This window comes from Aotus nancymaae, unplaced genomic scaffold (assembly GCF_030222135.1).
Source record: "Aotus nancymaae isolate 86718 unplaced genomic scaffold, 86718_ANA_hifiasm-v0.15.2.pri h1tg000062l, whole genome shotgun sequence".
Taxonomy (NCBI): Eukaryota; Metazoa; Chordata; class Mammalia; order Primates; family Aotidae; genus Aotus; species Aotus nancymaae.
This window is the reverse complement of record NW_026988476.1, coordinates 24,392,856-24,464,944: the sequence shown is the minus strand read 5'-3', so window position 1 is coordinate 24,464,944 and position 72,089 is coordinate 24,392,856. Positions and strand designations below refer to the sequence as shown.

At 40.1% G+C, this 72,089-nt stretch overlaps 2 protein-coding genes across 3 annotated transcripts; one reads left to right on the top strand and one right to left on the bottom strand.

Moving 5' to 3' along the window:
• Positions 1-14,976: 14,976 nt before the first annotated feature.
• Positions 14,977-29,741, top strand: CNIH1 (cornichon family member 1). Its single transcript, XM_012451020.2, has 5 exons — positions 14,977-15,151; positions 19,656-19,724; positions 23,834-23,946; positions 26,231-26,374; positions 28,825-29,741. The coding sequence occupies exons 1-5, from the start codon at positions 15,071-15,073 to the stop codon at positions 28,850-28,852; spliced, it is 435 nt and encodes a 144-aa protein (XP_012306443.1). The 5' UTR covers positions 14,977-15,070; the 3' UTR covers positions 28,853-29,741.
• A 6,448-nt stretch (positions 29,742-36,189) lies between these two features.
• CDKN3 (cyclin dependent kinase inhibitor 3) lies at positions 36,190-58,856 on the bottom strand. 2 transcript variants are annotated; one of them, XM_012451022.2, is made up of 8 exons: positions 58,780-58,856; positions 55,877-55,959; positions 53,917-53,972; positions 46,596-46,640; positions 43,359-43,581; positions 40,451-40,482; positions 38,442-38,545; positions 36,190-36,423 (listed from the first exon to the last, which is right to left on the bottom strand). In XM_012451022.2, the coding sequence occupies exons 1-8, from the start codon at positions 58,786-58,788 to the stop codon at positions 36,337-36,339; spliced, it is 639 nt and encodes a 212-aa protein (XP_012306445.1). In that variant the 5' UTR covers positions 58,789-58,856; the 3' UTR covers positions 36,190-36,336. The 2 variants fall into 2 exon arrangements, with proteins under 2 accessions (XP_012306445.1, XP_021526434.1); XM_021670759.2 differs by lacking the exon at positions 36,190-36,423 and adding an exon at positions 38,040-38,200.
• Between the last annotated feature and the right edge of the window lie 13,233 nt (positions 58,857-72,089).

Sequence of the window (72,089 nt, the reverse complement as noted above, 5' to 3'; positions counted from 1 at the left end):
AGGGTACTCACTATGAATGGGACTTGAAGGACTGGAAGTTGCTTTGGATGAGTCAGTGAGTGAATGGTGAGTGAATATGAAGTCCTAGGACATATCTATACATTACTGTAGAGTTTATAAATATTATATGCTTTAGCTACACTAAATTTATTAAAACTTTTTTCTTCAATAATAAATTAACCTTAGCTTATTGTAACATTTTTACTTTATAGACTTTTAATTTTTTAAAAAAATTTTGACTCTTGTAATAACAGCTGAAAATACAAAAACACAAAACATTGTACAGCTATACAAAAATATTTCTTTTCTTTATATTCTTGGTCAATAAGCTTTCTTTCTTTCTTTTTCTTTTTTTTGAAACGGAGTTTCGCTCTTGTTACTCAGGCTGGAGTGCAATGGCGCGATCTCGGCTCACTGCAACCTCCGCCTCCTGGGTTCAGGCAATTCTCCTGCCTCAGCCTCCTGAGTAGCTGGGATTACAGGCATGCGCCACCATGCCCAGCTAATTTTTTGTATTTTTAGTAGAGATGGGGTTTCACCACGTTGACCAGGATGGTCTCGGTCTTTTGACCTCGTGATCCACCCGCCTTGGCCTCCCAAAGTGCTGGGATTACAGGCTTGAGCCACCGTGCCCGGCCTTTCTTTCTTTTTCTTTTGCTCATTCTTTCTTTCTCTCTCTCCCTCCCTCCTTCCTTCCTTCCTTTCTTTTCTTTTGAGACAGAGTCTCACTCTGTTGCCAAGGCTAGAGTGCAATGGTGCAATCATGGCTCACTGCAGCGTGATCCTCCTGCCTCAGCCTCCTGAGTATCTGGGACCAGAGGTGTGGCCACCATGCCCAGCTAATTCTTAATTTTTTGTAGAGATGAGGTCTTGCCCTGTTGCTCAGCCTGGTCTCAAACTCCTAGGCTCAAGTGATCCTCCTGTCTCCATCTCCCAAAGTCCTGGGATTACAGACATGAGCCCCTGAACTAGTTTTTTTCTTTTTTCTATTAAAAACATTTTTTTTAATCTTAAAAACTTTTTTGTTAAAAATGTTTTTTAAAAAATCACAAACACACACATTAGCCTAGGCCTACACAGAGTCAGGATCATCAATATCACTGTCTTCTAACTCCACATCTTGTCCAATAGAAGGTGTTCAGGAGCAATAACATGTACTGAACTGTCATCTCCTACGATAACACAATCTTCTTCTAGAATACACCCTGAAGGACCTGCCTGAGGCTTTTACAGCTAGTTATTTTTATAAGTATAAGGAGTACATTCTAAAATAATAGTAAAACATATAGTATAGTAAATCTATAAACCAGTAATACAGTCATTTGTTATCATTATCAAGTCTTTTGTACTGTACATCATTGTATGTGCTACACTTGTATACAACTGGCAGCACAGCAGGTTTGTTTTCATCAGCATCACCACAAACGTGAGTAACGGGTAGTGCTATGACACCTATGATGTCATGAGGTGAAAGGAATATATCAGTCCCATTATAATCTTATGAGACCACTACTGTGTATTTGTGTATATTTGGTCTGTTATTAACTGAAACGTCATTATGCAGTGCCTAACTGTATCTGCATACTTTCTTTCCTTACAAAAATTATTGAAAAATATTTTTTGGAGCTGGGTACAAGTGGCTCACACCTGTAATCCCAGTGCTTTGGGAGGCTGAGCTGGGAGGGTCACTTGAGCACAGGAGTTCAAGTTCAAGGATGCAGCGAGCTATGTTCACACCACTACACTCCAGCTTGGGTGACAGAGGGAGAGCAAAACCATGTCTGTTAAAAAAAAAAAAGGATTAAAAAATGTTTTTAAATTATGAAGCATATGGTAAATATAGAAACATAAAAATAGGGGAAAATTCTCATTGCACCCTTTAATCACTGTTATCAATTTAACATATATTAGTTCCCTTTCAATCTTTTTCCATGTATTTAAAAAAGGTATTATATATGGTATGTATCAAATTTCATATTATGAGTAATATAATATAAACATTCTGCATTAAAAAATATATGTGTAGTTAGTCTCAGTATTTTTGAGTGTTTGTATCATGATTTACTTAATAATTCCCTTATTATTTGATATTTTGATGGTTCAAACTATTGCTAGAGATATTTTGGTATGTTTTTTTTTAATATATAAAAAATGTGTCTTTTCTATGTTTCGGATTATTTTGAAGACGCTTATTATATTGAAGTAGACTCCCTGCTACTAGGGGCAAGGGAGGCTTGCCAACACTAAATATTTTCATTTATTTAAAGTATTGCCTAATTTGATTGAACCAAATAGCTGTCTTTATTTTTCAACTTGCTTTTCTTTGATTACTAGAGTGTTGACCGTTTCTTTCACGTTTTTAAATCAATTACGTAGTAAATAGTGTGATCCTGCCCTTTGTCCATTCATAAACTGGGGTTTAGTAGTACTGATTTTAGTGAGCTTTCAATGTACTTAACAATTTGTCTCTTTTTGCTGGTAATATTTCTGTTTCCTTTTTTATTTTGGTGTGTTTTGTTTATAATTTTTATGTATAGTTGAATCTGTTGGTTGGGTATTTGTTGTTTTATATTTTTTGGGGGTGTGTGTGTGTGTAATTTACCACCTTTTTAGTTCAGAAAGTATGCTAATGCTCAGAACTCTTCTGTGTTCTGTCATTTTCCGGCAGCCTTGGATTTACTTGAGTATATGCTATAACTAGGGAATTTAAATTAATAATGTACCTCAACAAAGGTCTAACACCATTAAAACTGTTTTTCTCAATAATTTGGGATGACTCCTTTAAAAAATACACAATTCTTACATGGAATGGGATCTTTTTCTGGAATAATTATCTTAATGTGTGGATAACTGTCGATTCTTGTGCCTCATCTGTACTTATAATTACCACAACTTTATAGAATGTGTTTCAAATATTGTAAGGCTAGTTTCTTTTTACCTTTCCTTATTTTCAAATATTTGTTTGGTATTTTCAGGTATTTATTCTCAAGGTGACCTTTAGAATAATTTCGTTCCAAATCTCTTAAGGATTTTGATTACAATCATGGTGATACAGATTAATTTGAGAGAAAAATGACATCTTTATAAACTTCGACTGTGGAAAATCTTTGATTTTGGGCTTTTATTTTTCTCAATGAGGTAGTAAAATGTTCTCCACATTGATGGCACACATTCCTGTTGAAGTTTCTGCTATTCATTTTACTCAAGCTCTTAAGATTGCCGGAAATAAAGATTCACTTGGGCAACATTTAGTCCTGGGATTAACTATGAGATTAGTTATCATAGTAAAGAGACTGAACCTAGGGGTGGCTATACAGCCAAGCCTCATAGAAATTCGAATGTGGCCTGGGAGTTTTCTCGTTTTCACTTCAGATGCAGAAGTTTGTTGATCACTTGTTATTAGGGTAATAAATCATTTCCCTGTCTAGTTCTACTATTCCTGCAGACAAATCACTTCACCCTCTACTTCGTTTAATATTTTCTTCATCTCATTGCTTTGGCTTACTCAAAACTGACCTGCTTTCCCTTCACTCAGGGTCCATTTGAGTCCTCCTGCCTCATCGTCTCTCTTGGAATATAAATCCTCTTTAGTACTTGTAGGCCTGGGGTGGTAATGGCTTCTGGTTATTGGGGCCACAGTGTACCGCACCTTATTAGTTTCCTCCCACCTTGCCCACACCTTTGCAAACAGTTTGGTGCATTGCAGTGCGGTCCATGTCTGGGCTGGTGCCTGCCTCCGGCCTAGCCTGCCTAGGATGCAGCCAGGCTTCCAGAGTTAAGACTCCTTATAATGCTAGAAGTGAGATGTGCAATCTCATAGCTGTTTTTCTGGCCTGTAGCCCTGAGAAACAGAAATGGAGTTAGTCTAATTGAATCAGAGGAAAATGGGTTCTTCTTTTAAAATCACAAAATTTTTACTTAAAAAAAAATTACAAATGTTCCTAATAATGAAAGTATATAAAATTTTAACTGCTACGCACATCAGCTTACACATGTAATCTCAGCACTTTGGGAGGCTGAGGCAGTAGGACTTCTTGGGCCCAGAAGTTTGAGAGCTGGGTAACATAGCAAGACTCCATCTTTACAGAACATTAAAAAATTAGCTGAGCATGGTGGTGTGTGCCTATAGTCCTAGCTACTCAGGAGGCTGAAGTGGGAGGATCACTTGAGCCTGAGAGATGGAGGTTGCAGTAAGCCATTATTGCACCATTGCACTCCAGCCTGGGTGACAGAGTGAGACTCTCTTTCGGAAAAAAAAAAATTAAAGTGTACAATTTAAAGGTTAATCACAAAAGAGTGTAAAATTTAAAGATTAATGGCCGGGCACGGTGGCTCATGCCTGTAATCCCAGCACTTTGGGAGGCCAACGCAGGTGGATCACGAGGTCAGGTGTTCGAGACCAGCCTGGCCAACATAGTGAAACCCTGGCTCTACTAAATATACAAAAAATCAGCCAGGCATGATGGTGGGTGCCAGTAATTCCAGCTACTCAGGAGGCTGAAGCTGGAGAACTCCTTGAACTTGGGATGTGGAGGCTGCAGTGGGCTGAGATCGTGCCACTGCACTCCAGCCATGGTGACAGTGTGAGACTCTGTCTCAAAAAAAAATTTAAAGATTGACAAAGATAAAACATATACCCATGCATCATTATCCAACCTAATTACTGCATATAGAAGCACTGAGAATGGTGCTCATCATCAGCTGAATGGCACCTCTATGCACCAGGACATGCTGTTTTACATATGCAGAAGTTTGCTCTTTTTTTTGTTTTCTGAGCCAGTTGAGGTACTAGACTCCCAAAGTCAAGTTCTGTGATGCTTCAGGGTCTAAAGAGGTTGGTCTAAATTGACATGAACAGGAGATGTAAGGGGCAACCAGACAGTGACGACAAACTTATTTGCAATGGTCTGAATGTTTGTGTCCCCTCCCAAATTCTTATGTTGAAATCCCCTTAAGTGACGGTATTAGGAGGTGGCACCTTTGGAAAGTGATTAGGTCATCAGGGTGGTGCCCTTGTGACTGGGGTTAGTGTTCTTATGAAATAGGTTCAAGGGAGTTCATTTGCCCCTTCTACCAGTGAGGACACAACTAGAAGGCTTTATTTATAAATCAGAAATTGGTCTCTCACCAGATGCTGAATCTGCCAGCTCCTTGATCTTGGACCTCCCAGCCTCCAGAACTATGAAATATATAGCAGCTCGAACAGACTAAGGCAAGATTGAACCTTTGACTATTATTGATTCTCAATGGCTTCCCACTTTTTTCTTTTTGAGACAGGTCTCACTGTTACCCAGGCTGGAGTGCAGGGGCACGATCTTGGCTCACTACAACTTCGACTTCTTGGGCTCAAGTGATCCTCCCACCTCAGCCTCCTGAATAGCTGGAACCACAGGCATGCATGCACCACTATGCCTGGGTAACTTTTGTATTTTTATTAGAGATGGGGTTTTCACCATGTTGCTCAGGCTGATCTTGAAGTCCTGGGCTCAAGCAATCCACCTGCCTTCACCTTCCAAAGTGCAGGGACTATAGGTGTGAGCCACCATGGCCCCAGTCTTTTTTAGGAAGGCAAGCACGTGCCTGTTGGGGAAGTGGCTGCTTCTGCTTAAATGTGGTTTTGATCTACTCACAACTTCCATTATTTACGCTTTCAACTTAGTCTGGAATTGCGAATACTCCTGGGCTCTGTTGACTGATTTCTCTTTGAGTATCTCTCCACCTGTGGCCTTGCTCTCAGTTACTGAGTGTCCTTGTATGTCTCACATTCAAACTCCCTGAGAACCAAAGGATCTGCATGTTCTGCTCAGGGGTGTTGTATGGCAGATGTATCTGCTGAGGCAGAGCATCACGGAGGTGACCCCCACCACTGCTGCTGTGTCCTTTCTCCGGGCAGCTGGTGTCTTGATTGGCAGGCCCTGATGCAGCCTGGGTCCAATCAGCTGTCACAGGATGGTTGCATGGTCAGTTTTCCTCAGAAGACGCTATGAGTTTTGCAAGCCTTCATAACTTAATGAACTTCTCTTCAAGTTAGTGAATGTCTGAACATGACTTTGGATTTCTTTCTGGGTGTGGATAAATGTCTTTTTCCTAAATATATAGTTTTTCACTTGGGCTCTGAATCTCACCTCTTCCCCCTCCCCTCCTTTTTTTTCCAAAATGGAGTTTCACTCTTGTTGCCCAGGTGGGAGTACAATGGCACAATCTTGGCTCACTGCAAACTGCACCTCCTGGGTTCAAGAGATTCTCCTGCTTCAGCCTCCCAGGTAGCTGGGATTACAGGCTCTCGCCACCATACCCAGCTAACTTTTTGCATTTTTAGTAGAGATGGGTTTCATCATGTTGGATAGGCTGGTCTCGAACTCCTGACCACAAGCGATCCACCCGCCTTGGCCTCCCAAAGTGCTGGGATTATAGGTGGGAGCCATCGTGCCCGGCCAACCTTCTCTCTTTTCATCTTTGCTTTTGCACTGAAATTTTCTTTCATCAAACATATTGAGTCTGTTGTCTTCTTGGCAGGGATTACTATCACTTTTATTTATCTGAGCTGAACACCTTTATACCTCACTGAATCCTTAAAACAACTTTATGAGGTTAGGTGTTTTTATCTTCCACATTTTTCAAATAATGAAACAGACTTTGAGAGGCAGAGTTACTTCTCCGAGGTCACTCTAGAGTGAGGAGGAGTGGAGCAGTGATTCTTGATTCCAGTGCTGCCCTTTTCACCCTTGGCAATACTTCCTCGCAGTTGGTTTCAATGTCGATGTTTAGTTCTTCCTCCATAAGGAACTGGTGGTGATAACCCGTGTGGCTTGGGGAACAGTTTAAGTGGTAACTTGATTCTCTATTTGCAGCTCCTGGGGATCTTCTAGAAGGTCCTACATGGTAGTCTCATTTCCCACTTACTAGGCTGGAATTTAGAAGCCTTTATTATTCAGAGTTTTTAGATTTTGATTACGTATGAGTTCAAAGTTAAAATTCAGAGTCTTTACGGATTGGTGTTTCCGGAAAGCTTGGCATCCATCTTAGGTGCTCTGCAAGCTGCTGGCTGCCAGCTTAATTTGAGCCCATGCCATGGTTTGAATGTGTCCCCTCCAAAGTTCGTGTTGAAACTTAATCCCATCGTGGTGGTATTAGGAGCTGGGGCCTTTTGGGAAGTGATTAACTTATGAGGGCTCTGCCTTTATGAATGGATTCACGTTTTATAAAAGAGTGGAGGGAACTAGCTTGGGCTCTTTTTGCCCTTCCTTTGTTTCCCTCAGGTGAGGACACAGTGTTCCTTCTCTTCAGAGGATGCAGCATAAGGCGCCATCTTGGAAGCAGACAGCAGCCCTCACCAGACACCAATCCTACTGGTGCCTGGATCTTGGACTTATCAGCTTCGAGAATTGTGAGAAATACCTTTCTGTTGTTTATAAATTATTCGGCATAGCAGCACAAATGGACTAAGACAGCCCAAAAATTGCTGCATGATGCTATAAACTTGCGTTTGCTAAGGTGGGTCTAGGTTCCTATGTGGGTTCAACACTCTCTGAGTTCTATGGCCCCTGAAAGCTGTCCCTGGGCCTGAGATAATGTTGTTACCATAAAATGTGCCTCTGGAATGAGGGACGACACATACTAGTCACTCAGAGGCTCTCAGGTTCTGGGTCACTGGCATACCACAGTCTTTTAAAAGGCTGTTTGCAAAGGCTGTAATCCCTTCCTATCTCCTCTACTTCTGTGTATGTCCTTACGGTAAACCTCTGTAGAATGATGAAACCTGGGCATGACTCTGTTCCTTGCTACCCCAGTGAGCCTAACTAACCCACTCACAGATCAGATGGTAAAATCTTCAGTAAAGGAAATTAGAGAGTAGTATGTCCCATAGAATCATTCTGTTTCTTTTAAGGATTTCAAAACTTCTTTCATTCCACATAGGACATTCAGTTTACAACTTCAGGAAATCAAATGTCCAAAACTACCAAAAATAAGATTGAGTACTCCCTGATACTTAAAAGGTGGCTAAATCATTTCTTGAACTAATTATTAGTGTTTTCCTCTTGTGTTCCTCTCTCCCTCCACACTTTGACAGTGATCAATCCCTTCAGACTTCCTTGCCTTGAGAATGTTTGCAGGAAGTACAGAAAGAAAAAGCCATCTGATCAACGGCTCTTCTTGCCTCTTGTGAAAGCCCTCGTTTCACTGAAGAGAATTTCCTAGGTGTCCCAGAGCGGGAGGGTGGTGAGCAAAGGTTTTTGGGGGTCCAGGAGAGAGGAGAGAGTAGCTAATTTCCTAAACTGGCAAGGGATCAGAGAGAGATCCGTGAGTCCTGCAGGCAGTAGGGACCTATGCCCTGTTCTGCAGGCTGTGGGGAGGCAGTGGCATCATAGGGAGGACAACCCTGGGGTGCCTGGAGGTACCAGAGTTCCCAACCTTGGCACAGACTCTTAATATTTGCCTGTTCTGCTACAGTGGTCACATACATTTCCAGGACTCTAGTATGACTTTTAGAAGGGAGGCCGCCAATAATGCCAGAGACAGATTTTTTTACTAATCCACTGGAAAGGGAATTGGAGTTGTAATAAAGCTACTTAAACATAATAAAAAATATAGGCCGGGTGCAGTGGCTCACGCCTGTAATCCCAGCATTTTGGGAGGCTGAGGTGGGCGGATCACAAGGTCAGGCGATCAAGACCATCCTGGCTAACACAGTGGAACCCTGTCTCTACTAAAAATACAAAAAAAAAAAAAAATAGCTAAGCGTGGTGGCACGCGCCTGTAGTTCCAGCTACTTGGGAGGCTGAGGCAGGAGAATCGCTGGAACTGGGGAGGCAGAGGTTGCAGTGAGCTGAGACTGCACCACTGCACTCCAGCCTGGGCAACAGAGCAGGACTGCATCTCAAAAAAAAAAAAAAAAAAGAAGAATATAGCACCTTCGTGCCATAACCCAGCAGTTTCACTCCTATGTATCTGCCCAAAAGAAAATATATATTCAGAAAAAAATATATAAGAATGTATGTTATAGTTGTCCATAATAGCTCCAGATTAAAAATAGCCCAGGTGTCTATAAATAGAATACAGAAACAAACTGTGATGTAATCATACAGTGGAATGTTACAAAACAATGAAGAAAGAAACCCTATGAAAAAACAACATGGGTGAATCTCAGAAATATGCTGAATGAAAGAAGCCAGACAAGAGTACCCACTACTATATAATGTCAATGATACGATGCTCTAGAAAAGGCCAATCTAATCTATAATGTCAGAAAGCAGATGAGTGGTTGCCTTGGGTTGTGGGTTAGGAAGCACCATCATGGAAATTTTTTGGGTATTGTAAATGTTGAACATTTTGATTGTGGGTGGCTGAGTGTATAAGTTTCCATACACTCATTGACAGTGCCCTTAAAATGGGTAAATTTTATTTTCTGTAAATTATACCTTAATAAAGTTGATTTTTAAAAAAGTAAATGAACTGCTGATACATGCAGCAACATGGATGAGTATTGAAGAAAACCCCAAAGATTTTGCTGAGCCAAAATAAGCCAGACACAAAGAATACATATTATATGATTCCATTTAGTGAAGCTGAAGGACCCGTAAAACTCATCTATGGTGCTAGGAAGCAGAATGGTTATTGCCTAGGGGGTGGGTCATGAGGGAACTTTGTGGGGTGATGGAAATGTTCTCTCTCTTTAGGAGGAAGGTTACATAGGTGTATATGTGTATTGAAACTCCTTGAATTGTACGCTTAAGATGTGTGCATTTCGCCATCTTTATGTGGCTTTAGGAAAGACACAAAAAATGAGAACAATAGGCCTGGCATGATGGCTCACACCTGTAATCCCAGCACTTTGGGAGGCCGAGGCAGGCAGATCACCTGAGGTTAGGAGTTTGAGACCAGCCTGGACAACAGGATGAAACCCTGTCTCTACTAAAAATACAAAAAAAAAAAAAAAAAAAAAAAATTAGCTGGGTGTGGTGGTATATGCCTGTAATCCCAGTTACTCAGGAGGCTGAAGCAGGAGAATCGTTTGAACCCAGGAGGCGGAATAGCAGTGAGCTGAGATCATGACACTGACTCCAGCCTGGGGGACAGAGTGAGACTCAAAAACAAAAAAATCAGCCAGGCACGGTGGCGGGCACCTGTAATCCCAGCTACTCAGGAGGCTGAGGCAGGAGAATCACTTGAACCCGGGAGATGGAGGTTGCAATGAGCCGAGGTCACACCACTGCATTCCATCCTGGGGGACAAGGTGAGACCCTGTCTCAATAAATAAATAAATTAATAAAAATAAATAAATAAATAAGAATAAAATTAGCTGGGAACAGTGGTGGGCACCCGTAATCCCAGCTACTCAGGAGGCTAAGGCAGGAGAATTGCTCAAATCTAGGAGGTGGAGGTTGCAGTAAGCTGAGATCATGCCCCTGCACTCCAGCCTAGGGAGTGCCTCCAAAAAAAAAAAAAAAAGAAGAATGAGACTTTTTTTGCACATATGAGATTGTTGACTAAGTCATTTCTGTGCATTAATTCCCTTCATCATGGTTGTGTAACAGGCACTCCCAAGTGCAAAGGGCAGAGTGCATGACACAGCCACCAATATTGAGAAACCACATCCTGCTGGACAGCCTGAAGCTCTCTACTGCATGCTGCCTTAACCCAAGGTTTTGGAAATGTACATAGTGAGCAGAAAAAAACATGAACACTTTGTCAGCTCTGCCACATACAGAAAACAGCTGAGAATCACATGTTGCTCTGGAAGGGCAGAGCTACTTTTTCTCAGAACTTAGGCTTGGTAAGGGCTTGTCTTCTGAAGCCTTGAACAAACTCTGAGCTCTGCCAACAAGAAAGAAGTGGGGGTGGGGTTTGGGGGCAACCAATACTTTCGTTACGCATCCCACTTTTCCCAGCTTTGTAACTATTCTTTCCAAGTCTCATGTCTGAGTCACATGCCTAGATCCATAGCCCACCCACGACGGCCGCTAATTACCAGGTGAAATTGCTTCTTCCCCAAATCTGCAAACCTCTTCTGGAAGATTGGGGACTGCTGGCCTACAGTCTTCTGGGCCCAGGGTTCTTTCCTCTTTCAAGGCAAGGGCCCAGATCCTCCAAAAGCATAGTGGATTGGATACGGCATTTGTAACCGGGATGAGACATTCTCCTATTATTCTCCATTTGTGGGAGTCCTCACGTTAGTTGGTTGAGGGTAAATTCACACCAGTGCAGAGCTTTGTGTTTATATTACCACCATGTCTCTAAGCATCCTACGCCCCCACTTGCCCTGCCCTCGGTGCTGGAGGAGTGCTGGGCAGAGTGCCAAGTCTCACTCCCACCTGGATGATCAGTGGTGAAGTATGGCCTGCTGTCAGTTGGCAGAGAACCTGAGCTGAGCTGCCAAGCAACTCCCTGGAGTTTGGCATGGTGGTGCTTGTTCCCGTGGAGCCTTGCAAGTTTCTCGAGGTCACGTTCTGCGAACTGATGCTCAGCGCCTCCCCTTCCCCCTTCCTCAGTACAGGCTTTACCTAGTTGGGGGCTGGCAAATTTCTCAGGTGTGTATCTGATTTTTTTCTGTGTTTTTCTTAGACTAGATGCTTTGTATTTACCAGCTTTGTTTTCCAGGGCTCCAAGCAGCTGACTTGTGTCTAGCTGTCTGGGTTGGAGGCACGGTTAGTGGGAGCAGATGATGGTAAATTGATGGAAAGAATTCGAACAAAGGAATTTGAGGGAAGGAGGAGGGGAAAGAGAGAGACAGAGAGAGAACAAGCATATAAATAAATCCTTCTTTGAAATATCATCCAGCCCCATTCATACATACAAGTCAAAGCAGGAACTTAATTCAGTCCTTACTGCGAAAGTACTCCCAGGGGCTAAAAGAACTGATGCAAATTCCAAAGAATACAAGGAACTGTTGAGATACAGATTTCTCACTGTTCATAAGGTTCTCCAAAATGTCAAGTAAACTCATTATTTTCCTCACTAACTACCTAGGGCTTGGTTGATCAAATTAGCCCTTTATCCTCATTAAAAAGGGTGTATTCTCTAACAGATTGTAGTTGCTTAATGTTGTCTAAAGTACTGCTGTTCAATAGGACTTTCTGTGTTGGAGGTATCCTGTATCTATGCTGTCTAATACAGTAGCCACATGAGGCTATTGAGTACTGGAAATATGAGCACTGGAAATACGGCTAATGTAGCTGAGAAACTGAATTTTTAATTTTATTTTATTTAAGTTAATTTTTTATTTTTTAATTAAAAAATATTTTTGGAGACAAGGTCTCACTCTGCCACCCAGGATGGGGTGCAGTGACGCAGTCATGGCTCACTGCAGCCTCCAACCCCAGAGCCTCAAGCGATCCTCGTGCCTCGGCTTCCTAAAGTGTTGGAATTGCAGATGTGAGCTACCCTGCCCAGCTTAACCTAATTTAAATTTAAATAGTCACATGACCAGTAGCTTCTGTATTAGATAGCACAAGTCTGAAGTTTACCTGTGTGCTCTGGTAATATGTGAAGGGGGCTTCATCCCACCGCAGCTTAAATGACTGTGTGAATCAGTCAGCGCTTCACCTGGCATAGAAAAGGTGCTCAATAAACCTTTGATGAAATACCTAAAATGCTACCCTTGAAGAAAGTTGGTGGGGGAACCTGGTTTTTATGTAACTGCGGTAGTGGGGGTTGAGGCAGGCAAAATTCCTCTTACAAACCTCATCTTCCTCCTCATGTGAAATAGGAGTAGCCCCTTCTAATTAAGGGTGGGTCCCCGGGAGACAGTTCCATTCTATGAGATAAGGTGCTAGCCTCATCACCAGATAAGGAAAATACACATTTCAAGTGAAGCTGGAGAAAAGCTTGTTGCCAAAAGGTAGGATTTCTTGGTATCTGGTGATGAAACATCATTTCCCAAGTTGTAGATGGGATTCATTTAGAAAAAGGGGGCTGGATCTCATGGTTTGGCTTGAGTAGTTCCCTGCAAACTCTCTTTTCTCTGAGCCCAGAAAGCTGCATCTGCCTTTCATTAGATTGTGAGTTCTCCTACACGAATATTGCACAGTGCTGTGCCCTGCCATGCCCCTGCGGCCTGAAGTAATGAATTAAATCATATTTGCTTCCTTCCTTTCTTTCACCAGGGTATCCAGTTAATCAAGTTCGGCTAAGCTTGTTTCCCAAATACTATCAAACATGTTCACCCCTTTCCTTCCCAGCTTCCACTGCTCTAGTTCAAATCCATAGCAACTTTTGCTTGGACCATTGCTGTCGCCCCGTTTCCAATTGAACACTCCTCTAATCAGGGTCATTGTGCACTGTTGGGCAGTTTCTGTACTGCACATAGGTGCCTGGGCAAGGAGGTTAGTGGGCTGAAGTGTAGCCTGTATTCCTATACTCTGGTGTGGGTCTCTGTCCATCTGGTGAAAGTAACTTTGCAAACAATTTTATTGGATTTTATTTATTTTATTTTATTTTTCAAAAAGAAATAGAGATGAGGTCTCATTACTTTGCCCAGGCTGGTCTCAAACTCCTAAGCTCAAGTGATCCTCCTGCCTTGGCCTCCCAAAGTGTTAGGATTACAGGCGTGAGCCACTGTGGCTGGCCAAAAGTAACTTTATAATTTGTACATAGGTGCAATTCTGGTGGCACAGGCCTGCACTATCCGATACACTAGCCACATTTTACTTAATTAAAATGATATGAAATGTAAAGTTTAGTTTCTCAGTCATGCTAGAAAATTTACAAGTGCTCAACAAGGCCAAATGTGTCCAGTGGCTACTGTATCGAGCAATATATGTATAGAAAATTTTCACCATCACAGAGAGTTCTATTGCACAGCACTGGACAGACCCTGCTTCTAAACCATTCTACACAATTTGCTAGGTGAATGATCTTTGATGTAAATCTAAACATGGTCTTCTTTTGCTCAAAAGCCTTCAGTGATTTTCACTTCCATCAGCAGCAATCAGTTAACAGGTTTTTTTTCTTTCAGAAATGATTGTAATGGAAAGTTAATAGATTTTGAATCAATTTTGTGGGTTACAACCAGCATTAAAAACAAAACAATAGCAAAAGAGAGTAGAAGGAAAAGTACTTAAAGATCGTTAGTACAAATTTGTGAAATTTTTGTTTCGGTTATACATATATTTCTTTGTCTCTATATCTAGATTTCCACCTCTTCATAACTTGATGTCTGTATGATATTCCTGCCCAAAGGAGTTAGGAAAACCTACAGAAAGCAGTTGGCATAGCAGATGCAATGAAAAAAATCTTTCTAGTTGCGTGTGGTGAGCAAAAAACTGGGAAAAATTTGGGCTTTTGGGTTTTGAAGTCTGAGCTCCTTAACGCAGCATGTAAGGTCCTCTGTGATCGGATCCCTCGCTAATTCCTTTCTAACTCTCGCCACTGTCTTGCACTTATATTGCATTAATACAGAACTGCTGCTGGTTTCACCTGAGACACAAAGCTTTATTTTTCTTTTCTTTTTTTCCATCTCTGTGCTTTTGCTTATTCTGAACCGTTTCCTTGGACTGCCAGTTCTACCTTCTTTTTGCCTGGAGAACTTCTGCTCATCATCTAAGGCCAACTTAGGAAACACTTACAGCAGGAATTCTGCCTAAATGCTTCACGGCGGGCCGGCTGTCCTTCTTCGACCTTTCAGAACATCCCACGAACATCCGTTTACGGGGTTATAATGCCGTAATTATTAATTTAGGTGTTCATTTCCGGCATTATACTAAGTTCTTTCAATGCAAGTACTATCTTGTTCATATTTGTATCTGAAGCAAGAAGCGCGGTGCCTGGAACAAATTAGGCACTCATTCAATAAATATTTGTTGAAAGAATAAACGCGAGAAGGAAGGAAAAATAAATCAATCAACTTGTGTGGACAATGTCAGTGCAACACAGGCTCCGGTCATCAGAGGGCGCCAGCGTGGCTGGGCTGGTGCGCAGGCGCGCTGGGAGGGCGGGCGCCGCGGCGGCGGCGGCGGCGGCGGAGGTGGCGGTCGTGGCTGCGGCCGGGGGAAGTGAATGGTTTTACCCAGAGGGCCCTGCGCCGCCTTTCTCAGCTGGCACCGGCGCCGCTCCTCGCTCCTACTCCCCGGCCATGGCGTTCACGTTCGCGGCCTTCTGCTACATGCTGGCGCTGCTGCTCACCGCCGCCCTCATCTTCTTCGCCATTTGGCACGTGAGTAGCCGGGGCTAGGGGAAGGAGGGCGAGGCGGCGGCGCAGCCTCTTTTCGCCCCAGGCCCGCGGTTGGGGCCGCCACGGCACCGGGGGTCTGCGCGCTGGGGATGCGGCCGGGGCGGTGCGGACAGCGCGGCGAGGGGTCTGCGCGCCCTCCGTCCGCGGTCTGGAAGCCGCGGGTACTGGAGGAGCCGTGGCGCGCGGCCCCCCGGTGGATGCGCCCGCGGTGTCTCGGCGCAGGCCGCGCGCACCGCTACTCCTCCCTGGCTGGGTGGGGCGGTCGCGGTCCAGGCGGGCCCTTGCGGTGCCGCGCTCGCACCGACCTCGGCCGGCCCGCGGCCCTGCATCCTCAGGGAGGATGCCACTGGGGAGGTGGTACGGGCGTAGTGTGAATGAAGTTTTCACAATTTTTATTAATACCGACTGCCTTTCTTTTAGGGTTTCCACAGGACTTTGCCCAAAATGTAACCTACTTAGGGTGAATTTTCAACTCTACTTTTCAGCATTTGTTGGGTGCGCTTGAAATAAAATCCCTTGTTTTTCTTTTTCCAGATTATTGTTTCCTGGTGAACTTTGATGCAAGTTGGATTGATTACTTTGTTGATTACATGTTAGCGTTTCCCCCTCAAATCATACTTTGACCGCTGGAGTTTCAACCCGCAGCCTTCCAAGCCACCCCTATAGTCAGGATTGCTTGATTTAGTAGAGGGAGTTTTCATTTGATTTTGAGATGCTCAGAAACCTTAAGCTTTTCTAGGGCAGTATTTATTTCTGTTACACATATCATCACTATTGCAGGATGGAAGCACAGTCTTACTGGTTCCTATAAGGAAAAAGTAGTAAGTTCCCTGTGACATAGTTCTACAGAGATTTTTAAGAATTTCTGTTGCTCGAGCACAAAATCGAAAGCATTGGGAGCCCTCTGGGAATCAACATTCATTAAAAATTTATCTCATACTTGCTTCTGTTTGCCCATATTCCAGTACCTTCTTGAATATTGCTTTTAATTTGAATGAGCATGTTCACTGTGATACAGATTTTAAGTCAGGTTTCATCATGTCCATAACAAAGATTTCTATGAAACATAAGGAGGGGCAGAATGATTAAATAGCAATAGCGTCTTGTGCAAAAAGGTCTCCAGAGTGGAAGGATATCACAAATCCATTTCTTTTTGCTAAGCAGTGTGATTGTAATTATTTTAGGACCTGACTGCTTATTGTAATCAGGAATACTTATGTAGGCTATTAACTGTGTCAGAAATAACTGCTAACTCAGAATACTTGTCCGTAGGAACCAGTAATTTGAAGAGCATCTTCAGCTCTGCTTTGGTGGAAGAACAATACGTAAAATAATTTGGGATACAGACTAGCTCAGCCTTAGTAAGCCTCTGATGAAAATGTGTGGTTCCGTTTCATCTGTAGACGTAGCTTTAAGTCACTCTCTGCTTCATGAGTGTTCCTTTTTTCTGGGATGAGGGATTCTTAGAGCTATGGGGTAGCCTTTTTCACATATTTAGGTTTTGAGCCAGGTTGTGTTTGGCTTAAGGAAAACCTGAACTGCACTTTCAAAAAATGGGCAATTTAATTTCAGCTTTGAAACGAATGCTTGTCTGGGCAAAGTAGATAATTTTAAGTCGTGTTATAGAAATTAAAAAAAATGTATACCATGAATTTGTGGAGAGCTTTTATGCTTAAGGATTTCTTCGTTCAGAGAATTAGAATCCTCTTGAAAATAATTCTAAATAGATAGTTTTAATTTTTCTATTACCCATAAAACCTTATGTTTATTTTCTTAGGTAGTATCCTAGTCCATTTGTGTTGCTATAAAGGAATATGGGAGGCTGAGTAATTTACAAAGAAAAGGAGTTTATTTGCTTCAGGATTCTGCTGGCATCTGGTGAAAGCCACAGGCTGCTTCCACTCATGGGCCAGGAGCAGTGTGTAGAGATCCCACAGTGAGAGGAAGCAAAGGAAAAAGAGGGGGAGATGCCAGGTGCTGTTTAACAACTAGTTATCTTGGGTACTAATAGCAGGAGAACTTACTTATTTCCTCCAAGATGACACCAAGCCATTCGTGAGGGATCTGCCCCCTTGACCCAAACACCTCCCATTAGATCCCGCCTCCAACATTGGGGATCAGATTTCAACCTGAGATTTGGAGGAGTTAAAAACCGAACTGTAGCAGGTAGTTGATGTACCTTTCAGAAGATTCATTTTACAGTTTTAAAATTACATTCCCAAAATCTTATTTACATTAATCATTGTATTAGAAAATGTTTTTTATGCTGATGATTATATTTGTCAATTTAGTCCTAATTCATATCATTGATGCTCTGTGGAGAATACAGTTGGGAACATAGATTGTTTGAAAAATTGAAAGTGCAGAAGTCATTCTTTAAAGATGTGCATCAAATTGGAAGGTAGCCTGAATTGTGTACTTGGCATCTTTAAGGACTTACCTGTTTTATTGTTGTTATACTTCTGTGGGAAATTTTGTGAGTGTTTTGCTCAGCCACATAGCTGCAAAAATATTCGAAAACCATTAGTTTAGGAATCTGCTCAGAAGAAGTTCTCAAACCCTAGCCTATAGCACTCAAACAGAAGCCCATTCAACAACATACTTAAAAGATCCCTTGTGACCGAGCACAGTGGCTCATGTCTGTAATCTCAGCACTTTGGGAGGCCAAGGCAGGTGGATCACCTGAGCTCAGGAGTTTGAGAACAGCCTGAGCAACATGGTAAAATCCTATCTCTGCAAGAAATACAAAAATTAACCAGGCATGGTGGCATACACCTGTAGTCCCAGCTTCTCCGGAGGCTGAGGCAGGAGAATCACTTGAGCCAAGGAGGCAGAGGTTGCAGTGAGCTGAGGTTGTGCCATTGCACTCCACCCTGGATGACAGAGTGAGACCCTGTCTCAAAAAAAAAAAAAAATCCCTTAAAGTTACCTGAAGAAAATGTCCAATTAAATGTCAATATTAAAGATGTGTTTTGTATTCTATTAAGTTAGATCTTGTTATAGACAAGTACTTACGATTATGATCCTTGTCTTGAACTTGATTACTAAAATGCGTTGGGGATATACTGTGGCTGATGTCAGGTAGCTGACTAATAATGTCCATAAGTAATCAGAAATTAGTATTTTCTAATTACATATTTATATTGTTAACATTTGTGTTAGGTGTCATTAGCCAAGGAAAATCCCTCCTGGTGAGTTCTGCACGTTTTTAATCCCTAGTGCTATTTTTCACCCCCCTCCTTCCATGTAATAAATACTTATTGAGCACTTAATGTGTGCCAGGGACTATTTTATATTTTAGGCCATGGGACATAATAGTAAATACAACAGTCTTGGTTCTTTCAGATATTACATTTTAATGTTTTATTATTTTCCTTCTATTGCTCTTTGGTTGGAGTTTTTATTAGGGCAGGTTGGTGAATTTTATAAAACTCTAGAAATTAAAAGAAAACTTAATCTTTTTATGAAATGAAGAATTTTAATAGGGAAATAAGCAGTCATGTTAAAAGATGGAAATGTGTAACTTTACTGATTACTGATAATATTGATCAACACCATTTCACAAATAAAGATACTATTCCTAACTCATTAGGGGAAGGGTAGCTTAGGTTGTGTGTCCCTGGGATGAGCAGTGTTAGCAACTATAATGACTCCCCTATCAACTTGCTCCCTTTGTCTTTCTTTGACACCTGAATTGATGCCACAAAGTGGTGCATAGTCCCTATTTTGACTCTTAACGTACATTCTAGTGACCCTTGAGGTTGAAGTCACATTCCCCCAGAGTGTGGACAAAAACATCCTTAGAAACCTATGTGTTTGGGCACAAATGGGAACAAATTGAAGAGTTTGAGTCCATCTCTAGTGTCCCACTGAGCACTGTGCCAAGGGAGGAGGAGCATGCACAAAGAAATAAAAATGGTCCTTCTCCCTGAGAGTGTAGAGGGCAGACAGACCTGTATTTAAATACCACACTCCAGTATGAGAAAAGCCATATCGATGGCATTATAGAGTCCTGTGCTATGTGGAGATGTAGACAAGGATGCAATTCTTTTGCCCAAAGGAGTTAGAAAAACCTACAGAAAGCAGTTGGCATAGGAAGGTTTTTTTTTGGGGTTTTTTTTTTTTTTTGAATAAAGAGGTATTTGGATAAATAGTTGAAATGATTTTTCTACTTGGAAGATTATATCAAGCAGAGATAAGTTAAAATAGCTTGAGCAGAGGCATTGAAGATGTTGGAAATTGAAGATATTTATTCCAGTGATACCAGATCATTTTAGTGATACTGACATAAGAGTGTTTTTACTTCTTTAAGTCGGATTCTGGCTCTTCTTTTTGTCATATATGAGTTTGCTGTACATCGGTACTTGTGATGTTGGTGTACTTTTGTTCTTGTTTTATTAACTTTAATAATTATTTGAAGATAGGGCAGGTTTGCTTCTGCTTTTTATTAAAGTGAGTGGTCCTAACTGTTTTAATTTTGTTTTAGATTATAGCATTTGATGAGCTGAAGACTGATTACAAGAATCCTATAGACCAGTGTAATACCCTGAATCCCGTAAGTTATAATATAGGATTTATCTTTAGATTTTAAAAGTATATTTGTTTTTAACTTGATGTAATTTGAAAATGGCCAATATTCTCGGTAGCATGATGTATTTATACTTTTTGAAGTGGGTAGAATTTTAAAAATCTTCTTTTTCCTGTCGTGCTTGACTATTCTGACTATTATTAATCTGCTGGTGATCTTGTCAGCTGTCATACTAACATTCTTCCAATCTGCTTTTTACATTGTCGGCCAAAGACAGTTGAAAAGGTCAAAAAGATTAAAAGAGTCAAAATTGCATTAAAGGTGTGTACTGCTTTTTAGTTTAATGTTTTAACGCTCTATTCATTTCATGGGGAGGGTTAGGCATTTGTATTTGTAACGTTTTGTTCAGTGTGCTCGTTCATACGCCTGTTGAGGTTTATGATTTCATGAAATGTCATATTTTATGCAAATATATGCTTGCTGGCCCAGTCAAGTAGGGAAAGCTGTTAAATGCGTATGCATTTTTTTATGTTATAGCCATAGGCACTTCTCTATGAAATTAGTTGGTGTAGTACTTGAAAGTTGGTTAACATAAAATGACCAGCAGATGGTGAGATTATTCTCAAGCTGTGACTTATTTTGAGGTAGTATGTGAGTGAAATCTTTAGTATGGACTTATCTGCCATATCTTTAGTTTTATCTTTGGTGTGTATATTCTGGAATACATGAGTCATTCTTTCAGCTGATGTTTATTCAGAGCCTGTTAGGTGGATAGTTCTGTTCTGGGTGCTCTGGGATCTTGCAGTAATGCCATTCTTTGGACTTAGGGTCCCATAATTTTGTAGATAACAATTTGTATACAAATGTCTATGTAGTTATTTCTAGTGTGTATCTGCTTTATATTTCTAAAACAGGCCTGAATTATACTAAGTTCTGAGCCATGATGAATTTAGTGGTAATGTGGCTCCATTGTGCTTAGGGGTTTTGAAAAAACATGTATGTATGTATTTTTAAGTTTTGAGGTGGAGGTCTCGCTATATTGCCTAGGCTCGTATCAAACTCCTGGGTCAAATGATCCTCCTGTGTCAACCTGCTGGGTGGCTGGAATTATAGGCGTACACCAGGGTACCCAGCTTGTTTTTTATATTTTTGACTGCATTTAGGAAGATTCTCCTTTAGCCCATGTATTTGATTTTGCCTGATTGGTCAGGAATTGAAATGTTGTTTATAAGAAAGCAGTGGGTATGTCTTCAAGAAATAAACTACAGTAATTCAGCTTTAAAAATTACTTAATGAAGGGGAGAGTTTGTGTAGATTTTAGTTGTCTAGCATACTAGTGTACTAGCACTAGTGTGCCAGAGGGATTTTATTTGGAAAAGCATCTACAAAATTAGTTTGCTACTTTATTATTGTTTCCCAGATAAACATGGATGGTGGAAGAGATTTCTAGTTGGAACTGTTACAGTAAGAGTTGATGTAGGTTCAATTAAAAGTATTAACTTATTAGTTGTTTCTTTGCTCTTATGAAACAAGACATGAGATGAATTTACCTTCTGTTGGAAAGTAGTGTTAATTGTAAAACATCTTAACCTAAGTAGTTGAAGTTGTTACCAAAAAATGAAGAAACTGAAATTTCCCCTTTTGATAGCTGTTTATTAATAGTATTCTATGCTGTTTGTCTTTTCATCACTTTTCAAATAACCAAATGATAATGAAGGTAAAAATATCTGAAATCAGATGAGGATTTACCTGTGTGCTAGGCTCTGTGCTAAACATTTTGCCTAAATTTTTTCATTTAATTCTCATGAGAATCCTGAGGTAGGTATATTGTTTTCTTATGAATAGGAGAGTAAACTGAAGCTTTGCCTGGTTAAAGCACTTTGCTGAAGGTCATACAGCTAAGATAGAGTCAGAATTTGAACTCAAGACAGCCTAATTTTTGAAGCTCGAACTCTTATATTTCCCTAATGTATTGTAAATTTAAGAAGGACTGGTTTCATTTTAACATGTAATGTGTGATTTCTGGCTTTCCTTAATGGAAGGATATTCTCACTGAGAAAAGACGTGTGCTTGGGACATCCTAATGCTGCAGTAGGTTGAAGGACGTTTTTATAGCAGCACAGGTTGCGTTTTGGATAGGGTGCCGATAATTGGCTGAATAGCAGTGCATCTGACAGTTTTCCCTATTTAAATTTGTTTTGACAGTTCTGCCAAAGTATGGGGGAAGACAAATACCGCTATTTTTTAAATTGTGATCTTTAACAAGAGAATATTATGTTTTGCATGTTTAAATACTATCATTTCAGCCATATTTGCATGAGGTATTTTTTCTGGATACTAGTTTCTATTTGAACCTTGGTTCCTAAGGGGAATAATGTTTGTGTCACTTATGGGGAAATTTCGTTATTAAAGAATGCTCGGAGAGGGTTGGTTTTTAAATAGAGATTCGTAGTAAATGTTTCTGGACTCCTTTTGAGGAGAAGGGAGGGAATGACAGTTGTTTCATATTAGAACTGGTAGAGTTGTAGATTATCTTTATTAACACTTTTGTTAAAGTATATTAAGAGCAGGGTGGGGTGGTCATGCTTTCAAAATTATTCTTTCCATATTTCAGTCTGTAAGTGTAGGATGAAACCTTGTTTGTTAGGTATCAATTGGCTTTATAGGGCTGAAATAGGCTTGTTATATTTTAAAGACACTTCTGTAATTTAAGTTACTGTTATAAAAGCAACTCTAGTGGAACTCTTAAAATGTATATTTTTCTTGGTTGGTTCTGTTTATAGTCATTGAGTTTCAGAGTCCTATGACCATTTTCTTGTTTAGAGAACTTTGATCTTAAATAGATGCCAGCTTAAATGTTAGTTACAAGTTTGTATACATATGCACGGTTTATCTTTTGTTATTATATTGCTTAAGTTGTAGAAAATATTTGGTTAGTAGTGTAGATCAATTGTTTACCTAGATTTCATTTAAAATACTATTCATTAAAAAGTCCCCTCTACAGCTTTAAATTGCAAAGAGTAGTTTGGGAGCATGAGAAAACAGGCTTTAGTATGTAGTATGATTATATTTTATTTACAGCCATAGTTTCCCCTCAGGAGTGATCTGATGATAATAAGTATTCATATGATTTCCATTTGGTATGAAGTAAACATTTGAGAAACTGACTTTGTAGCTGTGACTTAATAGGAAACTCCTTGGCTGAAACTTGCAATGAGAGGTTTTGGTATTTTTATTTAACAGAGTCATCAGGCTGAAATCTGTAGGATGAGAAAGATAATGTAAAATAAAGCATTAACTCCTGTTCATTTTATAAAAACCATGTTACATGAATTAATTTTTCTTCACTTAATATTGCCTACTACCTACTTATTTTGTTTTTGGGTTCTGAGCTTCTACTGGTCTTCTGTTATGTCTGTAGCATTTTGTTGGCAAGCAGGCGTAAAGAAACGGAAAGGCCATCTAAGAATGAGAACTTGGGAACCTGGAAAATCCTAATTTCATGGTTAAGAACTCAGTCTTTTCCCTCCTACATTGCAGAAAGCAAATCTTTGACATTTGTGCACATTAGTGTTCTTCCCCCCACTGTGCTGAGATTATTGGCTGATTGGCTTTCCATAAAAAATGACTTCTGTGGGAATGTGATGTGGTTTGCTAAATATTGTGTATGTAGCATTTCTGGTTTCTTAAAAACACTAATGTGTAAAATTCTAAAGGGGAGTTTTGTTTCTGTGAAATTTTTAATATGTTGCATGTGATCAGATATCTCATTTTTGTGCTTCTGTCATTGTTAAATGGTGGAAAGAAAAAGTATTCTAGTTGACTGGCAAATTGTTTAACAATCTGGTTAGTAACTTTGTGTAATTTGATCTATTACTCTTAAGAATTTGAGCTTTAAATTTTAAGTCATATATCTTACTGTGTTAGTGCAAGCTATATGCTCTGGTCAGTTTGCTTGTAATCCTACTTTTGGTAAAAAATTAAACATGGAAATAAAACTCAGTAGCATCTTTAATTTTGGAGTCCAAGAAAATAGTGATTTTTCATTATGGAAACTTGGTTGCCACCTGCTTTCCAGATTAGCAGTTGACTTAATGACAAGGCATTTTGATAACTGGCTTGTGTTTTCCTTCCAGCTTGTACTCCCAGAGTACCTCATCCATGCTTTCTTCTGTGTCATGTTTCTTTGTGCAGCAGAGTGGCTTACACTGGGTCTCAATATGCCCCTCTTGGCATATCATATTTGGAGGTAATATTTAGATATACTTTTAATATTTTTTTAAATTAAAACTTAAATATACTGTGGTTGATATGGTTATCTTACATGCTAGTCACCTACATAAAAATTGAAGATTTAACTGGGCACTGTGGCTCACGCCTGTAATCCCAGCACTTTGGGAGGCCGAGGCGGGCGGATCACGAGGTCAGAAGATCGAGATCATCCTGGCCAACATGGTGAAGCCCTGTCTCTACTAAAAATACAAAAATTAGGTGGGCGTGGTGGTGCATGCCTGTAATCTCAGTTCCTCGAGAGGCTGAGGCAGGAGAATCACTTGAACTAGGGAGTTGGAGGTTGCAGTGAGCCAAGATCGCGCCACTGCACTCCAGCCTGGTGACAGAGTGAGACTCTGTCTCAAAAAAAAAAGAAAAAAAAATTGAAGATTAGTTGACATTTATTTTTTAAATAATTGAGTAGATGAACAAAAACTGTTTTAATATCTCTTACATAACTTCATTTATTTGTTTTTTGAGACGGAGTTTCGCTCTGTTGCCCAAGCTGGAGTAGTGGCGTGTTCTTGGCTCACTGCAACCTCGCCTCCTGGGTTCAAGTGATTCTCCTGCCTCGGGGCACTGAGTGGCTGGGATTATAGGCGTGCGCCACCCCACCTGGCTAATTCTTGTATTTTTCGTAGAGACGGGGTTTCACTGTGTTGGTCAGCCTGGTCTCAAACTCCTGACCTCATGATCCGCCTGCCTTGGCCTCCCAAAATGCTGGAATTACAGGTGTGAGTCACTGCGCCCAGCCACGCTTACTTTATTTTTAATGGATTTTTTTTAAAAAGTGAGGTATAACTTAAGGTGTTGCGCACAAGTCTGAAGTATATAGTTCAATGAATTTCTACACATATATACACACCTGTTAAACCACCGCCCAGATCAAGATACACAACAGTTGTAGCCTCTAGAGCATTCACTTGTGCCCCATCCCAGTGAGTTACCCTCCACACTTCCCAAGGCCACTGACCTCTATCAACTAGATTAGCTTTGCTTGTCCTTGAACTTCAGATAAGTCAAAATGTACAATGTGTGTCTAATTTCTTTGTGTTGATAACTAAATAAATTTGGTTATTTGTAAAAGATAATCACATTTTATAACTTCCATAGTTAAATCTGCCGTATATAGAGTTCGAAGTTTTTGTTTTAAATAGGGATGTCAAAACCTTATTGCCCTTGATTTTAGGAGATATATACTGAATAAATATTTAGGAGTAAAGTGGTATCATGTCTATAGTGGCCTCTGAAATGATTCAGAAAACAAGGTACTTGGCCGGGTGTGGTAGCTCATGTCTGTAATCCCAGCACTTTGGGAGGCCGAGGTGGGCGGATCACAAGGTCAGGAGTTCAAGACCAGCCTGGTCAAGATGGTGAAACCCCCGTCTCTACTAAAAATATAAGAATTAGCTGGGTGTGGTGGCGGGTGCCTGTAATCCTAGCTACTCTGGAGGCTGAGGCAGAGAATCGCTTGAATCCTGGAGGCAGAGGTTGCAGTGAGCTGAGATCGTGCCACTGCACTCCAGCCTGGGTGACAGAGTGAGACTCCATTTCAAAAAAAAAAAAGTACCGAAGGCCAGGTGCAATGGGTCATGCCTGTAATCCCAGCACTTTGAGAGGCTGAGGCAGGTGGATCACTTGAGCCCAGTAGTTGGAGAACAGACAGAGCAACATGGCGAAACCCCCCCTCTACCAAAAATACAGAAAACTTAGCCAGGCATGGTGGCATGTGCCTGTAGTCCCCACTACTTGGGAGGCCGAGGCAGAAGGATTGTTTGAGCCCAGGAGCCTGAGGTTGTGGTGAGCTGAGATTGTGCCACTGTATTCCAGCCTGGGTGACAGGGTAAGACCCTGTCTCAAAAAAAAAAAAAGTACTCAGAATGAGAAACAGAAGGTTAAAGCAAATGTAGTAAAAATGGACATTTGGAATATCTGGGTGAAAGGTTCTTACATCTTTTCTGTAAGTCTAAAATTATGTCAAGATAAGTAAAAACAAAACATCTATTTTTACAGTTCTGTTTTTCTTGGATTTCTCAAAAGGCAGAGACTAGATGAAACCTGTTTAGCCGTCTCATTCTGCTCATTTAAGGGCTCTACTTTTAAAATTAAGATGATAAAAGGAAAGCATTTTGCCCATAAGTAAAATAATGCTTCCTTGTATGGACCACCTCTAGTAACAGATGTTTCAGAAGAAGGACCCTCTGTCTCATCTGAATGTTTGCTGCCCTTTCTGAATGCCTAATAGACTGTGTTTATTCCAGGTATATGAGTAGACCAGTGATGAGTGGACCAGGACTCTATGATCCTACAACCATCATGAATGCAGATATTCTAGCATATTGTCAGAAGGAAGGATGGTGTAAATTAGCTTTTTATCTTCTAGCATTTTTTTACTACCTATACGGGTAAGTTTAAAAGGTAAAATGAAATACGATTTTACTTTGCTGTTTTAAAAGTTCGCAGGCATTATGGTTTGAACACCTTAAAATCCATTCGAAGAATAACTTAGTGTCTTAAGTGTGCATGGTGTACACCAGCAAATTCAAACACATTGAATGTGGCCCACACTGGTGCTTGTCAAGGCAGTAAGCCAGCTTGCCATCAGAGGCAGAAGGTTTGGTCAGGGATGCTGCTTCGTAAGTTTTCAGACACATTCAGTCGGTAGAGGATGGTCCTCATTGTGCATGGAAGAGTGATGGCATTGAAGGATAGGGATGTGTGAGTTTGTAGAATTTTCTGCTTGTCTTCAGTATCTCTCCAGAGATTGTGTTTCTTTTTGTCCTTATCATTCGTCATAAGTGGTGTGCTCTGCCCTTTATTTTCTGATTTGCTTGATGTGAGTTGGATGAATGAAAGTAGTAGTTCTACCTTACAGGGTGGTGCATTTTCTGAGTTTTTTCCTTTTTGTTCTTTTCTCTTTTGAGATAGAGTCTCACTCTGTCACCCAGGCCGGAGTGCAGGGGCACGATCTTAGCTCACTGAAACCTCTGCCCCCTAGGTTCAAGTGATTCTCCTGCCTCAGCCTCCAGAGTAGCTGGGACTACAGGCATGTACCACCACACCTGGCTAATTTTTGTATTTTTAGTAGAGATGGGGTTTCACCATGTTGGCCAGGCTGATCTTGAACTCCCAACCTCAGGTGATCTGTCTGCCTTGGCCTCCAAAAGTACTGGGATTACAGGCATAAGCCACTGCGCCTGGCCTGATTTTTTTCCTTTTATACTCTCATGGACTCATCATTGTTTCTTTAGGTTAGGGTTTCTCAACTTCGGCACTGTTGACAATTCTGGGCTGTGTGGGAATTTCCGTGGGAAGCTGTCCTGTATATCATAGGTTGTTTAGCAGCATCCCTGGCCTTTACCCACTGATGCCATTAGCACCCTTCTGCCCTCCTCATGACAGCTAAAAATGTCTCTCGACATTGCCAGATGTCCTGAGAGGCAAAATTGCCCTGGTTGAGAATCACTGCCTATAGGTGTGTTGTAGGTGCGGTGAAATGACTGCTTATTGAAACTAGAAAAGGACACTGTTAAGTGTGGAATTACAGATTTCTTTAAGCTATATGAATATACTTTTACACATTATTTACATATTCTAGAAAATACCTTCTCATTTTTATTGATATATATTCAACTAGAGAGGGCTTTCTCCCTGAATTCAAAATATTTCAAAAAAATCTGTAAACTTTAAAAAAACAGCAGCTTCCATTCCCTCTCTTTTTCATGACTTAAAAACTTGCTAGGCTAGGCTTTTATTCATATTCATATTTCTCTTTATACATAAGTTCCCATCATAGAAAAGGATGAATGGTTAGACTGAAATTTAGGAAAAAGCTATTTTTATGCTTTTAGAGGCTATTACTGTGAAAATGAGTATCCTTTAGAGCATATGCAGATATTACTCATCTACGAAACAAAGAAATGCTCTGAAAAGTGAAATTCCATGTGTCTTTTTAATTTCCTGTTAATTTTCATTTTGTAAGTTTCCATAGTAAATGTCTGGAACAGGGCCGGCATATTAATAGGCATGTCAAATGTATTTGTTGAATGAAAGAAATTAATGATTGAATAAATTAAAAAGTTGGAGATGTGCAGTTGTGGGAGAATGTTCACCAGGATATGGTAGCACCAGGACATTTGTTCTGTTTTAAAGTTGTCTATCAAGTTTGTTCAACTCTTGCTTTGTATTTCTGTTTAGAGATTCATGCTTTTTGAACCATGCCCCTGTACCTTTCCCATATCATTCTATGTAGAATGGCCCTTGGCAGTTCATAAGCCTAAATCAAATGGTTACTGCCTTTTATTTTGCTGTTTCCTGCCCCCTTTCCTTTTTTAACAGCTTCCTAAAAGTTAAACTCTAAGCTCTATTGCTTAGAGCCTTTGTCTAATGGGAAAGATCCTTGATTGATCATTCCCTTCTATATAATGGGGTTACATGTGGTACCTGCCTTCTAGGATTGCATGGAGGATTAAGCAAAGTAATATGGATAAAAGACCTAACAGGGCCTGGTGTGAAGGGAGTCCTGCAGAGATGCTCACTCCTATTATTAGACGCGACTCCAGAGCAGTGTGATGTTTGGATAGCTTCTCTAAGCTCTGATCCCCCATTAAGCTTTCAGCTGTGCTGTTCTACTTGCTAAAATTGGAAAGGAAGTAGGGGACAACTACAGCACATGCACTGAGCCAAGTCCTTTGTTAGGCAAAAGTCCATAAATGCAAATGAAAATCACTGTGAACTTGTCATTAGTCTTCATTTTCTGTGATACTAGTTTGCTATAGAAAGCATATTTTCTCATGCTCTGCGTTTTTTTATAATTAGGAATATTAAAATTAACAGCTTTTTTTCTTCTTTTCAGCATGATCTATGTTTTGGTGAGCTCTTAGAACAACACACAGAAGAATTGGTCCAGTTAAGTGCATGCAAAAAGCCACCACATGAAGGGATTCTATCCAGCAAGATCCTGTTTCCAAGAGTAGCCTGTGGAATATGATCAGTTACTTTAAAAATGACTCCTTATTTTTTAAATGTTTCCACATTTTTTGCTTGTGGAAAGACTGTTTTCATATGTTATACTCGGATAAAGAATTTAAATGGAATTACATATAAATTAATATAAAATGATTACCTCTGGTATTGACAGGTTTGAACTTGCACTTCTTAAGGAACAGCCATAATCCTCTGAATGATGCATTAATTACTGACTGTCCTAGTACATTGGAAGTTTTTGTTTATAGGAACTTGTAGGGCTCATTTTGGTTTCATTGAAACAGTATCTAATTATAAATTAGTTGTAGATATCAGGTGCTTCTGATGAACTGAAAATGTATATCTGACTAGTGGGAAACTTCTTGGGTTTTCTCATCTGTCATGTAGATGATTATATATGGATACATTTACAAAAATAAAAAGCGGGATTTTTCCCTTCGACTTGATACTATCCCTGTATATTGCATGAATGAGAGATTTCCCATATTTCCATCAGAGTAATAAATATACTTGCTTTAATTCTTAAGCATAAGTAAACATGATATAAAATATATATGCTGAATTACTTGTGAAGAATGCATTTAAAGCTATTTTAAATGTGTTTTTATTTGTAAGACATTACTTATTAAGAAATTGGTTATTATGCTTACTGTTCTAATCTGGTGGTAAAGGTATTCTTAAGAATTTGCAGGTACTTTAGATTTTCAAAACTGAATGAGAGAGAAAATTGTATAACCATCCTGCTGTTCCTTTAGTGCAATACAATAAAACTGAAATTAAGACTCACTTTCAGTGCATTGTTTGAGATTACAAATAGTATTTCTTAAACTTGCTTAATTCATAATAAGCTGTCATTTTTTAAAAAGTGGAGACAATATTTAAATGCCGAGCCCATTAACCTCTTTTGTCATTTGACAAGATTCATAAATGTGGATGGCATAGCATCATCATTTCTCTTACCAATTAAGAAAAATTATGGTGGCACTTAAAATATTTTACTTTTATTGTTCCTTTTTGGAACAGTCGGTTTTAAGGTAAAATGGCTTGTAAATTTGAGTTTTTGCTGCTGCTTGTAAGGCAGGCAAATTATGACTTGCATGTTTTCATAAGCATAAATAAATCTTGTGCTTTATTTGGGATGAGGAAGTTAAGGCAGTTGAAAATAGTATAAGTGGTTCAGAAGTTTCTTGAGAAGAGGATCGAAAGAAAGAGAACCAGTATATGGAAATTTCACATAACGATCAAGGGAGTTTATGGATGTGTTTGTGGAAATCTTACTCTAATAACTTGTTGGATTAGATGCTGTTTTATTTTCTACTAGTGAAAAAAATGCCTTATTTCAGTGCTTTCCCATGGTTGGGAGAGAGAGAGAGTAGCTGTTAACTGTTCTTGTTAATGGGGGTGAGTATGTTGAGGAGGAGATGTAGAACCGGAAGAGTGAGGAGACTCAAACCGTTCCCTAACAAGGAAATCTTTAAAGACCTTGTATTTTACACTCTTGTGAACTCCTAGAGGGATCTGACTCCTCATCAGTTCATGCAAAAAATTATTTGTTGAGCAATTGCTGGGCTCTGAAGAGTCATACTTTGAGCACAAGCAATCATTCAGTTTCCAGTCAACCTAATTACGTCAGCATCCATTTATTTTTCTTTCTTGTTCACAAGGACTTTTGATCATGAGAGACCTGGCCAAGTCTTCTATAATCCTGATGGGTTTCCTGGGGCTGCTACTTGAGTATTCCTGTTAAAATATATTGATGAACCTGCCTCCTTAACAAACACTACTTTCCTTCATAAGTGTTAACAAACATTCTTTTAGTAATCTATTCCAGAATAGTCTCCAGGAGTAAGTTTACTGGTTGGCATTTGTGGAAACCACTTTCTCAAGTTTCCCAAATTAGATATGTAGTCCTCAGCTGATTCCTCAAAGATGATTGACAGTGAAGTTCACCCATCTCTGTGGTAGGCTATTAGGCACGTAAGTGATTAGAAGATTGAGTACCTGCTGTCCTAATATCTACCCACTTTTACCATGTCAGTGTTTTATGAATTAGATCGCTTACCAAGAGAAAGCAGAAACAAAATATTTGAATCTGACAATATCGGACTGTCTCTTTTTATTGCTCTAGATTTATTTTCCACATTAATCTCTTTGAGGTGGCCCTAGCTTATTATTCCTGCAGGTTCAGCTGAGGCATAGTTAGCCAGCTTGGGTTTATAATCCAGTTTGTGTTAAACATTCCCTGTGCATCAACAGTTGTTCATTTAGGTACTCCTTTTTTATTACAGTTACTTTTGGTATTATGTGCTTATCTTTAAAAGCTTTCCAAAAAATTAGCCGGGCATGGTGGCAGGTGCTTATAGTCCCAGCTATTTGGGAGGCTGAGGCAGGAGAATTGCTTGAACCCGGGAGGCAGAGGTTCCAGTGAACTGAGATCACACTACTGCACTCCAGTCTGGGCGATAGAGTGAGACCCTGTCTCAAAAAAAAAAAAAAAAGAAAAAGCTTTTTATCTCTCGGAAAGTTTTCCCCATTTGTGTCTAATTTATTGTATCTAGTGAAACACTGTGGTTACATCTATACTAACAACTTTTTGTTGCTATGGATACTATAGATTCTCCTGAATTAAAACCTCTAATATAATAAATGTAGTCTGTTCAGCATTTACTAATACTACTATATCATGGCAATATGGCCGTTTAATACTAAAGAGGTATATGGTAGAAACTATTTGAACACTCATCTAAATGTTATTAATGATACTTGGCAGTTTTCTCAATGCTTAATGATATTCCTCACTTCCCATTCCAGGGTAGGGGAGGGTTTGGTCCCAGGCTATGGACAAACTGCTAATTTGTTTGAAATGTGAATTATTTTTCATGGGAAAGGGAAGTGATAGGAAATGACCAAGACCTTCCACTTTTTACTTGTGTATGGATCGAGTATTAGTAGTAGTCTCCAAGCCTCATTGATCGTACCATGAATGGACAGACTTGCCAGTCAAGTTCATGTACCCAGATAATGGTTCTTCACATGGAAACAAAGTATACAGCAGTTTACAGCATATGTCTCCAAGCCAGTTCAGTGTTTTCACCTTGATGATCACTCCTGCTAACAGGTTTTATAAAGCTCTTCTCTGCTCCCCAAATCATTGTATTTTGAAAATATGTCAAATATTTACATAGAAAGGAAATAAAGTTGTGCTTTGAAACCAGCAAAGTACTTCCTTTGTGCAACACCTCTCTTTTCCTTCTGTGTTTATGAATAGAGAGTTCATGGAATATTATTGTCGTGGTGCAAATAATGACTTCTGTGTGTCACTTGTACCCTGTAGGGGTGAGTTTTCACTTTAGGTGTGGTTATATCCTAGCAGTGTATCAAGCCCACTCAAATAATGACCTATATTTAAAAGAATATGTCTAGTTTACTTACTTATGTCATTTAACATCCATAAGTGTGCATCTCCCAGTCAGTTGTATGATTGTAAATCAGAAATTTTGATGGCAAAAATATTCTAAAACATTCTGTAGGGCAAAGAAAAATATTGATACTTCGTCTTGCATTGCTTATAAAAGTACTCATGTTCATCATTTTTGGAAACTATTAATCATGCTAGCCTTAAAATCATCTTAAGCTTCTTTGCTCAAACCAGTCATTGATGCAGTATGACCAGCAGCTAGTAAGCCTGTGGTACCACCAGTATAGCTTAGAGGATGGTTTTGAATGAATGCCTAAGAATGATGTCAAAAGTAAAACAGTGGTTCTATTGCTAAATATGTCAACAAGCTTACTTTTAACAACTTACTTTGAACTTCAGAGTTCTAAAGCTAAATGTCTAAAAAAAGTAACTGCAGCTTGTTCTGCTGATTTTGAAAATAGTATTAACCATGTAAGATATTTGGGTTGGAGTGAAGGTCTTATCCTGCATTAATTTTGTTAATGCACATTGTAGAAGATGTAGAGAACATCGTGACATGCATAAGAACTGCATCTCCTAATTTTATTGTGTAGTGCTTTTTCTAAATATTTACATTTCTTTGGTTACCATGTTCATATATTCTGGAGAAGTAAAATTTCTTGAGTGATTACTAGGCAGACCCTAAAACTACTAAGAGAAACATAAAATGTAGTTAGCTCATGGTTTGTTAAAATCTAAGCTAACTTAATGGTGCTGTACCCGCTGTCCACAGAAGATGCCCTTAAGTATCCCTACCTTACTTCTTAGAGCTTATTTTGCTTTTGTATTTAATAAAAACTGTCTTAAATGTTTCCTTGTGTAGTTTATGCATAATGGTTGAGTCTGTGTGTTAATTCAATTTCAAATGCCACTAGTTTGTGTATGACCAGGACTCTAGATTCCCTCTTTGTCCCCTTCCCTCATTGTTTTGCGGATATCACACAGGTTAGGTAGACAAACTGCTTCTCCTTGGAATGCTGGAATGATACGTTTTTTAACTTAACTGGACAATTATATTTTAGTAGTGACATCTCATGTTTCTCTGTTATGGAATAATTGATGTTTTCCCTTAGTATTAAAGCAGTTTAGTCAAGCATTTAAAATATTTAAAAAGTTTTTTTTTGAGATGGTCTCACTGTCGTCCAGGCTGGAGTGCAGTGGTGTTATCATTGCTCACTGTACCCTTTGCCTCCTTAGGCTCAAGCGATCCTCCCACCTCAGCCTTCCAAGTAGCTGGGACCACAGACACACACCACCACACCCGGGTTAATTTTTGCATTTTTAGTAGAAACAGCATTTCGTTACATTGCCCAGGCTGGTCTCGAACTCCTTGAGGTCAAGCAGTTTGCCCGCCTCAGCCTCCCATAATGCTGGGATTACAGGCTTGAGCCACTGCACCTGGCCTACTCAAGCATTTTAAATATAGAGGCTTAAATAGCACTTGCTGTAAAAATTGAGAGATGCATATACTCTGAAAATTCAGTTGATTATTAAAGTATTTGATTAATCCATGCCAATATTTTCTCTCCATTTTCGTAAGTATTCAGGAATAAGCTATGTATTTATGTTGAGAGAAGGATAATATATGTGCTTCTCAACTTACAATGGAGTCATCTCCGGATAAACCCATTTTAAGTTGAAAATATAAGTCAAATGCATTTAATGCATCTAACCTACCAAGCATCATAGCTTAGCCAACCTTAGACATACTCATAACATTTACATGACCATAATCTAACATAAAGCCTATTTTGTAATAAAGTGTTGAATAGCTCAAGAAACATTGAATACTATATTGAAAGTGAAAAACAGAATGGTCGTATGAATACTTGAACTACAGTTGCTACCAAATACATACTTCTTCCATACCATTGTAAAGTTGAGAAATCCTAAGTTGAACCATTGTAGGTTGGGGGCTGTCTGTAAAAGATTTGCTAATGTAAATTTCAATGACTGTCTAAAGTTTAATAGAAATTGTGATTTTAAAATTGTATATGGTTGTAATACCAAAATCACAAAGAAGGCCAATCTATTATTTGTGTGTACTTTAAAAAAAAAAATGCCTTTCTTGCTATAACTTTTGGCATTTATTATATGAGAAAAGAAATCCCTAGGTTACTTCTGGGATATGTGATCCTCCTACCTTCCTTAATATTCTCATAAAATGTTAAGTTCTAGAAGCAGTGTATGTATAAAAGTACAGTCAGCCCTCTGTGGGTTCCAAATCCGCTGACTCAAACTGCAGATTAAAAATATTTGAAAAATAAAAAATAATACAAATTAAATCGATACAGTATAATAACTACACTTCATTTACATTGCATTAGGTATTATAAGTAGAGATGATTTAAAGTACACAAATACTACACCATTTTATATCAGAGACATGAGAATCCATGGATTTTGCTGTCGGGGGTGGGGTGGGGGCTCCTATAATTAATCCTGAGGATACCAAGGGATGACGGTATTAACATTGATCTTATTTTACAGTACATACTCGTGTTCTGAAGTTCCCAAACAGTGCTGGTAATTGTTTTGCAGTATTTTGTGTTGAAATTCAAGCAGTTCATCAGCAGCAAGAAGAGTACTGTGAGACAAAGTAAGACTTTTAGTCATTGTATGATTTTTTTTTTTTTTTTGAAACGAGTCTCTGTTGCCCAGGCTGGAGTGCAGTGGCGCAATCTCGGCTCACTGCGACCTCTGCCTTTGCCTCCTGGGTTGAGGCGATTTTCCTGCTTCAGCCTCTCAAGTATCTGGGATTACAGGTGTGCACTACCATGCTCAACTAATTTTTGTATATTTAGTAGAGATGGGGTTTCATCATGTTGGCCAGGCTGGTCTCAAACTCCTGACTTCAAGCGATTCTCTCACCTTGGTCTCCCAGAGTGCTGGGATTACAGGTGTGAGCCACCATGCCCGGCCAGTCATTGAATAATTATTTAAAAATGAAATTTTGATGTGGCAAAACTGTCTTTTGAAATGCCTATGAGTCTGCAACCTGGTGGTCATAGCCAAATACCCATTGGTTCACACTTGTAATTACCAGTAGCCAAGAGAGCCATGTGACTACTGTAAGCCCTATTGAAACCACTGATTGATTGTTAAAACAAGTGTGTCTGTTTGACACATTGTGTGATCCTTGTCTACAGCCCAAATGACTGTTTTGGGTAACTCAAGGTTGAATTTAAAGATGAAAAAAATTAGGTTTGATAGCATAGGGGGAAGCGAAGGAGTAAGAGAGTTGGAAATTGTTAATCTGTAGCTAAGTACTTTATGAAATAAATGTGAAAGGATTAAGCTCATTCCGTGTAGTTCTAGGGTGGAAAAAAATGTGGAGCAGCTGTCTGAACCAGTGAATTCATCGTCTCTGAAAATGTTCCAGCAGATAGTGGATACACACCCTTGGGGCTGATCCAGCACTGGGAGGGGTGATCGGAAGACTCACAGGATCCTTTTCAATTCTGTAGATCTATTAAGTAAAAAGCGGAAGCAGTTTTGGGAGGAATAGAGGGGGAGGGGGACATTATTTAAAAGTAAGTTTGGGCACTCATACCAATTGTCATACTTACTGCTTTGTCAAATGCTACCCAGTGGTTACAAACAGTAAAATGAAGTACAAATGCAGTACTAAATATTAAAAAGATGTAGTCAACTATTTTTCCATATGCTTGTTTTCAGCATTACCTCCAGGTAAAATATACCAGAGCAACCAGTTCAAAAGGCAAATTTCATACCAATTTTCCTATCCCTCTGCTATAAGAAATGAAAGAGACACAATGAGTTTTGTCAATAAAAGCTTTAGGAATATCTGCACATGTACATTTACATTCAAGTTGATGACACTAGCAGTTTCATTTCAATACAAATTATGCTAGAGAACTCTGACATTTCAGATATGGTCATATATGTGCTATTTGAAATTCTTCATCTTGATACTGATCTTGATCGTGAATCTCTTGATGATAGATATGCAGCTAATTTGTCCCGAAACTCATGAAGATAATTGTATTGCTGAAAAAAGTAAAGATACATTGTAATGCACTGTATAAAACTAGTTATCAGTGTGGGCATAACACTAGCAGGTATCAGGAATAAAAAAAATACTGCTAAGCACAATTCTACATCTTCTTGGGTAAGGAAGCATTTGCAGCATGGGGAAGTTTTATCTTTTAGTAAAGCCATATAGTAGTGTGAAAAACTGTTGCTCTAAAAGTCTCAAAAAGTCAGAAGGTGAAATAAAATACAGATGGATGTGTTATAAGTCTAAAATCCCTTCTCTCTTTACTTACAGGACCAAATAAGATTTAAAAAGCACATAATGGCATTACTTTTGCTAATGTTTTCCCCCCCGCTAGGTAAGAAGGATAGACACTTTCTGTAGCAAGTAACTGGTATATTTAAGAGAATTTATTACTTCATTTATAGAAGCCCTAGTCATCTGCTTTTTGTGATGACATAATCCACTAGGAATAATTTTCATAGACAATATTTTTAAAAAACAAGCTGTATCACTAATCTCAGAGATAAGCAAAATAAAAGCCTTAAATAATTTATCTGGAGTTTTAATAGCTTCCCAGAAGATATTCTTACTTTGCCAATCATTTCATTTCATACTCTTATTAAGAAGTGGAAACTGCATTGCTAACATTAGCAAGCCTGTTTGCCACAGAATGCTGACGTGATAAACTGACAGTCTGTAGTAATGTGGGCTTAATTATCTGCAGTATTGAAGATATAAAACATGCATATTCATATTTACATCTGGCCATGGCTATGTATTTCGTTTTCAAGAGAAGAGAGATGAACATTTTGGATTTGAAGCTTTATTTATTTATTAATTTATTGAAACAGGGTCTTGCTCTGTCGCCCAGGCTGGAGTGCAGTGGTATGATCTTGACTCATTGCAACCTCTGCCTTTTGGGTGATTCTTGTGCCTCAGCCTCCCAAGTAGCTGGGACTACTACAGGCGCATGCAACCACCTCTGGCTAATTTTTTAATTTGTAGCAGGGATGAGGTTTCACTAGGTTGACCAGGGTTGTCTTGAACTCCTGGCCTTCAGTGATCCATCCAGCTCAGCCTCCCAAAGTGCTGGGATATACGCATGATCCACTGTGCCTGGCTGCATCATTTGATTTTAACATTAGGGGAGTTCTCTGTTTCAGAACTGTACAGTGGAGTGGATCCTGCATGGATTGTCTTGTGAATGACCTTATTTCAGCCCCAAGAATCAGGTTGCTTGGTGAATTTATCAGTAATTATAGTAATTCACTGTTAATGACACTGGATTAGACCTCTAACCATGGGAAGATGGGCTCTCAAGTGTAGGGAGCTGCCTAACGGCCAGGATTCTTCAGTGCCCACTCCTCTGATGAGTGGACTCTAATGCTGAGAGGGCATGCTTCCAAAAGGAAGGTGCGTTAGCTTTACAGACCTACAAAATAAAGTGGAATCTGCAGAATCTTTTCAGTAACATGATTAATGCAGTATCCTTGGCATTGCTAGTGGAGTGTTTTGAAGTGTTAGGGGAACGTGCATGTGGACGATGTCCCCAGTTATCCACAGCAAAGGATAATTAGCATTGCTTTCCTTTTTTTTGTATTATAGTCATTCATTTATCTTTAGTAATTGTTTTGGTGACATAGTAGGCTCTTCCTTAGATTTTTTTTTTTGGCCAAGAATCTACCCAAGACCTATCAAGTTTATATTAATAATAACTGTCTCATTGTTCTAGGTGAGAGGATCCATTCCCAAAACTGACTGGTGCAAAAACTGAGCAGTAGGTCGATGCTGGAAAAGTAAACCAGGAAGTTCAGCGTATTCATTATCTTGTTTGAAATATTGCGTGCCATTTTAGACTACCTGGATTATATTTATATGTAAATTTTTAAAAACTAAAAGCATAAGCAAGTGGTATTCGCATAACAGAGTGCTTTGGATGTTCATTTCACTGCCCTTTTGGTTACATATGAATCTGTATTTGTAACAGCTACCCCAACCACAACCAAGCAAGCACTGCCCACTTCCTCACCTTGATGGTCTGTATCGCCCCAGATCCTCTTAGGTCGCGCAGGCTATCTATGGCTTGCTGTGGTGAAACTGTGTCAGACAGGTACAGTAGGAGACAAGCGGCCACTAATGGAACATGACAGAAAAATGTCATTAAATAATTATTGACAGGGTAGAGCATTTTATATTTAATAAGACTTCTATTGACACAGAAGATTGGTGTAATTGTTCCAAATGAATTAAAAGCCTGAGACTTTTAATGTGTGTTTTTGATGGTTAAATTATGATAAATGACCGTATGGTTGAATGAAAGTTTAACACTGGCTTCATTCTTTCATCCATTTTAAGTGTTCATCCATTCAGTGATTTTTAGTATATTCACAGATATGTGCATCCATCACCACAGTCAGTTTTAAAGCATTTCCTCCTCTCAGAAAAGAGTGTATCCTTTTACTATCATCCTCTATTCCCATCAGCCCCAACCCTGGGCAACCACTAGTCTACTTTGTCTCTGTAGGTCTGCCTATTGTGAGCAATCACATCAATGGAAACATACAATATTTTTGTGTGTGTGTCTGATTTCTCTTAGCATAATGTGTTCAGGGTTCATACATACGGTAGCATATGTCTGTATTTAATTCCTTTTTATGATCAAATAATATTCCATTGTATGGATATGCCACATTGTGTTTATCCATTTGCCAAGTGATGGACATTTAGGCTCTTTCCGTTGTTTGGCTATTATGATTAATGCTGTTATAAACATTTGTATACAAGTTTTTGGGTATATACTTTGGAGTGAAATTGCCAGGTTATATGTTTACCTGTTTGAGGAACTACTGCTAGACCAGTTTCCAAAGCAGCTGCACCATTTTACATTCCCACCAACAGTGTATGAGGGTTCGAATTTCTCTACATCCTTGCCAATACTTGTTAGTTTTCATTTTTTAAATAATACCCTTCCTAATGGGTGTCAAGTGGTATGCATTGTGGTTCTGATGTGCATTTCCTGATGATTAAGGATACTGAGCATCTTTTCATGTGCTTATTGACTATGTGTGTATCTTGCCTGGAGAAAGGTTTATTTGGATCCTTTGTCGTTTTTTAAATTATGTTGTTTGTCTTTGTTTATTATTATTATATTGAGAGAGAGGATCTCATTTTGTCATTTAGGCTGGAGTGTAGTGGCGTAAACTCGGTTCACTGGTGCCTTGACCTCTTGGGCCCAAGTAGTCCTCCAGCCTCAACCCCTCAGGGAGCTGGGGCTACAGGCATGCACCACTATACCTGGCTAATTTTTGTATTTCTTGTAGATTCGGGGTTTCACCATGTTACCCACGCTGGTCTCAAACTCCTGAGCTCAGGTGATCTGCTGCCTTGGCCTCCCAAAGTACTGAGATTACATGCATGAGCCACCATGCCCAGCCTATCTTTTTATAACTGAGTTGTAAGAGTTCTTTTTATATTCTGGATACAAAGCCTTTATCAAATATATAGATTGCGAATATTTTTTCCCATTCTATGGCTTGTCTTGTCATTTTGATAGTATTCTTTGAAACACAAAAGCTTTCTATTTTGATGTCATCCATTACTAAAAAAAATAACTATTACTCCAGTGTGGCATTTCATGAGCTCTTTTTGTTTTTCTTAGAATGTTTTTAAAAAATTTTAAATTAATGTATAGTAATTAACTTTTGTATTCATAAGTAGTTACCCATGGAAACTATTTGGAAGTTACTGTATTATAACACTGACACAGGAAGAACATCAGAAAATATTAAAAAATAAGAATGCAGGTGTTAAGACTTGTAAATGATATTTTGCCAGAATCCTCCAGAACGATGCTGAAAATACCTCCCACTCCCACCCAAGCTTTCCAGGGAACACCATGTTTAGGGCCTTAAGTAATCCTTTGAGTCTTAGCAAACTTATATTGTGGTTGGTTCCATTTTAATACAAAATGATCATATGGACCAGAAACAGAAGTTTGTCTATTTTGAAGTTAAAAAATAATAGAAATAGATTTCTTACCAAGACAAGATCTCCCAAGTCCTCCATAACAGCTGAAAGGGAAATACAGTTTTGAAGTTTGTACATTTCATTCCATCCCGTTACAACTAAAGACTCACTCTTTCTGCCTCTATTTATAACTCTAATGCCTAGCACAGTGCCTTGTGCACACGTAGCTTAATAAATCTTCTATTTGATGAATTCCTACTCATCTTTTAAAACCTCAAAGTTCATTTCCTAAAATGCCTTTGTGCTCCTACAGAAAGGATCATTCTTCTGTGTGCTGCCTCTCCTGTCTTACTGCACTTAAATGGTAGTGTTGTTAGTTAGAAGCTCCTTGAAAGTGGGACCTATGCCTCCTTTGGTAGTTGCAGGGTGTGGCACACAGTAGGTGTAATTGGTTGAATTATGTTCCCCCAAAAGACATGCTGAAGTCCTTATCCTATTCCTGTGAATGGAACCTTATTCAGAATTAGAGTCTTAGCAGGCATATTCAAGTTCAGATGAATTAGAGTGGGCCCTCAGCCTAGATGACTAGTGTCCTTACAAGAGGAGAACACCATGCAAAGACACAGACACGCAAGGAATGGTGTGATGACAGAGGCATATTGGAGGGATTTGGCTGCAAGCCAAGGCCTGCCAAGGATTGACGGCCACCACTAGAAGCTAGGAAGAGGCATGGAAGGACTCTACTCAGTCTCAGAGGCGTGGCTCTGCTCTCACCTTAATTTCAGACTTACATGCTCTAGAAATGGAAAATAAGAAATTTCTGTTGTTTTCAGCTAACCCAGTTTGTGGTACTTTTTGTTAAAATAGCCCAAGGAAACCACAAAATACAGTAGGCAAGCAGTTATCACTGATTTTATAAAGGGTGGAAAATGCCCAGACAGAACCAGTGAGATGGCACTGGTAGACAACAGGACAGTGTAAAAGGTATACCCTGTGCTGAAGGATAAGCTCTATAGCTGTCTCGCAATGTGGGTCTCAAAGATTGCAGGACAGAGACAAAATAAACTAGTCGCTGTAGGATACCTTTAAAAGCTCTGGGACAATGAAAAATTCCATTGTCAGATGCTTTATTTTATGGGAGACTGAAACATTCAGCATATGCAAAGTCACCCATCCACTGTCTATCCTGTTTGTACTCTGCAGAAGCATCAGAGCATTTGGGTTGCCAGTACCTGCTAAAGTCGAATTTGTTGAGTTTCACTTCACTAAACTGAGCTAGTTTGATTTCTGAAACTTTTCAACAGAGGCTGCTTCAAAAATTTATTTGGAAAAAAAAAATTCAAAATGGTTTGAAAAATAGGGCCCTATATTGGAAAATATTTTTCCCCAGCTACATCTAACTATCTAATACTATTTTACCTATAGTTATCAGAAACTTTTGCATCAACAACTGGATCTATTTGAAATTTAGCTTTTATAAGTAGTACTGGATGAGTGACTATGCTTTTCCATAGAGGACGATGGGAAACAATAGCATGTAGAATGACTCAAGTTTTTTACTGCATATTCTGCAAACTATATTTCTCTGTATGTTAGAATTCAGTTTGGCCACAAACAGGTGTGTGTCCTCAAAGACCCTTGTACTAGTTGGTTTGTCTTCAAAACTGGCACTGTTGGCATGAGGCCCCTGGGCTATAGGTTTAAGGAGAGAAGTTGGCTGGGCTTGTCCTGTCACTAGGTGCCCTGAGACTTCACGGCTATTTGATATAATTTCTATACTTCTGACTCAAAGCAATGCCCTTAGGGACCTTGGGGCTTTTGAGGTCGCCAACTATTTAATACCCTACCTTGTTCCAGAAAGGGTTAAGCAGGTTATTAGAATATGAAATGTACATTATGCACAGCAAAGGCCAGTTTCCTCACCGTGGCTGGCTCTCTGTTGCTTTGTGTGTTTTGCTCTGGCGGAGCATCTGTTGTTTATTATCCACATTGCCCCTTTGAATCTTTGCCATGCTACTATCTGCTGCCCACAGCCACTCTCTCCGCCTTCCTTCAAGCTGCTTTTCTTTCCTCCTCATTTTGTCCCCTTTCCTTAACCCATTTTATTTTGTTTTAAACTTTCACACCAGCAACTTGTGTTTTTGTAGCCATTGACACACAATGAGAGGCCCTCTTTCAATTTGGTAGCAGAGTCATCAGATGTGATTTTCAAGTCACATTTTTAAGATTGTTCATTGCTTAGAGATAAGTTTTTTTGTAGCTAATTTGGAAAAAATCGACTTTATTCTTTTTTTTTTTGAGATGGGGTCTTGCTGTCACCCAGGCTGGACTGCAGTATTGTCATCTTGGCTCACTGCAACCTCTGCCTCCCAGGCTCAAGCAATTCCACCTCAGCCTCCTGAGTAGTTGGGACTACAGGTGTGTACCACCACACCTGATGTGTTCTTTTGTATTTTTTTTTTTTTTTTTTTTTTTTTGCAGAGATGGGGTTTTGCTATGTTGCCCAGGCTGGTCTCAAACTCTTGAGTTCAAGTGATCCTCCCACCGCAGCCTCCCAGAGTGCTGGGATTACGGGCATGAGCCACTGCACCTGGCCAAAAAATTGATTTTCTTGCTGTTGAAAACAACTAAGCAATTGAAAAGCTATTAAGTGAGGTGGTGGTGGTGAGGAGGGGAAAGGAGGGTCCCAAAATTGCAACTGAAGGTCTAAGATAAAAGGAAAGGAAAAGAAAAGCTTGTAACCTTGTTCTAATAATTTCCAAATCTACTCATTTATTGTCCCTACTCTGGAAAAGTAGTAACAGCACATATTTGATGACTTACTCAGACATTGTGCTAGTGCTTTTCTAGTGCATCATTACCTTTTAATTCTTACAACAAACTATGAAGCAGGTAATAACTGAACAGGGCTACAATAATTCCAGAAATCATTTTGACTGAGACATTTCTCATGTAGTATATGGAGAAAAGGAGAACGTACTGTATTAAGGTTTTTCGGTTATTTTTAAGGCAGATTGCAAGCTCCTCCATTATTTCACAGCAGCAGGCTATGTCAGGAGTCCCTCCATCTGCGATTGGATGATGATGGGTGATAATTCCACACTGCTGGTAGAGATCCAGAAGGTTTGGGACTCTATATTTTGACAGTTCCCCTCTGGTGCAGAAAACAAATATGTCTTGTATACCACAGCTCTTTAGTTCTTCTGCCAATAGACCAGGATACACAGAGACACACACATAGAAAACATCACACATTTAAATACCAGCAAGAGGGAGAATATAAAGTTAAGTTTCTTAAGCCAAAGTAATACCAAATGACAATCTATAAATCTGAAGTGCCTATTGATACATCTGAATCAAAAGGCGACTAGAATTAAGCCTGATTTTACAAGTCAAAATACCTCTTACTGAATTTCAAGATAAGTCAATTGCTGTTCTTGCAAAAATTTTTTTTGCAATAAATACTGGTTTAAAATAACTCTTAAATACTTAATATTGAGTAGCAAACACGGTTGACTTTGTGAGAAAAAGAAAAAAAGTGCTATCAATTAAGGAATGATAGATCTATGTTCAATTAAGGAATGATAGCACTTTTTTCTTTTTTTTCCCACAAAATCAACCATGTCTGCTACTTCATCACTTAGCTGTTTGCTTGACTCTGAGTATTGTATATAAAATCTCCAGCAGGGCCCTGGTGCCAGAGTGCTAGCATTCTCCCTCATATCTGCACTATAACACATCCTTGTGTATTTAATTTTATTGACTAGGTCTCCATAAAATAAAACATTAACTGTATTAAACTTATGTGAACTAGCTATTTTCATCATAATGATATGAATACTATAGGCATTCTATACACTGGAACTTCTTTATGGCAATATTCACTGTAGAGCATTTGGTTTAAAATAAATAATTCTGGCTGATCTAAGTGCCCTCAACTCCCGCCCTCTCCCTGCCCCTTAAATCCAAGGACATTTAGCTATTTAAGTACAAAGTATTTTCTCATGAACTAGTCCCTGAGATATACAGTACTGTACATTTATTTGCCTCTTGTACACATTTGGTAATTTTTATTATCCAGTGATTTTCTAACTTTCTGAAAAAGGGCTGAGGAGGTATCTTAGGAACTGCTTCAGGGAGATTCTAGGTCTCCTATCAAATATTTTGACCTGTTTTATGTACTAGATTCCATTTCAGATTTCATTGCAGAAAAAAAAGGTTTTAGAAAAAAATTGCAAACCACTTTTATAGAAAATGCTAAATGAATATGGCAGTCAAAATGTACAAGACTGACTTTGAGCCAATGATTTAAATTACACATATTTTGCTTATGACCTAAATGTTCTCCAAATGTAAATTTCCTAGCATGGTGGGTGTATCTAAAGCAAAAAGTTTTTATAAATACTACAAGAGTCAACTATCTATTAGGGTCTTTAAATCTTTCTTTGGTAGGTAAGGAATATATATATTTTTTGAGACAGGGTCTTGCTCGGCCACCCAGGTTGGAGTGCAGGAATGCAATCTCATCTCAGCTCATTGCACTCCAGCCTGGGCGACAGAGCATGACTTGTGATCTGGGCACCATCTCAGCTCACTGCAGCTTTGATTTCCTGGGCTCAAGTGATGTTCCCACCTCAGCCTCCCATGTTGCTGGGACTATAGGCGCATGCCATCACGCCCGGCTAATTTTTGTATTTTTTGCAGAGACAGGGTTTCGCCTCATTGCCCAAGCTGGTCTTGAACTGAGCTCAAGCAATCTACCCGCCTCGGCCTACCAAAATGCTGAGATTACAGGTGTGAGCCACCGCACCTGGCCAGGAATAAAGTTTTAATTAGCAAACTGATGTTCTAGAATAACCAGGAAAAGGTTTTAAGGTTCAAAAATTCTATACTGGTCAGTATCAAGCAATATATACATTTTAATTTGCTGTACTATAAGGACATTGGTAGAACTAGTAGATTTGAGACATTCCAGGCCAATCAGAATAAAATCTTTTGAAAAATCCATATTTGTGGGCTGAGCGTGGTAGCTCACACCTGAAATCCAGCACTTTGGGAGGCCAAGGTGGGGGGATCACCTGAGGTCTGGAGTTCAAGACCAGTCTGACCAACATGGAGAAACCCCATTTCTGCTAAAAATACAAAATTAGCCGGGCTTGGTGGCACATGCCTGTAATCCCAGCTACTTGGGAGGCTGAGGCAGGAGAATTGCTTGAACCCGGGAGGCAAAGGTTGTGGTGAGCTGAGATGGTGCCATTGCACTCCAGCCTGGGCAACAAGATCAAAACTCTGTCTCAAAAAAAAAAAAAAAAAAAGAAAGAAAAGAAAAGAAAATTTACACGTGTTAGTATCATGCAATATGTAAATCCAAATTGGAGCAGATTATGAGGATTATTAGACTTGTGGCTATAGTGGTATGAACATCCTTGAGCATGCAACAGCCAGTTCCCACTCTGTCTTTGCCATCTAGATGCTGGCTCTCAACATTTTCCATCCAGGATTCACAATTTCACTGTTGACTTGGAGTTCCCAGCTCAGACTTAATTTCTACTACCACAATCAAGTCTGCAAGGAATAGCAAAGACCTGGGCAGAGCAATATGTCAGTTTTCTATTTACATACTTTTTCCCCACCAACTTCTACCTCAAATGCAGTTTATATGTATAATATAACTACAACAATCAGTGAAAAGCAACTCCATGTGTAGGTAAATGCTGAGTCCTCTGTGCCCTTTCACAAATACCTCTTTACATATTAGAATAAATCTATAGTTTGAAACTTCACAAAATATTAAAAATTTATTCTTATATTAAAAATAAACTATAATTTGTTCCTTTTGACAGAGAGATTTTCAATGTTATTTATTTAAAAAACCCATTAGGCCTGGAATCCCAGAACTTTGGGAGGCCGAGGTGGGCAGATCACGAGGTCAGGAGTTCGAAACCAGCCAGACCAACATGGGGAAATCCTATTTCTACTGAAAATACAAGAATTAGCTGGGTGTGGTGGCGTGTGCCTGTAATCCCAGCTACTCAGGAGGCTGAGGCAGGAGAATCATTTGAACCCAGTAGGCGGAGGTTGCAGTGAGCTGAGATTGCGCCATTACACTCTAGCCTGGGCAACAGAGTTAGATTCTGTCTCAAACAACAACAACAACAACAACAACAACAAAAACCCAAAAAACCCTATTAGTGTGGTTGTGTGATATTACACCTACCTGTGTCTTTTTCAGCATTTCTTCTAATATCTTTAAATTTACAACCTATAAGTAATAATAAAGCAAGTAAAAAGGTCAGCTTTTGGTCATATATAGCAGGTATGTTTAAACACTTACATAGATAGCTACTTTATAAAGTCTTTCCACATGATCATTGATATGTTTCAGTTCTATTCTGAATGTGAATGTCAATTTCTTCTATTTCTAGGAATATAATTACAGGGGTTCATCCTCATCAAGGATTCTGTATTCTGTGTCTCTTCTGTAACAAGTACCTGGTTATAGTCCTCAGCCTCATTTGTACCCCAGGCCTTAAGCTTTATTAAGATGGGAAAAGCAGAACTGAAGAACTGTGACTGCAGATCTGGAAGGGACGAAAGGTAGATCTATGTTTCTTTATCTAGAGTCCACCATGAGGGCTTCCCAAAGTGTGTTCATCAGTGCTGACGGTCTGTGAAATTTCCTTATTGCTCAGTACAGAGAATGATGTGTAGTTGATAAGATACTTGTTCTAAATACATTGTTGGCATGGATGTGGTGAAAAGGGAACACTTTTACACTGCTGGTGGGAATGTAAACTACTACAACCACTATGGAAAACAATGTGGAGATGCCTTAAAGAACTAAAAGCAGATCTACCATTTGACCAGCAATCCTGCTACTTAGGTATATACCCAGAGGAAAAGAAGTCATTATATGAAAAAGATACTTGCGTACACATATTTCTAGCAGCATAATTTGCAATTGCAAAAATATGGAACCAGCCCAAATGCTCATCAGTCAATAGCAGATAAAGAAAGTGTGAGATTCCCAGGCAAGATGGCCAAATAGGAACAACTCTGGTCTGCAGTTCCCAGTGAGATCAGTGCAGAAGATGGGTGAGTGGCACCTGGAACACCAGCAAGACAGAACTGTTCACTGCCCTGGAAAGGGGGCTGAAGTCAGGGAGCCAAGTGGTCTCGCTCAGTGGATCCCACCCTCAATGGAGCCCAACAAGCTAAGATCCACTGGCTTGAAATTCTCTGCCAGTACAGCAGTCTGAAGTCAACCTGGGACACTCAAGCTTGGTGGGAGGAGGGGCGTCCACCATTACTGAGGCTTGAGTAAGGGGTTTTCCCCTCACAGTGTAAACAAAGCCACCTGGAAGTTTGAACTGGGTGCGGAACCCACCACAGCACTGCAAAGCCGCTGAAGCCAGCCTGCCTCTCTAGATTCCTCCTCTCTGGGCAGTGCAATTCTGAAAGAAAGGCAGCAGCTCTAGCCAAGGGCTTATACATAAAACTCCCATCTTGCTGGGACAGAGTACATGGGGGAAGGGGTGGCTGTGGGCGCAGCTTCAGCAGACTTAAACATTCCTGCCTGCCAGCTCTGAGAACAACAGATCACCCAGCACAGCGTTCAAGCACTCCTAAAGGACAGACTGCCTCCTCAGATGGGTCCCTGACCCCCATGCCTCCTGACAGTGGGACACTTCCCAGCAGGGGTCAAGGAGCAGGCAGCAATCTTTGCTGTTCTGCAGCCTTCGCTGGTTATACCAGGCAAACAGTGTCTGGAGTGGACCTCCAGCAAACTCCAGCAGACCTGCAGCAGAGGGGCCTAACTGTTAGAATGAAAACTAACAAACAGAAAGCAAAAGCATCAACATCAACAAAAAGGACATCCACACAAAAACCCCGTCCGAAGGTCACCAACATCAAAGACCAAAGGAAGATACATCCACGAAGATGAGGAAAAACCAGCACGAAAAGGCTTAAAATTCCAAAAGCCAGAATGCTTCTCCTCCTCCAAAGGATCACAAGTCCTTGCCAGCATGGGAACAAAACTGGACAGAGAATGAGTTTGACAAATTGGCAGAAGTAGGCTTCAGAAGGTGGGCAGTGGGGAGGGCGGTAATAACAAACTCCTCTGAACTAAAGGTGCATGTTCTAATTCAGTGCAAGGATGCTAAGAACCTTGATAAAAGGTTACAGAAAGTGCTAACTAGAATAACCAGTTTAGAGAATATAAATGACCTGATGGAGCTGAAAAACACAGCACAAGAACTTTGTGAAGCATATACAAATATCAATAGCAGAATTGATCAAGTGGAAGAAAGGATATCAGAGATTGAAGATCAACTTAATAAAATAAAGTGTGAAGATGAGATTAGAGAATAAAGAATGAGAAGAAATAAACAAAGCCTCCAAGAAATATGGGACTACGCGAAAAGACCAAAACTATGTTTGATTGGTGTACCTGAAAGTAACAGGGAGAATGGACCCAAGTTGAAAAACATTCTTCAAGATATTATCTAGTGGAACTTCCCCAAACTAGCAAGACAGGCCAACATTCAAATTCAGGAAATATAGAGAACATCACAAAGATACTCCTTGAGAAGAACAACCCCAAGACACATAATTGTCAGATTCATCAGGGTTGAAATGAAAGAAAAAATATTAAGGGCAGCCAGAGAGAAAGGTTGGGTTACTCACAAAGGGAAGCCCATCAGACTAACAGTGGATCTCTCTGCAGAAACCTTACAAGCCAGAAGAGAGTGGGGGCCAATATTCAACATCCTTAAAGAAAAGAATTTTCAACCCAGAATTTCATATCCAGTCAAACTAAACTTCATAAGCAAAGAAGAAATAAAATCCTTTACAGACAAGCAAATACTGAGGGATTTTGTCACCACCAGGCATGCCTTACAAGAGCTCCTGAAGGAAGTACTAAATATGGAAAGGAAAAACCGGTACCAGCCACTGCAAAAACATACCAAAATGTAAAGACCATTGACACTATGAAGAAACTGCATCAACTAATGGGCAAAACAATCAGCTAGCATCATAATGATAGGATCAAATACACATATAACAATAATAACCTTAAATGTAAATGGGCTAAATTCTCCAGTTAAAGGACACAGACTGGCAAATTAGATTAAAGAGTCAAGATATATCGGTGCTGTATTCAGTAGACCCATCTCATGTGCAAAGACACACATAGGCTCAAAATAAAGGGATGGAGTAATATTTACCAAGCAAATGGAAAGCAGAAAACAGCAAGGGTTGCAATCCTAGTCTCTGATAAAACATATTTTAAACCAACAAAGATCAAAAGAGACAAAGAAAGGCATAACATAATGGTAAAGGGATCAATGCAACAACAAGTGCTAACTATCCTAAAAATATAAATGTACCCAATAAAGGAGCACCCAGATTCATAACACAAGCTCGTAGAGACCTACAAAGAGACTTAGACTCCCACACAATAATAGTGGGAGTCTTTTACACCCCACTGTCATTATTTGGCAGATCAACAAGACAGAAAATTAACAAGGATATTCAGGACTTGAACTCAGATCTGAACCAAGTGGACCTAATAGACATCTACAGAACTCTCCACCCCAAATCAACAGAATATACATTCTTCTCAGCACCACATCACACTTACTCTAAAACTGACCACATAATTGGAAGTAAAACACTCCTCAGCAAATTCAGAAGAATGGAAATCATAACAATCAATCTCTCAGACCACAGTGCAGTCAAATTAGAACTCAGAATTAAGAAACTCACTCAAAACTGCACAACTACATGGAAACTGAGCAACCTACTCCTGAATAACTACTGGGTAAATAACAAAATTAAGGCAGAAATAAGTAAGTTCTTTGAAACCAATGAAAACAAAGACACAGGGGACCAGAATCTCTGGAACACAGCTAAAGCAGTGTTTACAGGGAAATTTATGGCACTAAATGCCCATATGAGAAAGCAGAAAAGATCTAAAATCAATACCCTAACATCACAATGGAAAGAACTAGAGAAGCAAGAGCAAACAAATTCAAAAGCTAGCAGAAAACAAGAAATAACTAAGATTAGAGCAGAACTAAAGGAGATAGAGACACAAAAAACCCTTCAAAAATCAATGAATCCAGGAGCTGGTTTTTTTGAAAAGATTAACAAAATAGATAGATGACTAGCCAGACTAATAAAGAAGAAAAGAGAGAAGAATCAAATAGACACACACAAAAAATGATAAAGGGGATATCACCACTGATCCCACAGAAATACAAACGACCATCAGAGAATACCATAAACACCTCTATGCAAATATACTAGAAAATCTAGAAGAAACAGATAAATTCCTGGACACATACACCCTCCTAAGACTTACCCAGGAAGAAGTCAAATCCCTGAATAGACCAATAATAAGTTCTGAAATTGAAGCAGTCATTAATAGCCTACCAACAAAAAAAAGCCCAGGACCAGATGGATTCACAGCCAAATTCTATCAGAGGTACAAAAAGGAGCTGGTACCATTCCTTCTGAAACTATTCCAAACAGTAGAAAAAGAGGGACTCCTCCCTAGCTCATTATATGAAACCAACATCATCCTGACACCAAAACCCGGCAGAGACACAACAAAAAAAGAAAATTTCAGGCCAATATCCCTGATGAACACCGATGCAAAAATTCTCAATAAAATACTAGCAAACCAAATCCAGCAGCACATCAAAAAGCTTATCCACCACAATCAATTTGGCTTCATCCCTGGGACGTAAGGCTAGTTCAACATACACAAATCAATAAACGTAATCCATTACATAAACAGAATCAATGACAAAACCACATGATTATCTCAATAGATGGAGAAAAGGCTTTTGATAAAATTCAACACCCCTTCATGCTAAAAACATTCAATAAACTAGGTATTGATGGAATGTATCTCAAAATAATAAGAGCTATTTATGACAAACCCACAGCCAATATCATGGGCAAAAGCTGGAATGGGCAAAAGCCAGAAGCATTCCCTTTGAAAACTGGCACAAGACAAGGATGCCCTCTATTACCACTCCTATTTAACATAGTATTGGAAGTTCTGGCTAGGGGAATCAGGCAAGAGAAAGAAATAAAGGGTATTCAGATAGGAAGAGAGGAAGTCTCTCTCTGTTTGCAGATGACATGATTGTATATTTAGAAAACCCTATTGTCTCAGCCCAAAAATTCCTTAGGCTGATAAGCAACTTCAGCAAAGTCTCAGTATACGAAATCAATGTGCAAAAATCACAAGCATTCCTATACACCAATGATAGAGAGCCAAATCATGAGTGAACTCTCATTCACAATTGCTACAAAGAGAATAAAATATCTAGGAATATAACTTATAAGAAATATGAAGGACTTCTTCAAGAAGTAGAAACCACTGCTCAAGGAAATAAGAGAGGACACAAACAAATGGGAAAACATTCCATGTTCATGGATATGAAGAATCAATGTCATGAAAATGGTCATACTGCCCAAAGTAATTTATAGATTCAATGTATTTCCATCAAGCTACCATTGACTTTCTTCACAGAATTAGAAAAAACTACTTTAAATTTCATATAGACCCAAAAAAGAGCCCATATAGCCAAGACAATCCTAAGCAAAAAGAACAAAGCTGGAGGCATCATGCTACCTGACTTGAAACTATACTACAAGGCTAGAATAACCAAAACAGCATGGTACTGGTACCAAAACAGATATAAAGACCAATGGAACAGAATAGAGGCCTCAGAAATAATGCCACACATTTACAACCTTCTGATCTTTGACAAACCTGACAAAAGCAAGCAATGGAGAAAGGATTCCCTATTTAATAAATGGTGTTGGGAAAACTGGCTAGCCATATGCAGAAAACTGAAACTCGACCCCTTCTTTATATATTACACAAAAATTAACTCAAGATGGATTAAAGACTTAAATGTAAGACCTAAAATCATAAAAATCTTAGAAGAAAACCTAAGCAATACCATTCAGGACCTAGGCATGGACAGACTTCATGGCTAAAACACCAAAAGCAATGGCAACAAAAGCCAAAATTGACAAATGGGATCTAATTAAACTAAAGAGCTTCTGCATGGCATAAAAAACTATCATTAGAGTGAACAGGCAGTCTACAGAATGGGAGAATATTTTTGTAATCTATCCATCTGACAAAGGGCTAGTATCCAGAATCTACAAAGAACTTAAACAAATTTACAAGAAAAAAAAATACAACCGCATCAAAAAGTGGGCAAAGGATATGAACAGACACTTGAAAAGAAGACATCCATACAGCCAATAAACTTATGAAAAAACCTCATCTGGTAATTAGAGAAATGCAAATCAAAACCATAATGAGATACCATCTCATGTCAGTTAGAATGGCGATCATTAAAGTCAGGAAACAACAAATGCTGGAGAGGATGTGGAGAAATAGGAACACTTTTGCACTGTTGGTGGTAGTGTGTAAATTAGTTCAACCATTGTGGAAGACGGTGTGGCAATTCCTCAAGGATCTAGAACCAGAAATACCATTTGACCCAACAATCCTATTACTGGGTCTATATCCAAAGCATTATAAATCATTTTACCATAAAGACACATGCACATGTATGTTTATTGCAGCAATGTTCACAATAGCAAAGACTTGGAACCAACCCAAATGCCCATCAATGATAGACTGGATAAAGAAAATGAGGCACATATATACCATAGAATACTATGCAGCCATAAAAAGAATGAGTTCATGTCCTTTGCAGGAACATAGATGAAGCTGGAAACCATCATTCTCAGCAAATGAACACAGGAACAGAAAAAAAACCAACACCAAGTGTTCTCACTCATAAGTGGGAGTTGAACAATGAGAACATATGGGCACAGGGAGGGAAACATCACACACTGGGGCCTGTCGGGGGGTGGGGGGCAAAAGGAGGGGTAGCAATAGAAGAAATACCTAAGGTAGATGACGGGTTGATGGGTGTAGAAAACCACTATGGCACATGTATACCTATATAACAAACCTGCATGTTCTGCACACGTATCCCAGAACTTAAAGTATAACAAAAAATAAAAAACAACAACAACAACAAAAAGAAAATATGGTGTATAAATATATATATACACACACCATGTAATACTACTCAGCCATGAAAAGGAACAAAATAATGGCATTCACAGCAACCTGGATAGAATTGGAGACTATTATTCTAAGTGAAGTAACTCAGGAATGGAAAACCAAACATCGTGTGTTCTCACTCATAATTGGGAGCTAAGCTTTGAGGACACCAAGGCATAAGAATGATACATTGGACTTTGGGGATTTGGGGGAATGGGAGGGAGGGGGATGAAGATAGAAGACTACACACTGGGTACAGTATACACTGCTCAGGTAATGGGTGCACCAAAATCTCAGAAATCACCACTAAAGAACATATCTTTGTAATGAAAAACCACCTTTTCCCCCGAAAGCTATTGCAATAAAAAATAAATTAGAAAAAATATATATGTACTGATAGGAAGCCCATTACCGTGTTACCTACCTGGAAGAGCACATAAACCAAGAAACTGAGAACAATTCACTCGTGACAAAGGTAGCCTGAAAAGAAGAAAAATGTATGAAGTTTAGTTAAGTTTTTTTAAAAAAATGTTATAAATGGGAATTCAGTTTAATCAATACTGTTGCTTGCCACCGAATAAGGGTGTGTTAAAGTTTTACAGTAGTCACAAAATAAGAATTCATAGTTAAATATCAATATGTTGGTCTCAAAAAGGCATAGAAAGACTGAAAGTTTTAAAACAGGGACTCACTTTTTAAAAAAATAACATTATCAATGTTTTTATTGAAGTCATGAACTCCAATAACATTAAGATGTAACACAGTGAATAATGTAACACAGTGAAAGTGATACGCAATTCACTTGTTTAAGGGTAGTCCAAGGATGTAGTTTCCAGTAATTTAGTTTTATCAAGATTAGAGTTTAGATCACTAAAGGAAGTTAAAAGATTATTTATTTAAGTCTTAAGAATGACAAGTTATGCTGGATGTAGTGGCTCATGCCTATAATCTCAGCACGTAGAGAGGCCGAAGCAGGCAGATTGTTTGAGCTCAGGAGTTCGAGACCAGCCTGGACAACATGGTGAAACCCTGTCTCTACTAAAATAAAAAAACAAAAAACGAAGTTAATTTAAATTTACCTTAAAGATAATAATGCCTAGATTGCCAACAGGTAGAATACAGTATACTTATGTTATCCTGTGGTATATTACCTGAGGTAATTTGTATTAGTAATCTTAGGAAAATAAATAAAAAATGACTATCTGACAATTTTCTTCCCAGCATTTATACTACATTACTATTTTAAGATGTTTTGGTAGAGCTTCCTTAAAAGATATAATTTCATATGATGAAAACCACAGGCTACTCATTCTTTGTTGTAATGGTTTTTGGTTAAAAAGAAATAATGGGGCCGGGCGTGGTGGCTCACGCCTGTAATCCCAGCTACTCAGGAGGCTGAGGCAGGAGAATTGCCTGAACCCAGGAGGCGGAGGTTGCGGTGAGCCGAGATCACACCATTGCACTCCAGCCTGGGTAACAAGAGCAAAACTCCATCTCAAAAAAAAAAATAAATAAATAAATAAAAAGAAATAATGTCAAGAAATCATATTCTCAGTTTACAGTACTCAGGGACAGAGGATCACCTTGTCTGCATGTCAGAAGATGATTTAGAGGAAAACAGGAGGCATCATATAAATACCACCTGACTTTGAAAAGCAGATGAATTTTGGTGTTTAAATGGGGATTTTAAGTGGAAATGAAAGGTAATGCTATTTGATGGCAGGACAAAAGACCTTTAGGACCCTTTTTCTCTTCTGGCAGTAGGGATGGTGCTTTCTTAAGGAGAGAGACGATTACATTTGCAGTAATGAGAGAAAGCATTTGATTGCTCATTGTAGAGAATCTGGTATAGCCATAAGTTACTTGCCAAGATTAAAAGGTTGATTTTATGTAGAAACTTTTTGTTATTGCATTGATGTGCCTTTTATCTTAAACAGAGTCTGTTGATAGGTGCATTACTGTGACATTACTTCTAACTGTTACCTAGGATTTGACTTAATGAGAAATGACTAAACATCTTGTCTCATATTTGGTATACTTTTCTTTTGTCATAAAAGAATGAGTAGATTTTGGTACTAAATGAGAGATTATTTCATCCTACCTCTACTTCTTACTTACTCGCTTCTACTAAGGTTTTCTCAATGTATAAAGAAGGAACAACAACAAAAAAAAGAGTCTTATTCTATATCATAGATAATAAATGAATCATGGAGATAGAATTATCCTAACTGGCTCCAAAGGTTAGAATTATATAATCAGCAGGGGATTCACTTAATATTTTCAATATATGAACTACATTCTACTAAGATTATGATGTAACTAAATTTACATTTATGATGTAAATTATGATTTTAGCTCATCATTGATCAGAAATGCTAACGTACCATGATATTTGAATTGGAGTCTGTTCATCTTCAATAGGCTCTTCGTCTGATGAGTCAAACTCACTTGCTTGTATTGAACTAGGCTTCAAAAGAAATGTTATGTTAAATAACTGTAAAGAATTTTTTTTGTAGTTTTAGGATAGCTAATCCTTGCTTAAACACACATTGAATTCATGTTTGCAATGCATTCAGCCATCAACCCAGAATATCCATATGATCAGCAATATCAACAATAAATGACTGATATTTACTTTCCTATGAATAATTATAGTACTGTATAGTGGAAAGAGAGTTGGATTGGGAACCAAGAAATCTGGCTTCTGGTCTTGGTTCTGCCACTTACTGTATACTCTCTGACAAGCCAGTTTATTCTGAATCTGTTTTCCTCAACTATAAAGTGAGGAGATTTATTCATTCCCAAATATTTCTTGGCTACCTTCATTTGCCAAGCTCTGGAGATGCAAAAGATCTGTAAGATAAATAGCATACCTTCAGTATGCCTGGAGAGATAGATGTGTGCATAGATTACAGAAGAAAGGTATATAAGTGCTGAAATGGAAGCAGAACTACATACTGTAGGGCAGAGAAGAGAGTGACCACTTATGGAGCTGGAGAAGTCTTCACAGAAGAGATGCTTCAGGGGGGTTTTGAAGGAAGAGCAGAAGGTTTTTAAGAAGATAGGAAAGGCAGGGTGCAGTGGCTTACGCCTGTAATCTCAGCACTCTGGGAGGCAGAGGCGGGCGGATCACCTGAGGTCAGGAGTTTGAGACCAGCCTGGTTAACAGGGCAAAACCTGGCTCTACCAAAAATCTGAAAATTAACCGGGTGTGGTGGCACACACCTGTAATCTCAGCTACTTAGGACTCTGAGGCAGGAGCATCACTTGAACCTGGTAGAGGTTGCAGTGAGCCAAGAACACACCACTGCACTCCAGCCTGGACGACAGAGCAAGACTCTGTCTCAAAAGACAGGAAAGAAATTAAGACAAGGCAAAAGGGGAAAGGGCTTGTGTATTGAGGAACTGTGATATCAAAATAGAGATGGAGTAGAGGAGCTGAAGCTAGAGAAGTAGTTTTACCCACCCTTTTCCTCAAAAAATAATCAACACATCGCCTAGTAGTTTGGTGCGGGTGGTGTACATGAACTAATCTGCCCCCAGTTTTATGAATCACTAGACTAGAGAGATTGAGATAGAGTTTGTATGCTGATCTAAGCAGTTGGAACTTAATCCTGCAGCATTTTGACATGGAAGGCTTCTACGCTCCCTGTTGAAATTTTAAAGGATCAAAAGAAAAAGAAAAACTAAACAGAACAAAACACATACCCTTTTCTCACTCCCTAGTTGGAACCAATTGAAAGATAAGACATTGGAGAAGCAAATGGAGTTTTATTATTGTATATTAAATGGAGTATGCAGCTTAAACCTGTGGCCAAGTGGGCTCGTCCCTTGTTCACCCCAGAATTAGACAAACCTATCCACCCAGTCACAGGAGGCCATGGACAGTCTGGGGCTCCTGTGTGCTACAGAGTGGACCAGAAAGCACCTTCTGCAGGCAGGCAGGTAGATCCCAAAAGAGAAGGGAAGAAAAAGTTGAGATACTGGTGTTCAGTTCCTTCCAAACTTGGGGATCAGATAACTCAATGGGGACAGGTGGAAAAAAAGGCCAGGAGTGAAGGACAGCAGATGTCCCTCCACATAGCAACATAGGGATTAGCAACTATAATCACCTAATGCCCTTTCTAGCTCTGAAGCTATATTCTACAACAGTCTTCGTACTGGAAGATCACAGGAAGGCCAATTTAGGCTTTTTTTTTTTTTTTTTTAAGATAGGGTCTCGCTCTGTTGCCCAGGCTGGAGGGCAGTGGCATGATCTCAGCTCACTGCAACCTCTGTCTCTGGGTTCAACCTATTCTAGTGCCTCAGCCTCCGGAGTAGCCAGGACTACAGGTGCGCACTACTATGCTCGGCTAATTTTTGTATTTTTAGTAGAGATGGGGTTTCACTGTGTTGGCCAGGCTGGTCTCCAACTCCTAGCCTCAAGTGATCCGCCCATCTTGGCCTCCCATAGTGTTGGGATTACAGACATGAGCCACCACGCCTGGCCCTAGGCTATGGATTTCTGTTGTTTTGGCTGTATCTGAAGTATTATCACCAACTGCCCCCAAACGAAAGACTTCCAGTAGGTTGTTAATCCCGGTAGTACGAAATACGGGTTAGGTGGGGGATCTTCAGCTCTTTGCCTGGATCTGCTTTTTCTTTTAAGCAGCTTTGATGATTCATATTTCAAATTTGTGTGACCCATTCACTATGCCTCTGCCAGCCATGTTTATTAATCCTAACAGAGCTGGACGTTTCCACTTCCCCAAGCCCTGTAATTCTGAACGTCACAAGAAAAGGGCAGCATTGCCAGGTGGCCCTGGGGCATGGTGACAGCGGTGACGTCGCCCACAAGCCGGGTAGTGGCATTCGTACTCATGGTTTCCCCAGTGGGCGCAGGGCAGCGCCCGGACACCCTTCGGGGCTGGGATATCGCGCCCAGTCATCGCTGGCACTCAAGCTCCTCGGCTTGGTTTCCTCCGTACAATGGGGCTCAGCACTCTTTGGCTGGGCGGTTGGGAGGCTTATGAGACCCCGGAGGCGACAGGTGTCAGCCCACAGCAGGTGCACAGCGAATGTCCGTCTTCCCTTCGTCGGCCATCGACCCTGTTCCTTCGCAGCCATCTCTCGTGCCCGTGGGGGGCAGCGTCACCTCCCCGACCCACAGGACGGTTACGGACAGGGCTGCCAGGGCTGCCAGGGCTGCCCTCCGGCCCAGGGCTGCCCTCTGGCTCAGGATCGGGTCCCCGGGAAAGCTTGCGTCCCTGCAGCCTCGCTCTTCCAAGCCCCGGCACACCCGACTCACCGGCTTCATCGTTGGCCGCGCCACGTCGAGACCAGTGCCGCCTCCCTCCGCAACGCCGGCGGCTCACCGGTGCCCCGCGCCGAACCCGCCCCTCCCCTTAGCTCACTGGTTCTTCCTTCTGTGAGGTGGGCGTGGCGTCTTCCAGCAACCAATCAGATCCGCTTCTGGTTTCTTACCCCGCCTTCGGGTGGCTGACAGCTCGGCCTCTAACCGCTGATTGGTTCCTAGAAGACCTTTGAAAGACGCGCGGGAGGCGGGCCTTGTGAGACGTTGATTGGCTGGAAGGGTGTCCTCCTCCCGCCAGTTGGGAGAGTGCAGGGACGGAGGCGGGGCGAAAGCGTCAGAAGGCGGCCCTAGCGTTTGCGGGGACGCTGGAAAGCTGTGCTTTCTGATGGCAGGATGTTACCGTGGTCCATAGGGTTGGGAGTTTTTGTGTTTGTGACGAAGGTCTTATTAGGTTGCCTAGGCTGGCCTCGAACTCTTGGCCTCAAGCAGTCCTCCCGCCTCAGCCTACCTTGTAGCGGCTAAGGTAGGGAGTTTTTGTTTCTTTAAGTTGTAAATTTTTTCTTATTTTTTAAGGCTTGGGGAAGCACTGTATTGGATCGTCACATGACAAACACATCACATAAACTTTGTAATTATATCTACACATACAAATACTAGGGAAAAAACTAAAAAATCTAGAGTATAAACATATTTTATATGCTTGACTTTTTATTTTCTTTATCACTTCAGGAACGAGACAAGTGACAGTGTAGATCAATCTTCCTGTCCCCCAAGTATGAATTAAATTATATTGTGTGAAAGGGAGGTTATAAGATGCCAGGTAAGATAGGTCTAAGGTCCAGTGTTTCTACATAATTAGCTGTAATCTTTTAAAAAATTTTTGAGTATGTTTCCCCCCTTCTCCAGTCCCCATTGAAGTAGCTATAGGAAAGGAAGTCACCTAGAGCAGATCTGAGAAAAATATGCAGAAATTTCAGCTCCTGATTCATGTTGGGAAAGCCAATGGGTATAGAACTATTAGAAGAAATTCCTTAGTAAAGAAGGTATCACAGTTTGACTTAGAGACCGTATTAGTTAGTCAGGGTTGCCCAGAGGAGAAAAAATGAATAGGATGTGTATACATGCATTTAGAAACAGATTTATTTTAAGGAATTGGCTCCTGTGCTTGTGGAAGCTTGATGAGTCCAAAATCGGATGGGGGGAGGCCAGTGTACTGGAGACTCAGGAAAGGCTGTAATTCAAGTCCAACGGCTGTTGTAGAACAAAGAAGAGGCAATGTTGCATGTCTTTTAAAGGCTGTCTACTGGCGGAATTACCCCTTGGTCAGGGGAGGGTCAGCCTTTTGTTCTATTCAGGCCTTCAACTGATTGGATGAGGCCCATCCATATTATAGAGGGCAATCTGCTTTACTCAGTGTCTCTCAATTTAATGTATGTCTCATCCAAAAACACTTTCACAGAAACATCCAGAATGATGTTTGTCCAAATAACTGGGCACCATGGCCCAGCCAAGTTGATGCATAAAATTAACCATCCTAGAGATCCACAGAGATTTTCCATACTCAGGAAATCCTTTTAGATCTGTGCTGTTCAATATGGTGACCATATTGGCTGATTATCTCCACAATCAAAGGCTAAATTAGAAAACTAAATTTTTCTGTGAACTCAAGGGCTACTTTGGAAATACCTGCCTTCTTTTAATATAGATCTGCTTCCTCAGACAAAGTCCTTAGGGTTCAGGAACAGGCCACACCCATCACATATTTATAGCTATTGGTTTGATGTGTAAGTTTGTATTTCACATTAGAAATGGTCATAGTACTGTGTACAAGAGAATGTAGGTTGGTATGTATAGCTAGACATAGAGTCCTGCCTTTGATCAAATAATCAACCAGTATTTAAGGTGCACCTATGTTTTGTTTTATGGCTAGGATTGTAGACTCTTTAAGCAGAGTGGCACAATTTTAAATATATTTGCATATGTTTGAAAGTAAACCAGGCTGGCCCCGTGTGAAACTGTGAAATATGGTTGGCTGTTGGTGTTTCGGGCCCTCATTCCTCATCTTTCACCTTCCCCTCTCAAAGGCAAGAATCCATAAGGCTGGGCTGGTGTGTTGGAGGAAAAGGGAATGGTGGAAGCATCTGCTATGCTTGCTTTGCTACGAAGCCACTGAGGGATGAACAGTTCCAGAAAGTGGTTGAGCTGTGGAGTGTGTGGGATGATGAAGCACACTCAGAGGGGTGCATGTGAGTATGCTTAAAAACAAAGTAACCCTGAATGGAGATTGAGCTCTAGGGTGGGAACCAGGTTGTACCCTTGCAAAAGGGATCCTTGACCAGTAATGTTGAAAATGGTAACAAAAGACCACAAGAAACAACTAACATCCAGCCTCACATTCAGTAGAATAAGCTCATTTAACCATAGGCATCTTTTGTGTTATTTCCAGAGGGACCATTTAAACCACAAGCTTATTTCCATCCTAATGTCAATATCTTGAGCTCAGGATTTTATTATCAGCTGACCCTTCCCTTCCACTCTACTCTCTTTATCTGACTCCTGGATGTTGAGAATGCCCACTCTGCCCTATCACCTGTCAGCCTTGTCTCTGGCCAGCTTCTGCTCTCTCCCTCAGCTCCAGCCCTGACTCCAGCCTTTGCGGAGTGATGATGGTGCTCTTTCTTCCTGGCCTGGTCATTCACTGCCTCATGTCCCTGAGTTTCTGCTGTTTGAACTTTTGCGGCCCCCAAACCTGGAATTGCCACTTTTTGCATTTTAAGAACAGCTGGGCTGGGTGCGGTGGCTCACACCTGAAATCCCAGCACTTTGGGAGGCCAAGGCGGGCAGATCACCTGAGGTCAGGAGTTCGAGACCAGTCTGGCCAACATGGTGAAACCCTGTCTCTACTAAAAATACAAAAAAATTAGCCAGGCATGGTGGTGGGTGCCTGTAATCCTTGCTACTTGGGAGGCTGACACAGGACAATCACTTGAAATTAGAAGGCAGAGGTTGCAGTAGCCAAGATCGTGCCACTGCACTCAGCCTGGGAAACAAAGCCAGACTCTGTCTCAAAAGAAAAATAAGAAAAAGGACAGGTGGATATACTTCTTTACATGCTTCTGGGATTGGGACGGAGGCAAGGGATGGAAAGGAGGAATGTGGAGGGATAGTACAGTGGGTAAAGCACAAGAAGTGGCCGTTGGTGCAGCAAACGCAATCGATTTATCTTTTGTGTGTGTAGAGGAGTAAATTATGAAAGACGTGTGTTATTAATCTACATGTGTTATTTATAGATACTAAAAGTACAGCAAAGGGAAAAAAGAACTTTAGTATTGTTATTTTTAAACAAATTTAACTCATTGTTTTATTTTTATTTATTTATTCATTTTATTATTATTATACTTTAAGTTCTGAGGTACATGTGCAGAACGTGCAGATTTGTTACATAGGTATACATGTGCTATGGTGGTTTGCTGCATCCATCACCCTGTGAACTACATTATGTATTTTTCCTAATGCTATCCCTCCCCTATCCCCCCACCCCCTGCTATCCCTCCTCTAACCACACACCCCCTGACAGGCCCCGGTGTGTGATGTTCCCCTCCCTGTGTCCATGTGTTCTCATTGTTCAACACCCACTTATGAGTGAGAACATGCAGTGTTTGGTTTTCTGTTCTTGTGTCAGTTTGCTCAGAATGATGGTTTCCAGCTTTATCCATATCCCTGCAAAGGACATGAACTCATCCTTTTTATGGCTGCATAGTATTTCATGGTGTATATGTGCCACATTTTCTTTATCCAGTGTATCATTGATGGACATTTGGGTTGGTTCCAAGTCTTTGCTATTGTGGACAGTGCTGCAATAAACATACATGTGCATGTGTCTTTATAACAGAATGATTTATAATCCTTTGGGCATATACCCAGTAATGGGGTTGCTAGGTCAAATGGTATTTCTGGTTCTAGATCCTTGAAGAATCACCACATTGTCTTCCACAATGGTTGAACTAATTTACACTCCCACCAACAGTGTAAAAGCGTTCCTATTTCTCCACATCCTTTTCAGCATCTGTTGTCTCCTGATTTTTTAATGATCGCCATTCTAACTGGCATAAGATGGTATCTCAATGTGGTTTTGATTTGCATTTCTCTAACGACCAGTGGTGATGAGCTTTTTTTCATATGTCTGTTGGCTGCATAAATGTCTTCTTTTGAAAAGTGTCTGTTCATATCCTTCACCCACTTTTTGATGGGAGTTTTTTTTTTTTTTCTTGTAAATTTGTTTAAGTTCATTGTAGATTCTGGATATTAGCCCTTTGTCAGATGGGTAGATTGCAAAAATTTTTTCCCATTCTGTTGGTTGCCAGTTCACTCTAATGATAGTTTCTTTTGCTGTGCAGAAGTTCTTTAGTTTAATTAGATCCCGTTTGTCTATTTTAGCTTTTGTTGCCATTGCTTTTGGTGTTTTAGTCACCAAGTCCTTGCCCATGCCTATGTCCTGAATGGTATTGCCTATGTTTTCTTCTAGGGTTTTTATGGTGTTAGGTCTTATGTTTAAATCTTTAATCAATCTGGAGTTAATTTTTGTATAAGGTGTAAGGAAGGGATCCAGTTTCATCTTTCCGCATATGTTAGCCAGTTTTCCCAACACCATTTTTTAAATAGGGAATCCTTTCCCATTTCTTGTTTTTGTCAGGTTTGTCAAAGATCAGATAGTTGTAGTTGTATGGCATTCTTTCTGAGGCCTCTGTTCTGTTCCATTGGTCTATATATCTGTTTTGGTACCAGTATCATGCTGTTTGGATTACTGTGGCCTTGTAATGTAGTTTGAAGTCAGGTAGCTTAATGCCTCTAGCTTTTTTTTTTTTTTCCCCTTAGGATTGTCTTAGCTATATGGGAGCTTTTTGGTTCCATATGAAATTTAAGGTGTTATTTTCCAATTCTGTGAAGAAAGTCAATGGTAGCTTGATGGGGATACCATTGAATCTATAAATTACTTGGGCAGTATGGCCATTTTCATGACATTGATTCTTCCTATCCATGAGTATTGAATGTTTTTCCATTTGTTTGTGTCTTTTCTTATGTCCTTGAGCAGTGGTTTGTAGTTCTCCTTGAAGAAGTCCTTCACATCCTTTGTTAGTTGTATTCCTAGGTATTTTATTCTCTTTGTAGCAATTGTGGATGGGAATTCATTCATGATTTGGTTCTCTATTTGTCTGTTATGGGTGTATAGGAATGCTTGTGATATTGCACATTGATTTTGTGTCCTAAGACTTTGCTGAAGTTGCTTATCAGCTTAAGGAGATTTTGGGCTGAGATGATGGGGTCTTCTAAATATTCAATCATGTTGTCTGCAAATAGAGACAACTTGACTTCCTCTTTTCCTTGTTGAATACCCTTTATTTCTTTTTCTTGCCTGACTGCCCTGGCCAGAACATCCAATACTATGTTGAATAGGAGTGGTGAGAGACAGCATCCTTGTCTTGTGCCAGTTTTCAAAGGGAATGCTTCCAGGTTTGCCCATTCAGTATGATATTGGCTGTGGGTTTGTCATAAATAGCTCTTATTATTTGGAGATACATTCCATTGATACCTAGTTTATTGAGAGTTTTTAGCATGAAGCGCTGTTGAATTTATTTTGTTAAAGGCCTTCTCTGCATCTATTGGGATAATTATGTGGTTTTTGTCTTTGGTTCTGTTTATGTGATGGATTATGTTCATAGATTTGCATATGTTGAACCAGCCTTGCATCCCGGAGATGAAGCTGACTTGATCATGATGGATAAACTTTTTGATGTGCTGTTGGATTTGGCTTGCCACTATTTTATTGAGGATTTTCACATCATTATTTATTATGGATATTGTCCTGAAATTTTCTTTTTCAGTTGTGACTCTGCCAGGTTTTGGTGTCAGGATGATGTTGGTTTCATATAATGAGCTAGGGAGGAGCCCTTCTTTTTCTGTTGTTTGGAATAGTTTCAGAAGGAATGGTACCAGCTCCTCTTTGTACCTTTGGTAGATTTCGGCTGTGAATCCGTCTGGTCCTGGACTTTTTCTGGTTAGTAGGATAATAATTGCTGCCTCAATTTCAGACCTTGTTATTGGTCTATTCAGGAATTCATCTTCTTCCTGGTTTAGTCTTGGGAGGGTGTAAGTGTCCAGGAATTTATCCATTTCTTCTAGATTTACTGGTTTATTTGTTTAGAGGTATTTGTAGTATTCTCGATTGGTAGTTTGCATTTCTGCGGGATTGGTGGTGATATCCCCTTTTCATTTTTTATTGCATCTATTTGATTCTTCTCTCTTTTCTTCTTTCTTAGTCTGGCTAGTGGTCTATCTATTTTGTTGATTTTTTTTTTTTTTTTAAAAACAGCTCTGGATTCATTGATTTTTTTTTTTTTAAGGGTTTTTTGTGTCTCTATCTCCTTCAGTTCTGCTCTGATCTTAGTTATTTCCTGTCTTCTGCTAGCTTTTGAATTTCTTTGATCTTGCTCCTCTAGTTCTTTTAACCATGACAGTATGGTGTCGATTTTAGATCTTTCTTCATTTCTCTTTTGGGCATTTAGTGCTATGAATTTCCCTCTACGTACTGCCCGTAGCATTTTTTCCTTCATTTCAACCCTGGTGAATCTGAACAATTATGTGTCTTGGGGTTGCTCTTCTCGAGGAGTCTCTGTCTTTGTGGTGTTCTCTGTATTTCCTGAATTTGAATGTTGGCCTGCCTTGCTAGTTTGGGGAAGTTCCACTGGATAATATTCTGAAGAGTGTTTTCCAACTTGACTTCATTCTCCCCATCACTTTCAGGTATACCAATCAAACTTCGATTTGGTCTTTTCACATAATCCCATATTTCTTGTAGGCTTTATTCATTTCTTTTTACTCTTTTTTCTCTAACCTGCCTTCTCACTTTATTTCATTGAGTTGATCTTCATTCTGATATCCTTTCTTCTGCTTGATCAATTCAGCTATTGACACTTGTGTATGTTTCACGAAGTTCTCGTGCTGTGTTTTTCAGCTCCATCAAGTTGTTTATGTTCTTCTCTGTGATGGTTATTCTAGTTAGCATTTCATCTAACCTTCTTTTCAAGGTTCTTAGCTTTCTTGCATTGGGTTAGAACATGCTCCTTTAGTTTGGAGAAGTTTGTTATTACCCACCTTCTGAAGCCTGCTTCTGTCAATTCGTCAAACTTATTCTCCATCCAGTTTTGTTCCCTTGCTGGTGAGGGGTTGTGATCCCTTCGAGGAAAAGAGGCCTTCTGGTTTTTGGAGTTTTCAGCTTTTTTGCCCTGGTTTCTTCCCATCTTCATGGATTTATCTTCCTTTGGTCTTTGAAGTTGGTGACCTTTGGAGGGGGTCTCTGAGTGGACGTTCTTTTAGTTGATGTTGAAACTATTTCTTTCTGTTTGTTAGTTTTCCTTCTAACAGTTAGGCCCCCGTGCTGCAGGTCTGCTGGAGTTTGCTGGAGGTCGACTCCAGACCCTGTTTGCCTTTTAATCACCACTGGGGGCTGCAGAACAGTAAAGATTGCTCCCTGTTCCTTTCTCTGGTAGCTTTGTCCCAGAAGGGTACCTGCCAGATGCCAGCCAGAGCTCTCCTGTATAAGGTGTCTGTCAGCCCCTGCTGGGAGGTGTCTCCCAGTCAGGATACCTGGGGGTCAGGGAGCCACTTCAGGAGGCAGTCTGTCACTTATCACAGCTTGAATGCTGTGCTAGGAGATCCGTTGCTCCCTTCAGAGCTGCCGGGCAGGGACGTTTAAGTCTGCTGAAGCTGTACCCACAACTGCCCTTTTCCCCAGGTGGTTTGTCCCTGGAAGGTGGGGCTTTATTTATAAGTTTCTGATGGGCTGCTGCCTTTTTTCAGAGATTCCCTGCCCAGTGAGGAGGGAGTCTAGTGACACAGTCTGCCTCCAGAGGCCTTTCTGAGCTACCGTGGGTTCCACTCAGTTGCTGTGTAAACTTTCCAGTGACTTTGTTTACACAGGTGAGGTTAAGACCACCTACCTGAGCCTCAGCAATGGTGGACGCCCCACCCCCTACTGAGCTCAAAGGTCCCAGGTTGAGCTCAGACTGCTGTGCTGGCTGCAAGAATTTCAAGCCAGTGGATCCTGGCTTGCTGGTCTCCATGGAGGTGAGACCTGCTGAGCCAGATCACTTGGCTCTCTGACTTCAGCCCCCTTTTTCAGGGGAATGAGCAATTCTGTCTTGCTGGTGTTCCAGGCACCACTGGGGTGTGAAAAAAAAAACAACTGCTGCAGCTAGCTTGGTGTCTTCCCAAATGGCTGCCTCGTTTTGTGTTGGATACCTGGGATGCTGTTGTTATAGGCACTGGAGGGAATCTCCTGGTCTGCAGGTTGTGAAGACTGTGGGAAAAGCACAGTATCTTAGCCAGAGTGTCAGAGTGCCAGGAAAAGTCCCTAATAACTTCCCTTGGCTAGGAGAGGGAGTTCTTCGGCCCCGTGTGCTTCCTGGGTGAGACAAAGCTGCACCCTGCTTCAACTTACCCTCCTTGGGCTGCACCCACTGTCTAACCAGTCCCAGTGAGATGAACCTGGTACCCCAGTTGGAAATGTGGCGATCACCTGCCTTCTGTGTTGCTGTCTCTGGGAGCTGTGCACTGGAGCTTTTCCTATTTGGCCATCTTGCCAGAAATCAACTCACTGTTTTATTATATTTTATCCTTATTTTTTATAAACATGAGGAGAATTAAGAAAAAATAGAAGTCTTAACATGTGATAGGAAGCTAAGTATAAATATGTTACAATCAAAATTGAGATACCAATCTTAAGCACATTCAAAGCAGCAAAGCTTTGTTTCAATTTGATGTTTAATGAACCTAGCATGGGTCAACCACATGAGATTAATTGTGAAGGAAAAGAAATAGAAGATAAACATATACAAAATATCATTAATGACATATGATTGAAAATTGTGACCAAACATGAAGATGTAATTATAGTGATTTTATAGGATTTTAAGTTTTCTGTAATGGAGCCCCCATCATCCCATGAATATTTATGTCTTTCACACATTTGAGGTTAGCACAAAAAAAAAGAACTTTAAATTTTGTTTTGATTTTTTTTTTGAGACTGAGTTTCACTGTTTGTCACCCAGGCTGGAGTGCAATGGCACAATCTCGACTCACTGCAACTTCCACCTCCTGGGTTCAAGCAATTCTCCGGCCTCAGCCTCCCAAGTAGCTGAGATTATAGGGCGCCTGCCATGATGATGGGCTAATTTTTGTAATTTTTAGTAGAGATGGGGTTTCACCATGTTAGCCAGGCTGGTCTTGAACTCCCAACCCCAGCTGATCCACCCACTTCAGCATCCCAAAGTGCTGGGATTACAGGCGTGAGCCACCACGCCCAGCTGTTTTGATTTATCATAAAGTTGTTAATTATATAAACACCTAATTGCTTGTACCCTTTTGCCAGGCATGTCATTATCTCTGTACGTGTTATTTGGTTAATACAAAACTATTAATATATGCTTATGCTTCTTTGTTTTTTGCTCATCTATTCCAAATTTAAGAAATTAGGCTAGGTGCAGTGGCTCACGCCTGTAATCCCAGCACTTTGGGAGGCAGAGACAGGAGGATCACTTGAGACCAGGAGTTCAAGACCAGCCTGGGCAACATATCAAGACTCTGTCTCTACAAAAATTAAAACAATTAGCTGGGTATGGTGGCAGGTGCTTGTAGCCCTAGCTACTTGGGAGGCTGAGGTGGGAGGATCACTTGAGCCTAGGAGTCTGAGGCTACAGTTAGCTATGATTTTGGCACTGCATTCCAGCATGGGTGACAGCAAGACTGTCTCCAAAAGAATTTAAAAAATAAAAAATAAAGGATATTGCCTTGGTGTGCTTGTGCTGTATAGCGCTGTTCTAACTCTAGATACTAGGTGGGGAGGAAAGCTAGAAGATACTGAGTGATGCTAGCAAAATAAACAGCTGAGTTGAAAAGAGAGTGAAAGGTTAAAGAGGGCTGAAAAGAAGGAATAATAAATGAGGTGGGGGGATCCTCTGGGAACTGAGAACTGGGATGATACCCGTGGCATCTGGGTCAGCAGATGCCCCTCATTGTTTATGTTCGGGGGGCCCAAAGAACCAAGAGACAATTGCTGCCTCCTTGGGTGGTCAGAAAAGGTCATTAAAAGAAAAACTTATTTTGAACCACAGTCAGGAATGTGTAAAGTTCAAAAAGAAAATATATACTTCTTGGCTAGCTGATGGAATAAGAATCCACATTGGACATAGAATGGAGCTCAGTGGTTGGGCAAAGGTATTGAGAATGAAGTGGTCTTTAACAATAATTAGTAACAGCTGCCATTTTTAAAAAGGCTTATAATGTGCCAAGCATTGTTTTAAGATCTTTGTCTGCATCTTTTCCTTTAATTCACTTAGTTTTCCAAAGAGGTTGTTCAAAAAGATGAAAGCAATGTGCTCAAGGTTAACTGGCCCAGTCAGTAAGAGGTGGAGCTGGGAGCAAGTTGACATTAGAGGCTGACACTCTTAAGCACTATGCTGTACTGAATCCTTAAGAGAACTTGGGTCTATATCTTTTCTATCTTTGCTCTCTAGAAAGTCCTCAGAACTTTGGCATAGTGACTATATTAGTCTGTTGTTTCACTGCTAATAAACATATTCCTGAGACTGGGTAATTTACAAAGAAAAGAGGTTTAATTGACTCACAGTTCAGCATGGCTGGGGAGGCCTCAGTAAACTTAGAATCATGGTGGAATGGGAAGCAAACACACCCTTCTTCACGTAACGGCAGAAAGGAGACGTGCTGAGCAAAGGAGAGAAAAGCCCCTTATAAAACCATTAGATCATGTGAGAACTCACTCCCTATCATGAGAACAGCAGTGTAGGGGTAACCACCCCCATGATTCAATTACCTCCCATGACACATGGGGATTATGGGAGCTACAATTCAAGATGAGATTTGGGTGGGGACACAGCTAAACCATATCAGTGACTAAATGTCAGACTAGTAAACTGCACATATATTAGGTGATCTGCAGAAGTTAATTAAAGATAAAATGGGTCTCATGGTAGAGTTTTACAAAAATCGAATCAGGGAAACTAGGGTACGGTATCAGGAAGGCATAACTAAAGGTGAAAGAGATCATTAAATTGATAACTGTATTAATAAATCTGTTTCAAGAATATCCTAATAGGATGGTTACTGGCTTAAAATTCAGAAAAGAGAACCTCTAAAAAATAAAATGGTTGTGTTTTTTTCACTTTCCCTGGGAGGAGTATGGCAGAGTCTGGTTTTTTACTTAACCAAGTTCCTTCTCTTCTTGGACACATAGCTAGACTGCATTTCCCTTGCAGTTTGGTGTCTATGTGACTGAATTTTAGCTAGTGGATAGGAGGTGCTGTGAGCCTCTACCGGGCCTGGTCTATAGAGAACCTTGCACAGATGAACCTTCTTGGTTTTAGCAATAGCTTAAGTCAGAGAAGCAGGTGATCTTGGAAGCCTAGAAGAAAATACCTTGCACATTAATTTTAAGATGTCATTGATTGTAAGATATAACCCAAAGTGAATCTTACTCAAATATGTGAATGGGGATACGTTGATCACTGGAAAGGTACATCTCCATTGTAATCGATATATGAACATTTGATTTATATGTTGAGTTCTTGTTGGTTTGGTTAGAATGCCTTAGTCCTGAAGGGTTTGATCAATCTGTGGTTTGATCAGTACCACTAGTATGTTAACTCAATTTTGTCTGCTTTGTTCTCTACTCTTTGCTCAGCACCTGAAAAACCTCTTGCACATGAACGAACATTTATTGGAGGAAGGAATACAAAGTTGGAGGCTGCCTGTGGCTCCATGAGGCCTTGCCTGACAAACTAGTCAGCTCTCCTCAGACTTAGCCATGGGAAGGCTTTCAGATGGTGGCAAGAAACTCAGTGAGTCAGACATTTTACCTTAATGGTTGACAGCATTGTTAGGGGATACAATCTTTTTTGTAAGAAACGAAGAAAAACTAAGTTCTGTCATATAGGTAACTAACAATTGTTGAAGAAAGATTAGAGAAAGGAGAAATCAACATAGAAGAGAAATATCTGGGATGGCTTTGTAGAATAACAATTTATTCAACACTGTCAATGTGTCAAGGGCTATTCTAATTTCTTTATATATTTACACAAATGGTGGTAGATAGAATTAATGACCCCAATCTTTGTCTCTCTTTGTTGCCACATAATTTGCCATGAGATTCAGTTCCTTCCACTAATAAAGTATATATTGCAGACCCTTGACTTTAGATTTCGTTATGCAACTTGTTTTGGCCATTGGAATGTTAGTAATTATATATGTTGGGTGTCCTCAAGACCACCCCACAAATGACTTGCTAGTAGAACTCACATGACTCAGCATACATTCATAGTCACAGCTATGATTTCTTACAGGGAAAGAACGCCAAGCAAAATCAGCGAAGAGAAGGGTGCATGGGGCAAAGTCCAGAGGGAACCAGGTCCAGAGTTCTCTCCCCAGGAGGTCACACAGGACATGACTAACTTTCTTAGCAATGAATTGTGAAAACCCACATGAAGTTTTGTCATAGGGACATGTGTAGAAAAATTATCAGTAGAATCCCATACAGTAGGGTGGAACTCACCTGAAGTTATCCCTGTTAGGAGTCCTGGGCTTAGCCAGTTAAAATGAACCCCATTAACCATAAAGGTCTATCTTAGAAAGCCAGACGGTTTCCTCCTTGAATTTCTGTATAAACCTTTTGTTTCTGGCCTGAGGCCTCAGTTCAGGTGCAGTACAACTCTGGCCAGTAAGCTGGAGCCTCCAGGGTCAGGGCAGTTCCATGGTAGTCAAGGTAAACCCCCAAGAAGTATAGGGTGTACACGCTACCCCTTAAAACAGAATTTACAATTCTAGGGCATCCCAGGCAGGACATACATGGGCCAGGCAGGATAGATGAGCAGTGCAGTGCTGCAATGTAGCCCCTCATGGTGGGGCCTCCTACTCTAGGGTTCTCACTCCAGTCCAGATAAATTTGGTTCAGTCCTTGGCTTTAGGGAGAGTTTCTGAGACAGTCAGTTCCAAACAGCTTTGCTTGTCAGTGACATGGCTTCATTTGTCTTGTGTGTGTGAACATTTGTAGGTGTGCTGTATGGAGAGCAAGGGGCTGGGTCTGGCCAGCTGTGGGTGCCCCGGTCAGCGCTGGCCCCTTGTGGTCTTGGCTCAGGAGTCAGTTTGAATTCAAAGTGCCTACTTTGAGCTTGGAAAAGTGGCATGGGGAGTTTTCCCACAAGAGGAGGAAGCTTCCAGAAACAGTTCTAAACACA

Bases quoted from the DNA above. Each gene is read 5' to 3' on its own strand.
- CNIH1 (XM_012451020.2), top strand. From the start codon at position 15,071: ATGGCGTTCACGTTCGCGGCCTTCTGCTACATGCTGGCGCTGCTGCTC. The intron at 19,725-23,833 runs GTAAGTTATAAT...TTTTCCTTCCAG, and splicing joins AGTGTAATACCCTGAATCCC to CTTGTACTCCCAGAGTACCT. The intron at 23,947-26,230 runs GTAATATTTAGA...TGTTTATTCCAG, and splicing joins TTGGCATATCATATTTGGAG to GTATATGAGTAGACCAGTGA.
- CDKN3 (XM_012451022.2), bottom strand. The intron at 46,641-53,916 runs GTAGGTAACACG...TATTACTTATAG, and splicing joins TGGTTTATGTGCTCTTCCAG to GTTGTAAATTTAAAGATATT. The intron at 36,424-38,441 runs GTGAGGAAGTGG...TACTTTTTTCAG, and splicing joins GGGCGATACAGACCATCAAG to CAATACAATTATCTTCATGA.